We start from the raw sequence: 72,089 nt of genomic DNA, 5'->3' as shown, positions 1-72,089 counted from the left end.
AGACTCCCTCTTAGTCCCCAAACCCGCCACTGCTGTGCATTTTACCGAATTGAAACAGTAATTAAAATTGTCCAGATGCTGTCGGTTCAGGGCAGCACTAAAGCAGAAAACACAAAATTGCTTTAATGCCTTGAGGTGATTAAATTTGGAAGTAATGGGTTCTCCATCCATCTAGCCTCCTTTTTTAGCAGAGAAAACACTGACCAGGTTGCATTTCAAGAATATCGATCTGTCTGAGCTGTGTGTGTATTTTTAAATAACTGTAGGCAGGTTATAAATCTGCTTTCCAATCCTTAGTGTGCCTCAAACCTTCCTATTCATCCCACAAAGACGCATCTACTTCCCAGTTCTGCCTCACTAGCTCAGAAACTTCTCACACACCATAGCAGAACTATAAAGGTAAGCTCTCTGGGGTAGAAGTTCTTATAGTGTCTCTAACATAAAAATAGACTAGATTGATGAGGTCACTTAAAGTGCTGCCTCTAATGAGTTGAAGACTCCCATCTGTGCCATTTTCTCATGTGGAGGAAGCCAGGGAGAACGAAATCAATGAGATGTGATGACCTCTTCATCAACATTCAAGTAACAGTGGGATACTCGGGGGTGGGGGGGGCCTGTAGGCGCTGAGGTTTTAGCCTCTAATAACTGAAGACAAACAAACAGAATTAAAGCCTTAATTCAAATCCTGAGTGACAAATGTAGCTGTAAGAAATGCAGTCCTCTGAATCTACAGACATTAACCAAACAAACAAATACTCCCTCCCCGAAGGAGAGTACAGACCAACTGGCAAGTTCAAGTTTCCTTGGAAAATAAGACACACCGTGGACGCTTCCCCGGGTGAGTGTCACAAGCATGCCGCGATCCGTCACTGTTCTCCAGATGCCAGGAGACTTGGCTTCCGAGTCTTCAGTTTGCTAATGTGGTGAAAGGCAAGGCTGAGAGAAAGCCAAGCAAACTTGGACTCAGAAAGTGCAGTGGAAAGTGAAATGTTTGTGTTTTCAGGTAGATCATGTTTATAAAATACACCGGAGTGATATTCATACACCCATGGAAAGTGACCCGCGGAAGTTCTCAGGAAACTGTCCTGCTGCACTCACCACTGCTTTAATACTCTGAGGCAGATACTCCACTTCGCTGGCTAATAGTCACGATTTAGTTATTCCACTCCAGTTGACGAGACTGAAAGAACAATGCCCAGAGATGGAAGGAAATGGCTTCCCTGAATCTTCTGCATTTTCTCCTTCGGACTTTCAACTAGCCTAGTCTGACTTCACTCTCCGAAATGTTCCAGTGCATGTTAACACCTTCTGCAAACTGGGGTCTTCAAAGTGGAGTGCCCTGCACAACAGTTCATTCAAAGGAAATGCCACTGTCAGGGCAGAAACAAAATGTTCCTTTGTGAATCTGCCTCAGGACCTCGCAGCTTCAACAGCAACTGTCCTTGGGATGGAATAAATGCGGAGCGGAGGGAGGAAAATTATTTAATGAGAATTCCATACTTATAGGAAGCAGCACGCCTGCAGAGAAGGGCACACTTCAGCACCCTCTGAGATTAATGATATTTAAATTCAATATTAAGTTTCATGATAAAAATGTTTCTATTCATCACAATTAAACCTGTACAAAAGTGAACTTTTATAACTGAACTACAACACATTAGCGTTTCTTTTAATTAGCAGGAAATCATAAGGTAGGAAACTATTTTGAGGCATCTGTTTTCCCATCATATGACACAGATTTGCACTTTCTTCCCTGAGGCTGTAATCATTAAATGCCTTGTCCCATCCTACTTGATACATGGAAATATTTCCTTCTACTCAAGGTCACAGCAAGACAAAAAAACTGTGGAAGGCAGTGAAGATGAAATTTGCCCAGTGTTAAAAACAGTTTATAGTTTTCTGGTTTGGCTCAATCAAGTAAAGCGTCAGAGAAAAAGAACAGTGAATCCCAGTAAACAAAGAGGGCAAAAGACCGAACTCAGTGTCTGTCAAATGACATACATTCATAAATATTTATTATGCTGTCTCCAAATATAAGGTTTTCAAAAAAGCATCTGTGCTGATGTATTTGGCAAACATCTTCTTGGGGGATTAAATCTAGTGACCTGAGACTAAGAGATAATGATAATTGTTTTAAAGGAAAGAATTCCAAAACCATCCTAGTCTGGTCTTTTGTTTCTTCAACTCCATTGTAACATTTAACTTGTTGAAGGGAAATACTTACGGAATAAATACTGCCCTTCTCCTCATATACCCCATCTGCCTTTCAGAGCAGCAGAATGTCTGGTTAGCATGAGTTCACACATAGAGTTTATTTAAATACCTTAAGGTGTTCAGTAGAAATCTGTTATAAGCTATAGGAGGAAATATGGAGTAGTTTTAAAAAACAGGGCTTCCCTGGTGGCGCAGTGGTTGAGAGTCCGCCTGCCGATGCAGGGGACACGGGTTCGTGCCCCGGTCCGGGAGGATCCCACATGCCGCGGAGCGGCTGGGCCCGTGAGCCACAGCCGCTGAGCCTGCGCGTCTGGAGCCTGTGCTCCGCAACGGGAGAGGCCACAACCGTGAGAGGCCCGCGTACCGCAGAAGAAAAAAAGTTAAGAACTGCCAGGTACTGAACTGAAGTCGGCCACCTGCAGCTTCCATCTTATTGGTTCTAGTTACATACTTCAGAGTCAAATAGGCTCTGTGTCATTTCTTTGTCACAATGCAGGTTCTGTGTTCATTTTTCACTGACCTCCTTTCTAGTATATCATCTACATTCCCCTTAACTATTCCTTACATCACGCTTGTGAGACCACTTTCCTCTGAGAACAAGAAAGAAAGTAGAAAACCTCCCTGGAAGCTGACAGGAGCTGGGCTGTAGTCTTCCATGATGAACACAAACAATCCAACAATAAACAGACCAGGCCACTGTTACCATGACAAAGAAAGACAAAAACAAGACCTCTCTGTATTCATGTCTGAACATAAAACAAAGACAAGGATGCTCTAGCACCACAAGTAATCAGACACTCCTCTCTCCCTGCTAACCTGAGTGACTACTGCTTCTTTACCAGTGACTAGCCTCACTTCATTCAACCTGGATCCTAAATAAAAATTAAGATACCCTGATCTTTACAACAGCAGTATCCGTACAGCCGAGAGGTATAAACCAGCCAAATGTCTATTTAAGGACAAATGGGTAAACAAAACGTGGTTTATCCACACAATGAAATCGTATTCAGCCACAAGAACGAGTCAGGCACTGATACATGCTGCCATGTGGACGAACCTTGAAAACATTATACGTGGAAGAGACCAGACACGAAAGACCACATACTATATGATTCCAATGGTAAGAAAGTCCAGAATTGGGAGACTTGCAGATACAGAGAGTAGATTAGCGGTTGCTGAGGTCCCGGGAAGAGACTGGGGACTGGGGGCGATAGCCAAGGGCACAGGGTTTCTTTTGGGGATAATGGTAATTCTAAAATCGATTGTGGTGACGGATGCTCACATCTGTTGGGGAAGTTAACGAAGACCAACTGAACGAAAACAAAGTCTATTCGTTCAGAGCTTGATGCAGCAAAGGGGTCAGCCACTGTCACTTCTGTTTGGCAGAGACTCCAAAGTAGTCAAAGGAGTGAGAAAGCTTTCTAACAGAAAACAGAGAAGGGTTTAGGTGTGCCCTGGCTGAAGGCTATTGGGGTGAGGAAGCTGTAGGTAAGGAGGTGGAAGAAAGCGTCCTGTGTGATTCATTAGGGATGCATTTGGGGCTTTGCCTGCTGGGTCCTAGGTTGGAAGCAAGGACAAAATTCAGGGAAGCTGTCAGTTATTAATCAAGTCCTGGCCATTTGGGGTGGATTTTTATAGGTTTTATAGGTTTCTGGCCATTGTCTATTTGCTTATTCAGTCTCTCACTGTGAGTATACTAAAATCCATTTAATAGTGTACTTCCCATTGGGTGAACTGTGCGTTATGTGAACTATATCTCAGTCAACTTTTTAAAAAATTCAAGGGAAGGGGGGGAAAGATACCCCAATCCTTCAATTGCATCTGCTTTCTGCATCACCTAATTCAGAATCAACACTTGTTTCTTTAAGCCTTCCCCACAACTACCCAGCACAAGCCCAGTCCCGGCAGTATACCCATCCTTCCTTCCTCTGGCTGAAATGCCCCTGGTTTGTGTGCTATCTTACTGTAGCAGTCAGTAACGGAACTTTCTACTACAGGTGTGTTCCCGGCAATCTTGGAGACAGAGCAATGAGCTCTGTCCCTCGTCGGGTTACTCTCCTCTGATACATCAAGTCTATCCACACCCTCTTTGCATCATTTACTAAAGGAATCCTTGTGTGTGGTCAGATCAGCACAGAAACGAGTCATGTCGCCCATTCATGTCACTGAGTTTCCATCATAAGAATGCAGTGTGATTATTCTTCTAGCTCAAAAAAGTGCAGAAACATCTCACCTCATATAGAACAAGCATCTCAAGGCAGGGAAAGCCAGATGATTGTTCTCCCATAATCAGACCCTTCTTTGAGGAGACATTTAAAAAATAAATGTAAATATATCTAACACACATGTTTTAGCATACATACATATGCACACGCATATACATGCATACACACGTATGTGTGCACCTGTGTGCACGAAAAGCTATATTTCAGAATTGGCTATGGGCCCATATTAACTCTCCTGAAACAAGCTTTCATATGGAAATGGTCAAACATAAGGAAATTGAGAATCGATACTGAATAACTTAAGTCAGTGATTAACTTTATTACTTAAGCAGTAACACGTTCATTTCAATTATTGATCTAGCCGACATAACTAGAGGGGGCAAAGCCTTCTGTATTGACAACAACCCAAATGGGAATGAGGAGAGGCAGGCAGAGAAAGGGAGATATGCTTCCCATCAACCTGGCCCTTCGGCTTTCCAACAGGAGAGCTTCATCCCCTGGAACCATCAGGAGATCCACCACGTCTTCTCACTCAAGCTGTCAGCAGCGTTTCCCCCACAGAGAAAGTGGTAACCCTTTGTCCCTGTGCTTCCTGTATTTAGAATATTCTTAAGAAGGACATTATGGTATCCAGGCTATAAATGCTGATACCAACGAATTAAAGGGAATCTTATAGGAAAGAAGCGGTAAGAGACTGAAAGTGTGCAACCTGCTCACATCCTACACAAAGCATTTGAGGGGCCTGCAAACCCCTGTTCCCTCCCCACCCCCAGACCCAGCTGCTGTCCTCACAGGGCACCTTCTACAGCAAAAAACCAACCACATTGCCCCATTCCTGGCCCTGGACTAGAGCAAAGCTGCTGAGGCAAAGGTGGAACTGAGTAGGAAGGAGACAACAGAACACAGTGCATGCACTCACGCACACACATATGCACACATGCACCACACTGCACGCACACATGCACACACACACACATGCATACATACCCATGCACACACACGCACACACACATGCACGCACACACACATACATACACATACACACGCGCACACATGCACCATACATGCACATATACACATGCACATACACACACATCAAGTGATACCTGACAAATCCTTAGACGTGAATAGCGTTAAGTTATGTTGAATACTTTAATCTCGGGAGAAAAGAAATTCAAAACCAAGCTAAAGAGTTCCATGTGTTACTTGGAGAAGAAAAGCACAAAAACCAATCCTCCAACAAAAATCAGCAATAGACGCTGGGCAGGATACAAAACACAACTACCTGAGAGCTCTGGAGACTGAACAAAAGCACACAAGTTGTGGAAGGGAGTCAAAACTTGGACTAAGTAACCGGCACGGAGGTACCCTGAGGGCAGCCACTGTTGGAGCAGGGTCAGTGTCCAGCAGCTCAAACCCAACAGGAAGTTCACCATTTTTCAGACCAGAAGGGCCAGGGCAGCCAGGTCCACTGAAGAGCAAAAGGAAAACCTCAAAGTAGAGGTGAAGGGGAACCCTTAATTCTGTGTGTGAGCTCAGACTGTCTCTAGCTGATCCCTGAGGCACAGATGTGTGTGACAAACTGAAAGTAACTTGCAGCTAAGGCTTAAAGAACTGGTCTAAGAAAGGCAGCTCCCACCTCCTTCCAATCCCTGCATTTTTATAACTTCTCTACGTGAAAAACTAAAGAACATCTCAGAGATGTTGAAGATCTAAACAAGTGGCGTGATAGACCACGTTCACTGGTCAGAATGGAGCGAGCCAGTTATCCCCTCGATGTGGTCCAGCTGTGCTGGGGTAAAAGCTGAACCTGTCTGAAAGCTTATCGTGGGGTCTGATGATAAATGCAGGTTACGTGCTTAGCATCGTACCTGATAAAATGTAGGCACACAGTAGGCACGTCACAAAACATACCTATTATCATTATTTATTTACAGCTTTCTCCATCTGTTCTCCATCTGTTCTTTTTTATCCATCTGTTCCTTCCAGTATTTTCTCTTATCAAGCTGATAGAAACTTCCAGATCGCCAGATTAGTTGAGGCTCCTCAAGTCTGAATAGATAGACTCATCTTGCCTTTTCATGTACCAAGTTGGACCCAGAACTTTAGAGCTAGTCATCTAAAGCACACTGATTAACTGGCATGGCTAAGTAGATGCACTGCTCTGACTTTCTTTATAGGTAGAAATGAATATCAACAAAAATCAACTGTCATCCTCTGTCAGATTTCTTGCCTACCATCATCTTCCAAGAAAAACAAAACTGAACTCAAAATGTGGCTCTCATAAACCAGAAGTACCATATAGTCTTAAGAAACGAAAAAATCTTAAAACCATTTTTGAGCTATGATAGTTCAACCTAAATACACTGTTATATGCACAAGTAAATTTAGACGATAAACAAAATGTATGCAGATAAAATACCTGCAGATATGAATGTATAGCCCACTAATCCACCTTTATACACAGCTTTCTCTGAAGAGAGACCCAGGTTAGACAATATATGACCCCCACTTCTTTATAGAGTATATACTTTTGTGGAGTGTGGGCTTACAATAACTAATTTCACTCCCTCGGGACTTTCTACGTGTGTGCTGAAGCAGTGTTATAAACCAAGGTTTAATATAGAAAAGTTTTGGGGCTTCCCTCGTTGCACAGTGGTTGAGAATCTGCCTGCCGATGCAGGGGACGCGGGTTCGTGCCCCGGTCCGGGAAGATCCCACATGCCGCGGAGCAACTAGGCCCGTGAGCCATGGCCACTGAGCCTGCGTGTCTGGAACCTGTGCTCCGCAACGGGAGAGGCCGCGACAGTGAGAGGCCCACGCACCGCGATGAAGAGTGGCCCCCACTCGCCGCAACTGGAGAAAGCCCTCACACGGGAACAAAGACCCAACACAGCCATAAATAAATAAATAAATAAATAAATTTATATATCAAAAATATATATAGAAAAGTTTTAAAAATTGATAGTTTTAATGAAATAAGTTATAACCTGGAAGATGATCAAGAATTCAGTCTTGCTCAGCCATTACTGGGACCCTCTTTTGACCTTTTGCTCAAGGAAGCAAAAAGAAGAAGCCATAATGGGTAACTTCTTTTGGAACCAAGGGATGTGGTCATCATGCAATGGAACCAAGGGATGTGGTCATCATGCAATGGAACCAAGGGATGTGGTCATCATGCAATGGAACCAAGGGATGTGGTCCTCATGCAATGGAACCAAGGGACGTGGTCCTCATGCAATGGAACCAAGGGATGTGGTCCTCATGCAATGGTAAATCAAGGGAAGAGTCTTTCCCAGTAATGCGATTAGTCATTCCAGGGCCAGAGGCAGAGTGCCCAGAAGAAAATCTGATGACGTAAGCTTATAACCTTCACAGCCTAACCGTGTCTGCTACTGAAGTAGCTCAAATGGCACCATGTTTTATTATACTAGCAACCAACCAGCTGGGTCAACAGGAGGGAAAAACAAACACGTTCAGCCTCAAAGCACCTTATTTGGTTTCCTAGCAATCGAATAACAACATCTCTGGTGAGCTGCTAATGAAATTCTCTCCTCTTAACATCTAATCAAAATTCACAGCCAGAAGCAACATAGAGTGAGTAGCCCAGCTAAGACATTAATTATTCTGGTGATAAAACTGCCTCAACAGTGGGCTTCAAGCAGACATATTCTTTGTGACCAGAAATGCTTAAAGCATCTTGTTCACCCTTTGATGTCTGAACATTTCAGATTAGGTAGGAGGGAGGGCACAGAAGCAATCCACTCCCCACGGGTCCTAGTGGGCAACTTGAGAATCAGAGGAGAAAACTTGTCAATTTGTAGCTCTTGTCCTTCAAATCCTGAGAAAAATGATGCTTCGTCTCTGAAAGCCATGAGCATAGGAGGCATGCCAAATTAAAGCCATTGATTGCTTCAGCCCCATTTAGTTAACAATAAGACCATGGTTGTTCTAGTGCTACAGAATTCATCTGACAGGATACCAGTGTTTGTTAAAATGAGAACAACCTTGGACCTCCTCATCCATTGTAAAGTTTTCTCTAAATGCAGAAGTGCCGTGGCAAGGCTATGAACATAAAGTATCACAGGCACCATTATCCTCAAAAAGAAAACAGCTCTCTACACTTAGTGCTTGCAGCACTCTGTGCAGGCAGGTGATCTGGAGAGAAATCCAATATAACCTGCCAACCATATGGCCTAATTTCAGCTTCTTTTCTTATGGCAAATACGCATGACCTTCAACTGTCATACCATAAGCAACCAGATGGTAAAATTTAAGGCTAAAAATCAGTAAGAAGTGATCAAAGGCTGGGTGGGAAATAATTAGTGAGAAATGCCTCTCTGACAGTTACTTTGTAAACACTTTACATGGTGCATATCATTTAATCCCCATATTAACTCTGTGATATAGATAATATTATTATGCTTATTTTGTAGATGAAGAAACTTGATGCTTAAAGAAACTGGTGAGTTACCCCAGATCACGCAATTAGTCAGCTGAGGAGTGGGGTTACGAGCCCACGGCCGTGCGAGCCCGGACCATTCCACCTCTACCACCTCTGCAAAGAAACAGCAGCACAGACACATCTGACAGGCAGTGACATAAATGACCAGACATTTTTCAGGGCTTGAAGTCACTGAGTGCTCACAACCTTATGAGGTAAGCATTGCTTTTTTTTTTTTTTTCTGCCGTACACGGGCCTCTCACTGCTGTGGCCTCTCCTGTTGCGGAGCACAGGCTCCGGACGCGCAGGGTCAGCGGCCATGGCTCACGGGCCCAGCTGCTCCGCGGCATCTGGGATCTTCCCGGACCGGGGCACGAACCCGCGTCCCCTGCATCGGCAGGCGGACTCTCAACCACTGCGCCACCAGGGAAGCCCAGCATTGCTTTTATTACTGTTGTCGTTGTTATTATTTTTTCCATTTTACTGAGCAGGAGAAACAGAGATACAGAGAAGCTGCTAGGACACCAAGGTCACATAACTACCTAGTGATGGTTCTGGAATCTGAAAGCTTAATGGCTCTGGAGTCCACACTCAATTACATAAGTGCCCAAGGCCATTATTCTTTACTTCCTCTGGAAACTCCCCTTGGCTTTCTAGGCAATTGGAAAATGTAACAACCTTTTACTGTGATATGAATTGCACAGTCGTCTACAATTGGATTTTATGAAAAAAAAACAACAAATGGAAATCAGAAAATAAAAACCGTGATTCTGATTTAGGTAAAATCAGTTATAAGTAGTATATGTGACCCTGAAATAGTCATTTTATACATCTGGGCTTGATTTCCTTGACGACCACCAGTCTTTGCCATCCTCCTGAGTGTGCGAGCCCTTGACCTGCTCTGGATCTTCTGTCATTGTGTCCAAAGCCAAGGCATGGCCTCCCAACTTCTTCTTCAGCTCTCTGTACCCATGCTTGGAGACTAACCTGACGGTGTGCTTCTGAACAGATGAAGCTTTAATGCCTCCAAGTAAAGTCCTAGTAGAAAAAACACAAATCACCTTTCCTGGGAATTGGTTTGAGCATCTTTGTAATAAAAGGGAAGTGATCAAACCATTCCCTCCACAAATTGTGGGTGCAACCGTTCACATTCACTATCCTTGGGAAAAGGACTTTGCAATATGAATTTTCCAAAAACACCTGAGTCCATAAAATGCAGTTTCTCAAGCATGAGCCCATTGAGTAGACGTCTTTAAATCTTCTAAAAGCCAATTCTTACCAGGAGGCTCAGGAGGTATTTTCCCAGAATGGGTACAAAGAGCAAGACATAATTACCAGGTTTGGGGTGATTATGCAAAAAAATGAATCTCAGAAAAGAAAGAATGGGCATGTGTTAGGGATAATGAGGTTATAAGAAGAGCTGCCTTCGGAGAGGGAGTTTAAGACCCTTCAAGTAAAGTGTCACCATTTTTTAATGAAGAGAGCTACTAAAACCATCCATGGCAACTAATTCTTTAAAAAGCGTGTTTTGATCATAAAATCATTCCTGGGATGAAATAAATGTTTGCATTTTCAAAAGCTGTCCAAGAAAATAACCGAACTATATAAAAATAGGGGATTGGTGGAGTAAATGTTCACATCCATAAAACAGAATGTTGCATAGTCACTAAAAATGATAACCCTGGGAAGACTCAACAGACATAGAGAACAGACTTGCGGTTGCCAAAGGGGGTGGGGTGGGGGAGGGAAGGATTGGGAGTTTGGGATTAGCAGATGCAAACTATTTATACATAGGCTGGATAAACAACAAGGTCCTACTGTAGAGCACAGGGAACTATATTCAATATCCTGGGATAAACCATATTCTTTTCCATTCATAATGGAAAAGAATATAAAAAAGAATGTATATACGTGTATAACTGAGTCACTTTGCTGTACAGCTGAAATTAACACAACATTGTATATCAATTATGCTTCAATAAAAAATAAATTTAAAAAAAAGATACCCTGGAAACATTTATTGAGTGGAAAGGTGCCAATTATGTATTTTGGATTTAGAAAGAATGTTCCAAAACAACCCAGTTATGGTGCCAATTTGAAATGTCTAAGTGTAAGTGTGTGCATAGCTATGTGTGTACACCAACGTGCGGCTAATTACTTCTGAATGGCAGAGCATCTTGTTAGTTTATGTGCATTTTCTTATTTTCCATAGTGAACATGTATTAATTCTATAATGAAATCAAATAGATTTTTAAAGAAACCTGAGCGAGCAGACCCTGTGTGCAAATCAACAAGACATGGCACATATCAAATGCAGAACTGCTCAAACTGCGGAGTTGTGGGTGCAGATTAACCTTCCTGGGGAAGCTGTTCCGAGTGCTGAGCTGCCAATAAATAACCCTGGCTTGGCAGGCTTAGTGTGATCTTCCTGTGGACCTCCGCACACAAGCTGAGAGGGACCAGGTACTCATCTAAGCAGAGGGCCTTACACCAACTCCAGCTGACCCTACGGCAGCTCTGGGAATGAAGAACTGTGAGGCATGAGCTTTTCAAAAAGGTAAAATACAACTTGAACCCACGCATGAAACTTAACCCCATCACCGGCAAGATCAAATTTACAGCTGGGGTCAAAAAGCCTGTTGTTTCTCTCCTAGATTCGCTCTTAAAAAGGAGAAAAGAGCATTAAACAGATCAAGATGAGTAATTCTAGGAAATACATCTACTGAATACTTCACCCTGTTAGTGGCAGAAGTAGTAGAAACCATAAAAGTAAAAGAAGCTGGGCTTCCCTGGCGGCACAGTGGTTAAGAATCCGCCTGCCAATGCAGGGGACACGGGTTTGAGCCCTGGTCTGGGGAGATCTCACATGCCGTGGAGCAACTAAGCCCATGCACCACAACTACTGAGCCCACGTGCCACAACTACCGGGCCCGTGTGCTGCAACTACTGAAGCCCACGCACCTAGAGCCCGTGCTCCACAACAAGAGAATCCACTGCAATGAGAAGCCTGTGCACTGCAACTACTGAGCCTGCGTGCTGCAACTACTGAAGCCCACGCACTCTAGGGCCTGCATGCTGAAACTACTGAGCCCGCATGCTGCAACTATTGAAGCCCGCACGCCTAGAGCCCATGCTCTGCAACAAAAGAAGCCACCGCAATGAGAAGCCCACGCACTGCAATGAAGAGTAGCCCCTGCTCGCTGCAACTAGAGAAAGCCCGTGTGCAGCAACGAAGACCCAACACAGCCAAAAATAAATTAATTAAATAAATAAATTTTTTTTAATAATTAAAAAAAAATAGAAGCTGAGGCAGAAGCCACCAAACTATGTCCTAAAACAGCTTTGAATCCTTTAGGATAAGCTCCCAGGATGGAGGGGGACAGGGAATGTTGGCCTGAAAAACTCTTCACATTTGTCCTTTTAAAAACTTATTTTTCCAAGGTGCCCTCATGTTTTCTAAATGAAAATAGTCAATAAGTTTCCTGATTACTAAACCCACAGCTGCGCTCAAGTGAAGCATCGCATACCACCTAACAATGGCCACGCTGGCGGCAGCGCACAAGAGCAGGTGTGCCTTAGCAGTAGCCTCCGTACATGATAATCCCTGGAACCGAACCACATGGCAGGACTGGCGACATCCTGCGTTCACACCGTACATCCCAGAGCAATTTCCCCCACTACCCATCTCGTTTGACCTTTAAAAATACTCAGGGAAGCATGCAGAGCAGGTATGATTGTTATCCCCATTTTGCAGGCAGGGATACTGAAGCTAATCAATTATTTACAACCAGAAACAGTACTTAGAAATGAGATTTCTGACCCCGAAATGACAATGTTTAGCTCTCAAAAACAGAAATACTAGTTTAGTAAATCATCGCTGTATTTGCCACTCTGTAGGATGAAAAAAATCTTAGGGTTAAAAAAAATTAAGTTCTAGAATATGTCTTCTTTTTCCAAATATCCATCTACCTCCTTCTGGAAGGCAGTTCCTTTATTTTTTAAATTGAGGTGAAATGCACGTAACACAAAACTACACATTTTAACGGGAACAATTCAGTGGTGCTTCCTGCATTTATAGCATTGTGACACCACCACCTCTATATTGTTCCAAATGTTTTCCTCACCCCAAGATAAAGCCCATCCCCTTGGAGCAGTTACTCCCCTCCCCTGGCAACCATCCCTCTGTGTTGTCTCTAGCTGACAACTTTGTACATGTCACATAACCGATGCATATACGATGTGACCTTATTGTGGCTGGCTCCTTTCAAATGGCCTAGTGTTTTCGAAGTTCGCCACGTTGCAGTTTCTATCAGTATCTCATTCCTTTTTATGGCTGAATAATATTCAAGATTTTTCTCCTTTGTCTTTAGCCAGGGAGACTTCACCCTACAAGAAAACTAGGTCAAGGGTATCAGAGCCGTAGTATTCTTGGTTTGCCACACCTGAGGAAGGGTGACTGTTCTATAAGCAGGGGCTAGGTGGAAAACAGGTGCCCTGACCTCTGAGAAGCACTTGTCTAGAGTTTAGGCTCTGCAACACACAGCTGGTGGGCAGGGTTCATGCGATGAGACGTTCAGGTGGCCTTCCCCTCCGAGGGAGATCGCATGGCCTCAGCTGGGAGCTGAGAAGCGAGAAACCCCCCTGTGCTTGGCTGTTCACACCTAGGGTGGAATTCCATCACGTTGAGAGATGAGGACGGAGAGGGGAAGTGGGTCATGGGTCAAATGCCAGATTCTCATGGTTTTTACCAAGTTTTAATCTATTTTCTCAAACAAAAGCTTCTTCATTTGCTGTATGCTCTTGGAACAATTTCCGGAGATTTAGATGACTGTTTTCTTAAACATAATTTCGGCAGTTACGCTTATTTTACTGGGGAGCCAGACCATGAGCTCTTCACACTGGTGCAGTGGAAGTGGATCTCCACTCTGATATTTTAGTGCTGGAGATAAACCTGGTTCCTAAGCAGACCCGGATGAGAAAAAATACACAAAGTGTTTAGAATTGGTAAGAATCCTGATGGCCAGCTAATACAGTAAGTCAACCCCCTTACTTAGCATTTTACAGACTGTTTTCAAATGGAGACTTAGAAACAGAAGCATCCTGGCCACACAGCTACCCCATGTCAGACAGAGGGGTCAGAGGGCGTCATATACGGGGATATTTGTAGGTTTCACCTTAGAATAGTGTTAAATTTGTCATGCAATACGTCTGTTTCTTGTCTGCCTGGACTGTCCTAGTCTCAAGCTTCCTAAGTGGCCTTGATTAGCTTCTCTGTGGTACCCTAATGTTTCTCCATTTGTTTTTAGCTGCATTGCATGAGACAGTGGAAATAAAACTCATCCAACATTTCACAAGAAAATGTGCTGCGATCTTCAGAACTGTGTCTTTCATCAGTACTCACACCAACCATTCATACAACTTGCTTATGCATTGTAAATCAATCACATCATAAGCACAGATAGGTATAGATATGTAAAAATAATAGGGTATTTTTCGTTTCTTGTAAGTCTGGAAAAAAAAAATAACACATTTGAGAAACGCTTAAATTCAATAGAGAAAACTTACCTTAGAAAGCTGTTTTCTTATAGGACAAATTAAGAATTTAATATTAGATGATGAACCCTACCTTAATACTGTAATACTCTTCTTTAGTATAGTCCCTAAAATATTTGTTACACAATATCAAATATTTAGGTCAAAACAGAAGGTATCAGTGTATCAGTCCTTTAAAAAGGAGCGCTCAAGGCCACCATGATGCCTGTGAAATGGGATAGAAAAAAATGAAATTCTGAAAAATATCTATCAAAATGGACTCTGCCTAATAAAATATAAGGGGGAAAAAATCCCAGATCCCACAGATTGACATGCACTTTTGGTAAATGCTTCCAATCAGTGGGCTTTAAAAGTCAAGGGAGATAATCAAAGGATTTGAGGTTTCTCTGCCGGCTACCTATCCAGTGAGCCCTGAGATTCCTTCTCTGCCATCTTTGTAGAGCTATGGTACAATTAGGGCTTTTGCACCCTTCAGTTGAAGATTTATGTATTGGGCTTCTGACCACATCAGATACAATTCAATAAAACCACAACATATTTGCACTGGCTTGCATTCACATTATCAAGCTTTTAAAAATACCTATTGAGATTTCACTTGAAAAGGAAGACATTTCTCAAATGTTAAAGATTCTTGTAACAAAAGCAGCACAACTTCAAATTTTTAGATACAGACTATTTCTTTTCTCTGTAGGCAGAAAAGAGAGAAAGAAAGGGCCCTGCAGATGAAAAGTTCTACTCACTCATCTGCTAATGTTTTGAGGTTATAAATATTCTTTTATTCCTTAATGTAGAACAAACGTGAACAACCAGCCAGTAACTTGAGAAAGCTATCTGGACTCTTCCTGAGAACTGTCATTCTCTGTGGTTTAGAGTCTGTGTTTTAGAGAAACATATGTTTTCTTTTTCTTGCCAGGGATTTCTTGTGTCTCAGGAAAGCCACAGAATATAGGGGAGCTTGTGGGCATCTATATCATTTATCACAGGGAAGCTCTGGATAGAGACACTCTGTGATGTGTCAGACAGGGCTTGACACACCAGAAGGGAAGAAATAAGTGAAGTTGTTATCAGTGTTTAGTTACGGAAAGAATCCAGGAATATCTAAAAGGTAAAGTCTGTACATTGATTCCAGGTTGTGGAGTCAAATCTTACAACAGTCATCCAGGCAGTCAGATAGCTTGGTCGAGGCCACAGGAATTCACTGGAGTCCACAGGCAGGCCCAGGTGGTCTAAGACCTCCCTGATATCACATGCGATATTCTGTGTGTTTGTGTACATGTTCATCTTGCATGACTCCTATAATAGGCTACTTGGAGAGTTGCCTTGTTTATTCAATAGGGACTGTGTTATTTCTGTGTAAAAGAAAATTCCCCAAACCTATTAGCTTAAAACAGTAGGAATTAATTTTTGTGCATGAGTTTATGGTCATCTATTGATTTGCACCAGGCTTGGTTGATCAGAGAAGGGCTTGATCGTGCATTCGTGGACAGCTGGTGGGTTGTCTGGGAACTGGCAGGTCTGGGACAGCCTCACTCACAGGTCTGGCTGTTGCCCACCTGGGACATTAGTGGTGACAGAGCCGTGGCTCTTTCATTGTGCAGCAGGTTGGTTCAGGACCATGGATACGGCAGTAGCAGGGTTCCAAGAGAGAGGAAAGCACTCAAAGCCCACTGAGGTCTAGGCTTGAAACCGGCACGTCGCATTCTGACACGTTCTTTTTGCCTAGGTTCAAAAACTAGATAAACACACTCCACCTCTGGGTGAGAGAATATTCAAAATCACACTGCAAAGCTATGATACAGAGAGGAGTACAGAATCGAGAGAGTTTATGCAGTCGTCTCCATCCTGTCATCCACACCCTTGCCGTGGCCTCATCGTGGGCACACTGCACTTCCCACTCCTTGACTTTGTATTTGTCCATTAAGGGTGGAGGTCAAACCACCTGTTCTCAACGTAGGTCTTAAGAGGCCTGTGTGTTCTGCTTGCCCTGTCATACCTGCATTGCTCGAAACAAACAAACGAACAAACAAATCCCAGAAGGAGGATGAGAGAAACCTGGAGCGAGACCTGGACATGCAGAATTACAGTGTAGGGAAGATTACCCCTAACACCACAGCCTGAAGACAAGACACCCTACCTGATCCACAGATCTGCGAGAATAAATGGCTGTAGCTTAAGCCATTGAGTCTGGGGATGCTTTGCTACACAGTGTTATAGGCAATAGTGGTAACAGCCAAATGATACTGGAAGGATATTGAAATGCCAAAGATAGACAAGGGCTCTTCCCTCATGGAGCTTAAATTCCACTGGGAAGAGATACACCATGAACAAATAAACAGAATTATGTCAAATATAATTAGTGCTATGAATAAAATAAAGTTAATAAGAATTTGGTAAGGGGTTTCTTTCCTTAAGGTGACTAAGAACTTATGAGGCAAACTTCTGTTTTCATTTTTCAATACATATGGGAGCAGCAACATAGCCTCAGTCAGAGAAGCCTGTGTTACAGAAAATGGTTGTCACTTTACTACCTTTTTTTCCCACATCTTTATTGGAGTACAAATGCTTTACAATGTTGTGTTAGTTTCTGCTGTACAACAAAGTGAATCAGCTATACGTATACATATATCCCCATATCTCCTCCCTCTTGCGTCTCCCTCCCACCCTCCCTATCCCACCCCTCTAGGTGGTCACAAAGCACCGAGCTGATCTCCCTGTGTTACGCAGCATCTTCCCACTAGCCATCCATTTTTTTTAAGCTTCCCTAATTCCTAAACTTCAGCTATATCTTTGATGATTCTCAATAGAGGAGTTTAATATTAGTGCTGGCATAAAGTGAATAGCGTTTGGCAAGCAATCCAATAAATAAAGCTTTAGATTACATAAATATAATCTAAAGCACTACAGTAGATTGTAAGGAAACAGTGCTGCTAACTTGACTTTTTATAATGAGCAAGGTAGGATTTATGTATGCTCAGTGTTTTACTTTCTTGGTCTCTGATGTGTAAATTGAATTTTATGCACCACTGTGCCGAGCTCAAACACACCATTAGGTTTTACTGAAACTGAGTAATTACCACTTCTTGGCTAGAGATACAATTCCCAAACAAAGGGAAGACATCTTAGAGCGATGTTAGCTTGGCTTCTAATAATAAGCATCAGAGAAGAGAACAAAGCTTCCTTACCTACAGTGATTCTGTTTCAATCCTTCCCAGATCTGTGCTGGGAACAAGCCAGCACTTGATAAATGCAACCTGGAACTAATAGGATGCGGGACAGACTTGGGCTAAAGCAAGCTGTATAAACATAGTCCTTGACCACCACTGTTATTCTATGCAGAGTGTGGCCAGTTCCACATGCAAATGACCCAAAGACCTGGTCATTTCTACGCCCTGCCTTCTGCCTGGGGCAGGCAGACATTCAGTCCCATCTGTTTCCATCCTTTAGACCTTGAACTATTTCATTAAAACATTCCCATGAAAATAGTTCCCGATTCATCATTTTCATTAGTTTCTTTGCCCTCGGAGACCAACAGCTATCAGAAGTAGTGATATGTTAAAAATTAATTGCTGGGTAAATATTTGGGAAATTACTCTATTTGCAAACAAATCTCTGGTACTACCAACTAGAGTTTCTGTTTCCTAGCTCAAAATCTTCTGGATTAAGGACATCTGCAGGAAAAGAAATCCACACCTTCTCAAGACATCATTCATTGCGATTGCTATTTCATGCCAATCTCGGAGTCACAACCTTTCCTTTGGATATAATCTTACAGCCATTATACATCCCACCGACAATTATTTTAACGGAAGAAAAAGCAGTAACTAGGTTGCTTCAAATCATCCAGAAAAGCATCTGTTACCAGGAGCTGAGGCAGCCACATGATAGTCACAGAGCCCAGGGGCAACAGGTGAGCAGTCAAATTTTGTTATTCTCCACCAGGTTGAAAATCCTATTTTATTCGAAATCTTTTCTGGGTTTGGACTGTTACGAAGATTCCCAAAAGGAGAATATGCCCCAACCAGACACAGGCTGAGCTCATGCCTGCAGTCATGTTATCCTTTTCTGGTGACATGGTCCCACCAAGCACACACTGAAGTAGCGTTTGTGTCTGCCATCTGCATCTGTCTGGCTCTGATGTGGGGTAGAGGCCACAAGGGCTTGTGCTGGCCCTGAATGAGGAATACCTGTTATTCTGAAGAAAATCCTAAGCACCAAAGGAAAAAGAGGCGATGACTTGGAAAGCTCTTTAAGCTACACTCAAGTTGAGAGGCCTGAGGAGTGGTGATGAGCAGGTGGGAGGGGTGGAAGGGGAGGGGAGGAGTGAGCAGGGGCAGAGGCACCCCGCTGTAGGTCTGTCGCTCCAGTTGCAGAGCTGCGAGCCACTCAGGGACGCCACTGCTCCCATCACCCACCCGAGGCTGTTCAAACGCTCTGCAGAGGAGGTCACAGCTCTCGACCACACTGGCTGCTTCTCAGGACGGCGGGACTCCTCTCTCCGGCCCCCGGGGCCTCTCAGGGCCCTTCCTACTGAAATGGCAGTAAATGCGCCATGGAGACAGACTTACACATCCTACCTTCTTTCCTCTTCTACAGCCAACACTACCAGCCATTCCTGCTGCAAATAAGAAATCAGAAAGGTGACCCCCACGGCTTCCTAAGTAGCTCCTGGATACAAATCAAGTACCTGGTGATTTGGGGCCAGGAACTAACGTTATCACCTACTCCCGCTTCAGGGCCCGCCCCGCCTACCGCAGGTGTTGCTCGGAAGGGAAAGGGGGTGAAGGGCGCGGGCAGAGAGAAGACAATACGTCAGTGTAGACGTCTGCAGCACCACCACGGACAGTTCTGCCCTGGAACCAGGCTCCCCAGTTCTCACAGTGCACGTGACAAAGACATTTACAAAGACTGCCACCTACCCCTTCCCTTAAAATTCTTCTCAGGTATCATTTAACTCTGTCTACACTCGGGGATTCTTATGGCAGTGCCCTGTTCAGGCAGCACAAGAGCAGTGCAGGAACGCTGAGTACCTATGTAACAAATCCCTCTAGCTTGCCTCATCAACACTTGAGTGCAGTGTTACTTCTTTGCAATATAACTGAATTATCTGTGACCTCATTAGCCGTACCACTTGCTTTAGATAAAGAAATGTGTACACACACCCCGCATACAATGCTTAATTTTCATACTTGCTGCAACCCTAGTAACTCTGCACGCTCTGGCCACAGGTGCCCACTCTTAGCTTCATGTTAACTGTTGAAAAACAGAGGTTACAGGGCTTCCCTGGTGGCACAGTGGTTGAGAGTCCGCCTGCCGATGCAGGGGACACGGGTTCGTGCCCCGGTCCGGGAAGATGCCACATGCCGCGGAGTGGCTGGGCCCGTGAGCCATGGCCTCTGAGCCTGTGCGTCCGGAGCCTGTGCTCTGCAACGGGAGCAGTGAGAGGCCCACGTACCGCAAAAAAACAAACGGAGGTTACAGGGAGCCTCCTTGACCAGTTTAGGCCAGAACTTTGAGACTGACTCCTGGGGGCCATGCATGTTTTTAGAACCACACCTGAAAATCACTCTACCCAGTTACTTGTTAATAGCTTCTAGTTGATTTTAATTCCAAACATGGCTACTGGTCACATACTGTTATCTCTTACGGTAACAGGAAATGCATGTCAAACAAAGAACCATGGACAGGGAACAGAAGCCTTGGGTCTTAGTCTTGGAACTGGTCCTAAACAGCAATGCGGCCTTGTCAAGTCACTTAATTCCTCGGGCCTCAATCTCTTGAAATAGGGTGTTTTAGATTAAATTTCTGAGTTCCCTTCTCGCTGAAAATTGGTGTTTGTGTGTATATGTCTATTTTATAGTAACCAAATAAATCACCTAAAATTAATCACACTCCAGGTTTAAATGATTCCACCATCAACTGGAGTTCAGCAACATTTGTCCTGTACCTGGTTTAATGTTCCAATTTTAATGTGAATTTTCATCATGACAATTTTCAATACAGATATTCCTATTTTCTACACTGAAAAGCTGGTCCCATTTAATAACTTCTGTAAACAGAAAGGGAGGAAAGAAAATTTTGTGTTCAACCTAAGGATTAAACTGCAAAAAAAAAAGGACAGAGCAGACACAGTTAGAAACAGAACTGGCCAAAACAAAACAATCAATCATGTTCTCCAGAAGTGTTCATCCTACACCTTGATGCTCCACGGTGCTCTTGCCCAGCTTCTGACGTGCCCATCTTCCCCTCTCCCTCTCACTTCCTCCCCAAATTTCCCTGTTGGCATCAGTTTAGGTCTCTGAGGCTACTGCCCAAAAGCCAATGAGGAAGAGCCTGTTGGTTTGGCATCCTAACTCTGTTCTTGTTTTCTCAAAAAAAGAAATCATATGTAGCAACAGATAAGGCATTTGAGGAGAGATGTTACGGCGCCTCTTCCTCATGAATGCCCTAGTAAAAGTTTTGCTGAGCTTTGAGTCACTTTTTAACACAAGCTCCTTCTGTGGTTTCTACTTGCAGGTGACAAAGGTGTTCCCAGTGGAGAACAGGGGCAGTCAAAGCTGACTCTATGGAACTCACGGGGAGGAGTCTGCAGGGGGAATGGCTGGGGAACTTGCACATAGTAAATCCTCAATAAATGGCTGGAGAATTACAAACTGAAACCATAATTTGATGTGCAAAGATACTGGTTTACAAGTTCTACTAAGAATCTTGATGAGCATTGAAAAGCACCATTAATGCCAGCTGAGAACTCTGGAACAGCGACATCATTTCCTAATGAAACTTGGAAGCTTGATTCATTTGTTCATTTTCATCCCTGCTTGAGAGTTTTATAAATGTACCCCATGTCCTGCCCTACCATAACTAATCATGAGCCATCCTGCTGTCACATGGTATTTCTTCAATTTGGGAATAAGTTAAAAAGGGGTAATATGACCCCAAAACGATAGGATAAGGCACCGCACTGGAAACACTTTAAGTATTAAAGTAACACCATATATCTACACCAACTTTCTATTCTGAAAAGCTACCACTTTGATGCGCTTTTACAACCTCTTAGAACACTATGGTGATAGCCGTTTTTATTTTCAATGTTACTAAAATCACCATGAAAATGTCCCTACTTAGATTAATAGACTAAGTCCTGACATTAAGAACACCAAGCAGAATGACAGTACATCTATTCAAAGACCCCTGTTGTTATAGGATCTTTGTGCTACACATTCAGTCTCATTCTACTTAGGATAGTCATATTTCTTCATTAGCTTGTTTGTCCATAGGTTTCCAAATTAAATGCAATTACTTAAAAGGAATCAATAACACAGCTAAGACAGTTCAGACCATGGTTGGTTCCTAAAATAATTCTCAATCTGTTTTACCAGAATAATGTCTAGTCAACTTTGAAGAATATTTTAAGAGGCCCTAAATCAGATTAAGTGCTGGCTTTCGGATCTTGCTATCTCGGAATGCTGCCAGATGGCAATCTCTGTGATTGAGTCATTCTGCATTAGGGGAGCTTGTTCCGATGATATCCAAATGACTCATGGCTTCTAATTCTCTTAAACAGAGCCACGAGACCTGCAATGTTAATTACATTATGGGACAGAGTGGTGCAGTATTTAATAGAGATGGGTCCAAATTATGCATCGCAGGCTCCCGTCTGCAGAGTCATCTGGGGGTGTAGATTTGTCCTCACAACGAAGGCATCTTGCTCTCACGGCACCAGGGTTGTTAGTTTTTCACTTTGCAAATATATTTTTAACAAATGAAATACTAGCTAACATGACCAGAGTAATCAGAAGATGTGCAATTTGTCCTCCTCTGGCCCTGGCGGCAGGAAAAACAACCATGCTGGGTAGTAGCTGCTGGGCGCTTAGATGGAATATGGGGTATAGATTTCATTCTGAAAGGAGCGTATTATAGGAAACGGTCGTTTCCTCTGAGTGTGATAAATCTAGTGGACAGCCTGCTCCAGACGTCTGTTTGATGGAAGAGTTTGCTATGCCTCACCCAGACACTACCCACATCAATCAGGGACCGCTTGATTTCTGTGTTCTTAAAGGAAGGACACAAAGGAGTTTTGTTTAGTGAAATTTATCAGGGAATACTGAGCTTTAGCCACAAGAAAATCTTTTCCACTTCTCATTGCATACCGGCTTCGGTGGACATGTGCCTTTGCTGACACAAAGGAATCAGATTACAGCAATCCGAGACCTATATTCCCTGTTGCTGTGCGAGCTGTACGGACAGTGGGCTCTCCTTTCCACTTACCCAGAGCCTGCTGGGTCATGAGTGGTCAAATGTTTTGGGAGGGTCTTGGATTTTTCCAGGCTCATAGAACTCATTTAGTTTAATTCTGTTAAAGAAAAAAGACAACCCCTAGCACCACCTGAGTCCTAGGAGCATCTTAGAGACAGGAGACAATACGAGTCAATACCAGCTAATTAATCTGCAGGCTTTTCTAGGTACAAACCTGTGAAACCAGAGCCAGGATGCGGGACTCTGCTGAGTTCACGATCCCACCACCTCAGACCTTCTGAGTAACAGCAAACAAAGGGAGGGGACCACAGAGAATGGCTTTCCTGAAGCAGGGAGGCCACTACCGTGGGAGAGAAAGCCCAGCATCTGAGACAGGGAGAGAAGGGAAGAGCAGCAGGAGAATTCCTGGAGGGATGGAAACAGTGGTCACAGTAAAGACAGAGCCTGGGGATTACAAGCCACTTTTAAGCCTATTCTGCATAGATTCCCGTAGCCCTTGGGAAAATCACAATAGTTTTATTTCACTTTATCTAAACTACAGAAACAGTTCATAGAAATATAGAAGTAGTAGAATTAAAGCAAAAGTACTCCTTAACTAACCTCCCTCAAATTCCAGGAACCTCCCCAGGGGTCACCTTCGTGATCAGGTTAGTACCTCTCCAGGCCTCCTCAGACGCTTGGGGGCTGGGGGGAGCGAAATCAAAAGCCAGCTTGTGCCCACGTGCTGAAATGGGTGCCCTAGCGTGAGGCTGCCACTGCCCGGAGGAAGTGACCCCTCTTCTAGTCCATCAAAGACAAGCAGTGGCTCGGGACTCTTCCAGGATCTTTGCTGTGCATGTACACGCATTTATATGATTCAGATACATCATGCAGCTTTTTATTAGGCACGTGGTTTTGTAACTTGCTTTTTAAATTTATTTATTTTTTCTTGCGGTTTTACTGAGACATAATTGGCATACAGCACCGTGTAAGTTTAAGGTGTACGGCATGATGACCTGACTTGCATATATCACGTAATAATGATCACAATAAGTGTAGTGAACATCCATCATCTCATATATTCGATATAAAATTAAAGAAACAGAAAAACATTTTTCCACGCGATGAGAACTCTTAGGGTTTCCTCTCTCAACAACTTTAATGTGTAACACGTATCAATATCAATGAATTCAGTAAAGTTGCAGGATGTGAAATTAGTATACAGAAATCTGTTGAGTTTCTATACGCTAACAACAAACTATCAGAAAGAGAAATTAAGAAAACAATGCCATTTACAATTGCATCCAAAAAAATAAAATAAAATACCTAGGAATGGATCTAACTAATGAGGTAAAAGACCTGTACTCCAAAAACTATAAGACACTGATGAAAGAAATTGAAGATGACACAAACAGATGGAAAGATATACTGCGTTCACGGACTGGAAGAATTAATATTGTTAAAATGTCCACACTACCCAAGGCAATCTTCAGATTCAAAGCGATCCCTATCAAAATACCAATGGCATTTTTTCACAGAACTAGAACACGTAACTTGCGTTTTTAACACAAAAGTATATCTTGGAAGCTTGTCCAGGTCAATAAAATATAGGATGACCTCATCCTTTTACCTGCATTTTTTATATTGACCTATAACCAAGACTCCTCCCTGCCCAAAATCAATTTAGGCTGTTTCCAACATTTTTTTTTTTTTTTTTTTTTTTTTTTTTTGCGGTACGCGGGCCTCTCACCGTTTTGGCCTCTCCCGCTGCGGAGCACAGGCTCCGGACGCGCAGGCCCAGCAGCCATGGCTCACAGGCTCAGCCACTCCGCAGTATGTGGGATCTTCCCGGACCGGGGCACGAACCCGTGTCTCTCGCACCAGGGAAGCCCATATTAAACTGTATTAAAATATAAAAATTGCTAGAAAGTCAGGCTCAAAGAAGAGAAGAATTTGAGGAATTCAATGACTTCTCACTTTCCTGCTGTGCTTCCTGTTAGCCTGAGCCTGAATGGAAGCAGTCAGTTATACGTTTCTCCTTCACAGAAAGTGAGAAACACATATTTCCCAGGAAAACCAAAATTCTGGAAGAAGTTTCTGGTGTGGAAGTCCACAGCAACATTTTTATAGCAAATGTAATAATGGGTAATATGTATGGCTTTTATTTTTGGTGAAGACTTACAACAAAAGTTGAATCAGTTTAAAATCAAGCTAATGAAAATGATTCTGTTGTCCACTGAGCCACCTTCTGGTGACCCAATGCAAGACAGACCCAATTTTTTTTTTTTCAGAGAAAAACAGGAGTGTGCCGTGGCCCACAAATATGACGGCGGCTTTCTAAAGGTCTGGTGAATTGTCCAGGTTCGCATCGTGTAAGCACTGCTTCTGGCTGCCACATGCAGACGAACAACGAGAAATTGCTGGGTGCGCCGTGAGTCCTCCGCACACACCTGTAGAGCTGAGTAAGAGCCGTCCCTCCAGGACGTAAACGGACCCTTGGTGGCGGCTATGACAGAATGCTCTTTGGTGCATCCCGCCGGAAGCCACGCCCCCTTGCTGGGAAGCTCTCTGTCCCAGCCTGGAATTCGGGGAATGCTGCTGCTGACCGGGAGCACGGCGGCGTCTCACGAGTTTTAGCGTTATTTTGCTTTTCTTCTTCAGTGTCCCCAAAGCTCTTGGTCTGGGTCCTGGAGCAGAACACTTTTGTGATAAATTGACCTTAACTGAGCCAGTGTATGGGCTAAGTTAGATTAAAAGAGCCTTTGGCTGCCAACAAATCCATTTAGAGATTTAAAAATATTTACCTCTTGCTAAATATGACAAGCGCCGCACATTTAGTCAGAATGACAAATTTTTCTCAAGGAGCTGCAATCCGCTGGAATAGTTTCCACAGTATGAAATACAACCTAATATTCTAAAAGAAAAACATTGTGAGGCATTTATCATTCCATCCCCTGCCCCCACAAAAAAAAGAAAAACTTTTCCATCTTTGACTCATCACCTAGGTCCCAAGCTACTACTTAACGCAAACGTCTTGACAACATACAGCACCCACTCTCAGCGGGTCCTAGCTATGCTGCACACTTTGGAAATTTTGATTGAAGTGCTGCCTTTTTATACATCTCATTTCTCATGGATAACAACTATGAGGATTCATTTTGGGATCAAAACAGAACATTTCGATGCTAGACTCGACACCATCACTGTCTGTAACTGCCAAAACAAAAACTGATGGGACGACAGATCATCTCATTGAAAGGGCTTCGCTTCAGTGGTCTGGAACCTGCAAGCAATTTAGTCACACTGGCTGCTGGTCGCATCTAGTATCAGGGCATCATTCAAAACGATACAGACACATTAAATACGGCTTTTCTTTATGAAGTAAAGTCCATGAGCTCATTAACCATGGACAGGCACTGGGTCTCACATAAGTAAGATCACTTTTAGTAGATTGAGGGCAAACCTATCTCATGATTAAAGGATCTTGTACAGGATACATTTGATTTTATTGGGTCGGCCAAAAAGTTCATTCAGGTTTTTCTGTAACATCTCCAACACTACTGGAAATAAATATTTGAAGGAGAAAATGGTACTTTATTATATCATTATTGCCAATTTACAGTCATGTTCGTTTTAATTCAGACTTTTCATCTTATTTACAGCTATTATAATAAAATCAAGCAAAGATTTCACAATAAGACACTATATACGTAGGCCACCTTTTCTTTTTACATACAAGTCAGCCAGGAGCACCGTTTCAAGCCAGACTTCCTGTGATTTAGTGACGGTAGAAGCGGGTATTTGTATTTCCACTAAGCAGATCTGTAAGGATGTTCGTTCATGCATCCCACAAACGCTGACTGAGTGCCACTTTCCTATGGGGACTGTGCACAAAGTTCCATTCGACTGACCAGGGGCAACATCACGCATTAGGGAACAGGGTTTCAGAAGCCCTCACCCTGGTTTTCTATCCCTCTGCCTTCAGGAAGTACTGGAGAGGCCCCAGCACCCAGGTTTCTTCTCTATTCCATTTCCCCATGCCCCAGAGAGAGAATCTGATTACAGAAACTAATTCAAGTTCTACTGTTATGCATATAAACGTGATTTTATATGCAGAGCTCAAGGTCCTAACACTTGATTTTCTCTCCCTGATCAGAAGACAACGACTCAAATACTAACTAGGAAGGGACACTCCAGAAGCCAGGACCCAGGGTCTCTGCGGACTGGGGACAACCCACTGCCTCATCAAGGATATCCTTTCCCAGGAGAGCTTGGCTTTTGCTACGGGCTGAATTGTCTCCTCAAAATGCACATGTTGAAACCCTAACTCCCAGTATGACTCTTCCTTGGAGACAGGATCTTCAAGAGTTAATTCAGGTTAAATTAGGTCATAAGGGCGAAGCTCTGATCCACTGGCACTGCGGCCCGATAAAAAGAGGAAGAGAGAAATCTCTCTTCACCGTGACAGAACGCAGCAACAGACAGGAAGAGCACCCTCGCCAGAAGACGAGCCCTGTCGGAACCTCCACCCTGGACTTTTCGGCCTCCAGAGGAGCGAGAAGATAAATTGCTGTAGTTTGAGCCATCCAGACTACGGTATTTTGTTATCCAGCCGAAGCCGACTAAGACAGCTTTCATCAGGGGTTTTGTCAGAAGAAAGATAAAAATTTATTGTGAAACTGAAGGAGCCCTGGAGGAAGCTGGAATATTGTACAAAGTGTCCCAACCTGATAAATAATATTAGCTGTTATTTATCGAATAACTAAAGCCAGGCACCGTGCTTTGCGGGCACACACACGCGCATGCACATGCACGCACACACACACACACGCACACACGATCCACATTAGGTCCTCAAAGTAACCCTATCAGATTGATAGTATCTCCCCCATTATGCTAACTGATGAAATTGAGTCTCAGGAGTGCTGATCCACTTGCCAAAATGTACACAACTAGCGGGTCCAAACCCCCAAGGTCTGCCTTTCCAGCCATTAACTTACAGCGATTCTAGGCAGAGCACCCGTCTTTGGGGTTACTTAAGGATGCCTTTTGTGCTCTATGCCTTCAAACCAATCAGAACCAGCCTGAGCCCAGGTCCCTGTCGAGCCCAGATGTGTCCATTTCAGTCAGTGTTGAGCCCTGGGAGGAGGAAAGCCCCTCAAATCGGGGTACGTAGGAAGCTGCAAACCCGACCTGCATATATTCTGTCTTTTCAGTATTCACCAACAAGATAAACTCCTGGGGCTTCCCTGGTGGCGCAGTGGTTGAGAGTCCGCCTGCCGATGCAGGGGGCGCGGGTTCGTGCCCTGGTCCGGGAGGATCCCACGTGCCGCGGAGCGGCTGGGCCCGTGAGCCATGGCCGCTGGGCCTGTGCGTCCGGAGCCTGTGCTCCGCGACGGGAGGGGCCACAGCAGTGAGAGGCCTGCGTACCGCCAAAAAAAAAAAAAAAAAAAAAAAGATAAACTCCTGAATGGACTGTGGGGAAACCTCTGGGGACCCAGCGCAGAAGCATCCGAAAGGAGTCACCAAATCATACTGTTATGGGTTTTGCCTTTTTCCAGCCTCTGTAATCATCACACTTCCATTGCCTGGAGGAAAAGCCCCCGAGCACAGAGTCCAGTGCAGAGAACCAGGGAACTCGCCCACTTAGCATCTCAGGAGCCACCTGCTCGCAGGCTCTGAGTGAGTCAAGCTGTCTTTCCGGGCAACAGCCTTTCTGTCCTGAAGCAACAGTGCATGGCTGGAAACTTAACATCATCCAGTTAATGCAAAGTATTTCCTCTGCCCCTAGCTGAGCCCGCTCTGAATATGTGCCAAAATAGCTATTTGCAGTGATTAAAAGTGAGACGCCCGAGCTGAGATTCCGTTGGGACCAGAGAGAAGCGCCTTTCCACCCTGGGCTCATCAACACTGACGGAGGCTGGGTAAGGAGCCTGGTCAGGCGTGGAGCAGAGACCCGCAGAGCGGGGGCTCAAGAGCGTTGCTTCTGATTTGCCCACTAGATGCACGGGGTATGGAGAAGTCAAGCAGAGGATTTTGTCATCTCGCTCTTTTCGAGGAGGGGCCAGAGACGAAACAAAGCAAAATCCTAACTCTGTCTATTGTAAATAGACTTCATCTACTTTGGAAACAAAGCCAGTTCAAACTACTGTCACTGGCGTGTGAGCAAACCTGGACTCACCTGATTGCGGGCAGCAGCCCATGCTTACAACTATGGAACTCAAGGAAAACTTGACCCCAAATGGTGCTGCCTCGGCTCTTCCCGGGAGCGTCCTAGACTCTCCACGGCCACAGGACCATAACTAGAAGGCACAGAGGGCAGCGTGCGTCCTGTATTCCAGCCTAACTTTGTCGGGTCCTGACAACCTTAACATTGAAACCTGGGCTAGTCTTCCTGGAATAACCAATCTAATTCCGGGGAAAGGTTAACATCAGGCCAGAGCTGATCTTCTCATGGTAATACTTGAAAATGGAGTTAAGGAAAGTATGGAACGTCGTGTCCATCTTGTTTGCTGTGCACATTTTTTTTTCTGCAGGGAGGCACCTGAATTTGGGGAGCTGTGAGTTGTCACAGCTCTGTTTTACAACAATGTAAAAACGGTGGGAAACACAAGGTGGCTCCCACACTGTCATCCACGGCTGGCCCCCGTGTCCCACACCAATGAGGGCACGAAAGACCCGGGGTAACACCATGCCGTGTGAGGCTGGAATGCCATGTGGACTGTGCTGGACCCCTCTCTAAGGCGAAGTGCATGCGGTATGAGATTAATCCCTACTGCTTCTTCCTGAGTTAGGCTGCCAGCTAGAGTGAACCCCTACTCACTGCAATGCCGCTGACCACTCTCCTTTCATCATGGCAACATCTGGGGGCCAAATGAGCCACATTCATTCTATTTTGTGATTTAAGTTAGCGCAGAAATTGACTTAGAAATCCCAGGTAAGCTTGGTGTTCCTATTGACTTTGAACCTGCCTTATTTTCCCAGGAATCAAGGGGAGAGGCAGCCAGAAGGGCTGAGGATTTTCCAAATTTGATCCAATTCTCAGTCAAATGTTCAGAATCGAATGATAACACAGGGACTTCCCCAGTGGTCCAGTGGGTAAGACTGCACTCCCAACGCAGGGGGCCCAGGTTCAATCCCTGGTCAGGAAACTGGATCCCACATGCATGACACAACTAAGAAGTCCACAACCCCGTGTGCCTCAACTAAGACCCCGTGCAGCCTAAATAAATAAATAAATAAGTATTTAAAAATAAATAAATAAATGATGACGCAGAGAAGACCCACACAGGACCCTCTTTTTATTCATAGCAAGTTATGAATCTGTCCTCTTGGGCATTTTTACACTGTCATCATACACAGTAATCCTGGGAGTTACCACACAGTTACCCCTGAAATAAAAACTAGCACAACTGATGTTCACAGAAGCTGTGCCCGCTAAAGGGACTGAGCTCAAGCTTAGAAGAGCTGGTGGCTTCTCTCAAGAGGGAGCCCAGTCACAGCAAAGACAGTACATTTAATGTTACCCGACATCACCGTACACATTCGCACACCATAGGCTTCGTGGAAGTGGGGAGAAAACTACATGAGTCCTCAAAATGAGGCTCAGCGTATCTGTCAGCGTTCAGTCAGGAACATGGAAACCACTACTTTTGCTACTTGCCATGTCAGGGAAGCCGATTCACAGGAACCCAGTGGAAGGTCACCACAAACCTCATGCCCCAGCCGCCTGTGGGTCCACCTGCAGCCGCCAAAGGGCAGTAATGGTCTCCCTTTCTTTCCCAGCTTCCAAATAGCATTCAGGTGACGCTTACTGGCGAAATGTAGGCCAGAAATGTCAAAGGAACGTGGAAAATATCGTTTTCAGGTTTCTAGCCATTGGGACACAAGTTAGAGTTTAGAAGATTTGAGATGGTTCTAAGTATCAATGGACAACACCTAGCAAACTCAGAAAGACAAACCACCCCAGGAGGTATTTGCCTAAACGATATCATTGAAAGGTAAAGGTCTAGAGAGAGCGGCCAATTATAAAATGAACAAGATGATAATACAAAGCCTGGCAAGCAGGTAAACAACTAAAAGAAAGATAACGGAGGAAGGAAGGAAGGGAGAAAAATAACAAAAGAAAAGTGAGGAGCTAAGAAGAACTCATTCTGGAAGAAAACATTACCCAGGGGAGGGTTATAAAACCTACAAACGCTTTAAGCTATACAAGAACTTAAGAATACAAACTCAATAAAACTTGAAGAATTCCAAATCTAGATGATCAAACAAAAGAATAAGATGAAAAGAAAAACAAAATCTTAGAGTGAAGAAAGAAGCTGAAATTAAACGGCCAGCAGAGATTTAATTGTTGTATTAGAAAAAGCAAGTATATAAATAGACTTGCCACAAATGCAATGACTGAAATTCAGGAGAAGCCTAAGATAATCAGGGAAGGTAGAAGAAACATGGAAAAGAATCAGATGACAGACGTGGGGAATTTCAGATCTGGCATTTCAGGATAATGGAAAGCCTTATTTTTCATCTCCCTCTCACTTACTTCCCCCAAAACACATGACATCTACAAGGAGGACAAATTCAGCATTTCTACAAAACTGAGAAAATGCAATCATCAAATTACCTGTAATTAGAGAGAAAAAAACAAAGGAAAGGAAACCGGGTGTTCTTACCGTAGCAGTCCTCTAGGTGTGAAGCGTGGAGAAGAGAAGCTTAAAAGACTTCGTATAAAACAGCAGAAGATCACCTTCAGAAGAGAAATTGCAAGAATAAATGCCCAAATAAGGAACCCAGACCAGGACTTCATAGTTTATAGCCTTATATGGAGAAAGGGACCAGAGGGGCAGCTTAGAGGAACTACTGCTTTTAGAAAGAATTAGATGCACACGGAGGGGATACACCTTGGAGAAGACCCAGTGAGAAAGGAGGAAATGAAAGGGAGAAATTGAGAATGTTTCAGAAATGAAAGACACGCCAACTCTTCCCTTCCTTACCCACCACCAACACCTCCATCCACAAAGCAGATGGCACAGAGGGGCACTGTCGGACTAGGAATCCTGTTCATGAAACGAGTAGAATAAAGAACAGCAGATCACCCTGGTGTAAAATGACTGCAACGTCTGGGAAATAAATACATACATACATTTAAAAAAACCTTTTCTGCTGATGAAAAGACTTGACCAAAAAACTCAACACAAGATTGAAGAAAACTGTAGTAAACAACTTCAGACTATATTAAATAGCCTCAGTCAAGAATCTGGGCCTGTGGTAAAATGTCTTCAATCAGAAATACAAAAGTAAAGAACAGAAACATACAGAAAAGCAGGAAGAAATGAAATGGGAGTTGATTAGATTCAGGAAATGAATAAAAGATAAAACAAAAGCATATAAAATTAAGATTAAATTGCAAGGTACCAATAAAGACATACTCAAATAAAAACTTAATAGAGGCATTAAGAAAGTTTTTAAAAAAAGAGAAATATGAGCTAAAAAGGAAATTAAAGTACCAGAAAGAAAGTGGACAGTAATGGAAGACAATGGAACAAGGCTGAATGTATATATAATAGTTGTCCTTGAGGAGAAAAACCAAAACAATTGAACAGAATATTTAAAACTATAAATCAAAAAAATCCCAGAAATAAAAGAGAAGTAACCCAACATATATTCTAGTAAAGGTATTAAACTTTAAAGATAAAGACAAAAACATTTTGTCTCCAGACAAAAAAAAGAAAGATACAGTAAGAAAGATGGGGAAAGGGAGGGAGGACAGAAGAAAGAGAAAAAAGAAAGAAAGAATTTATAAAGGCAGAGGAATCAGACTGAGATTTCTCAAAATAATATACAAAGAAAGGCAACAGGGGAGTATAATTTTCAAGAAACTTGAGGAATGAAAACCAAGGATATATATGCAGCCAAACTTCCCTGAAGGTAGTAAAGTTATAGAAAAGCAGTTTTGCATCTGCCACAATTCAGGGAATACGTACTTTCAGACAAATCTACCAGAAGATGGCTTTTTATCCAGCCGAAGGATGGCTCCTTGGGACTCTGCAAAAGGACTTATAATGAACATTTCATATTTTTAATTGAAGAGCTAAGAACAATAAAAGGGCAGGGTCATGAATCCAAGTATAACAGGAAATTTTGTTCTAGTGAAGGAGGAAAGTGCAACTGAAAACAAGGCGGGACAGAAGAGAAAAGGGAGAAACTAGGATAAGATCAGTGACTGTGGTCAGTGGGAGTGAGCAGGTACCACTGAGGCTGACAGATGGTGAAGAGTTAAGTTAGAAAGCCGGGTTGCGAGGGCGGCATTAAGGGCGCTCTAAGAAGCACTAATCCAAAGGTAACCACTAAAATAAATATTTATATCTGCTCAAATATCAAAAGAAAAAATTTAAAGCAACCACAACAAATAGAGAAATAGATACAGTAAATATAAAATAATAGGGGAACTTCCCTGGTGATCCAGTGGTTAAGAATCCACCTTCCAATGCAGGGGACACGGGTTCAATCCCTGGTCAGGGAACTAAGATCCCGCATGTCGTGGGGCAACTAAGCCTGCACACCACAACTACTGAGCCCGCACGCTCTAGAGCCCGCCCACCACAGCTAAAGAGAATATAAATGAATAAATAAATAAAGTAGTAAGCAAATTAATTACTGCATAAAATAATAAGACAAAATTGGGAGCAGTATAGTAGTCATATCAATAATCGTGACTAGGACTAATGTGCCCATAAAAAGAAAAAGATTTTCCAATTGGCCCATAAAACATACATACATACATACAAAGCACACTCACAATGCAGTGATTCAAGAACGCTAAAAGTAAAGACTTGAATAAAAACATCTTGGGCAAAGAAGCAATAAGAAGCCAGCAGCTGCAATCCTGATACAAAACAAAGTAGAATTCAAGGCAAATGAGTCAAAGAAGGACATTTTGTAATATTTAAAGGCACCTTCCACACAAAGATCTGGTAGTGATGAATAGGTATGCACTAAATAACACAGCAACCACATACACAAAACAAAAATTACAGGTGATGCAAAAAGAAACAGAAACACAGTAACAATCGGAGATTTTAACATATCACTCTGAACATGAGACAAAACAAGTAGACAAAAATTAATGTAGGATATAAAAGATTTAAACAATACGATCAATAAGATCGATCTTTTAGATATACAGCAATCACGTTACGCTGATAAGAAAGCACAATGTTTCTTTTCAAATGCACATCAAACATTTATAAAGACTGGAAATATACTAGGGCACTAGTAGGAACTTTTAGGAAAGGCTTTCTGATGATGACTAAAATTCCAGATTCCGTAAAGAAAAATTGATAAGTTTTACTACCTAGTGGTGAAAAAACTGCACAGTAAAGCACGTCATAATCAAAAGACATGACAAACTGAGAGAAAATATTAGCAATGTACGTTACAGATAAGAGACTAGTTTCCCTAATTTACAGAGAAGTTTTCAAAATTAAGGGGAAAATATTTCTGCTTCCAAGCAAGATGGATGAATTTACATTCCCCTGAAATAACTATCACACGGCAGGAAACATATGTGAGCAAGAAAAAGGTTTTCAAGACACACTCCTCAAGCAGCAAAGGGCAGTGGTTCCTGATACACGAGGAACAAGCAAGGCAGGTTATGCTGTCACCCCGGTTCACAGCCCTGAGTGGGTTTCCAGGAGCACCTGGTGGAGCTGGTGATCTCCCAGAGCTGGGCACGCAGAGCTGAGAACCAGGGGTTAGATAAAGGACAGCAATGTAAAATTTACTGAAGTTGACAACTGTACTATTTTTAAATAAGATAATATCCTTTTCTTAGGAAAGATACCCTGAAATATCTAGGGATCAGAGCCATAGTTATGTAAATTATCCTCCAGTGGCTGAGAAATAAACTGATCTGTGTACGTGAGGGGGGGAGGGAGGGTGCACACACATACAGCAAAAGAAAGTATTTCAATAATTATTTACATAATGAATAGAGGATTTTCAAAAGGAATAAAAACTGATGTCTTGGACAATAAAAAGAAATAAGAAAAACTGTGGAATTTACATGATGTTAGGGAAAAAATCATATTTTACTCAAAATTAATATGGATTTAAAGGTTTTAGAATTTTTCTAATCAGCACTTGCAAATTCTTTGTGCTATATTTGGCGATTCTTGGATCTTCCAAGAGTAATTATAACTAAAATTCTAGAATCCACTAGTTTTGACAACACGTAAATTAAATTTGTTGTAATCCAATTATGGAGCGACAACTCTGGTATTATAAAGCATATCAAAATTTAATTTAAAGATACGCTTATGTATGCGTAGATTTGACCAATTCTTCGTGGGTCAAATCTCTATCAAAGACTTGAATATTCAGAAACCATAATTACCGAAGAATATTGGTTTTTTGTTTTTGAGGTATGAATTATTCATTTTATTTGTCTGAGTATTGCAGAATTTATATTGAAAACTTGCACTATAAATTCAATATACAGCATCCAAGTAATTAGCACAATGACAGATTCATGGGCAGAGAAGCAACTTTCCCCTCGTGTGGTGGTTGAGTAATAGTAGTTTCAGAAAGAAATAGAAGCAGTTTGAGCTAAAATAACAAAACCTGAAGCAAAACAAAATGCAATACCATTTACCACTATATTTTTGATTCCCCACTACAGTTTGTTTTATTCGTCATACATCATAACTCAAGCTAGTGCATTGCAACAGTACTGGATGAAGCCACGCTCTCAACCCCAAACTCCCTTTTCCATAGTGATACTGCATACATACATATTCTTTAGGTCCAACTCTTCTCAAATTCTGATTGCCTCTGCCTGTAAAGAATTGGAAAAGACTTCAGACTACCCTTACCCTGGGGGGAGAGGTGATAAGAAAAAATATCTTCATTTATCAGCTGAAAGGGTTCTAAGAAATAGGACAATATTCCCGGCATGCTTTTGAATGACCGTATACGACAGAACTTAATTTTCTTCTAGTGCTTAGATCTGCAGTCCTAAGTGTTTAATAAAAAGTACCGGGGGTGACCATCAAGCTAGCGATGTAGGTCATTCTCAGCTCCAGCCCCCCCCCCCAAGAAGGCCAACTAGAAACTACCCACGGGCACGGCACCATTAGGAACATCCCAGAACCCAAGGGGGAGGCTGAAGCACCCCCTGGACAGCAGAGATCCAGAGGACACTTAGCAGGGGAAGAGGAGCAGCTTCCTTTTGACCTCAGAGCCCATCCCCAGGCCGGCACAGGGCCACACTGAGAAAGCACATCCCCTCCCCCGCACCCATGGCTTCTCCAGTGGAGAAGAGAGAACCCAAGGCGGACATCCCGTTTCCCCACTGTTTCAGGAAGCTTCCCGGGAGGTCCGCTCAGGCCTCACCTTACAGAGCCTGACCACTGGGGGTCAGACAGAGAGAAGGGAGGCAGGGCTTACAGCCACCAGTGCTCCGATCTTAGCGGACCGCGTTCTCGCTTGCAGTAGTGCACGCGAGAGTGGAGATCCCAGCCGGCAGAAGACATAGGGGATAAGCTTCTCGACAGGGGCCTTGGCAGTGAAGTTTTGGATACGATATCAGAAGCACAATCAACAAAAGCAGTAATCAACAAGTGAGACCATATCAAACATAAAAGCTTCTGCCCAGTGAAAGAAACAATCCACAAAATGAAAAGACATTCTACAGAATGGGAGACAATATTTGCAATATAACAGATAAGAGAGTAATATCCAAAATATACAAGGAACTCATAGGACTCAACAGCGAATAACAATACTAATAATCCAATTAGAAAACAGGCAAAGGATGTAAGGAGTCATTTTTCAAAAAAAAAAAAAAATACAAATGGCCACTAGGTACATGAAAACGTGCTCAACATCACTAATCATTAGGAAATGCAAATCAAAACCACAGTGAGATATCACCTCACACTTGTTAGAATGGCTATTATCAAAAAGGCAATAGACACCAAGTGCTGGTGACGGCCTTGTGAAATAGGAATATTTGTATGGTGTTGGTGGGAATGTCAATTGGTGCAGCTACTACGGAAGAAAGCATGGAGGTTCCTCAAGAAATTAAAAATACAACTACCGTATGATCCCCAAATCTCACTTGAGGTATATATCCAAAGGTGAATTATACTGCAATGAACATGGAGGTGGAGATATCTCTGAGAGTGTGATTTCATTTCCTTTGGCTATATATATTATATATATTTTGGAATATTATTCAGACATTTAAAAAGAAGGAAATCCTTCAATTTTCAGCAAGATAGATGAACCTTGAGGGCATTAGGCTTAGTAAAATAAGTCAGACAAAGAAAGACAAACACTGTATGATCTCATTTATGTACAGAAAAAATTTTTTTAAACTCACAGAAACAGTGAATAGATTGGTGGTTTCCAGGGGCAGTAGGGTGAGGCACTGCGGGAAATGAGTGAAGGTGGTGGTCAAAGGGTACAAATTTCCAGTTATAAGATGAATAAGTTTGGGGATTTAATGTATAGCTTGGTGACTACAGTCATCAACATTGGACAATATCACCAATGATACTTGAAAGTTGCTGAGAGAGTATATCTTAAAAGGTCTCACCACACATATACAGACGGAACCAAGAAGATGGCAGCCACGTGAGGTGGTGGGTGTGTTAACTAATCTTACTGTGGTCATCACTTCACAATATATTTGTATATCGAATCATCACCCTATATACCATAACCTTAGACGTTTTAAGTCAGTTATATCTCAATAATAGTGGGAAAAAATTAAACCTTCAAAAAATGTTTAATAAAGGCATTTCTTGACCTTAGATAAGAGAGAATCATAGAACAGACCCTAAAACACAACACTAGTCATCAGGGACCCTCACAATACTCATACCATACAGATGGCTATCTAGAATGTTCTTGGTAAATAAGAATTTCAGGGCTTCCCTGGTGGCACAGTGGTTAAGAATCTGCCTGTCAATACAGGGGGCACGGGTTCGAGCCCTGGTCCGGGAAGATCCCACATGCTGCAGAACAACTAAGCCCGTGAGCCACAACTACTGAGCCCACGTGCCACAGCTACTGAAGCCCGCGTGCTCTACGGCCCGTACTCCGCGACTAAGAGAAGCCACTGCAATGAGAAGCCTGCGCACCGCAACAAAGAGTAGCCCCCGCTCACCACAACTAGAGAAAGCCCGCGCACAGTAACAAAGACCCAAGGCAGCCAAAAATAAAAATTAATTAATTAATTAAAAAAAAGAATTTCAACATCTTTGATTCAGTAAAATTTTAAATTTACATTGGGACTAACGTGTGTTTTTCCTGAGCTCTGAGAGTCAGATTTTCAAATGCAATTAAGGTACTTTGAAGTGTACAGCGTAACCCTAACTACTGAGGCACAGTTCTTTCTCCTTGATGGCAGCATCTGCTCAGAAACAGGGTAAACCATCTTGTACGTAAGACCTGTGACTGGGAGGAGACTGTAATAAACAGACCTCATTGTAAAAGCATATAGTGCATTACCACAGTGTCAAAATGCATGAGACAGTATCGTAAAAACAATCAAAATCTTAAGGAAGATCTTAATGAGTAAGACAGACTTAAATACATGCTGGATACCTAGATTAGAAAAAGCAGATATGGAGAACTGAAAAAATGCTTTTGATTAGATGTTTATTTGATTAAAAATATTAGAATAATCTGGGGATATATGTATACGTATAGCTGATTCACTTTGTGATACAGCACAAACTAACACACCATTATAAAGCAATTCTACTCCAATAAAGATGTTAAAAAAAATCCTACTAGGGAAGATTCAACTTACCTCTTTTCCTCACATACAGTGTTTATGACATCATGATCCTGTAAACATTACATACAGCAGAACTATGTAGTGTACTATAGTTTCATTTTCTTTCTTGTGCATTGTTTTCTTAGAGTGAATAAAGTCCTCTGTTGTTTTCAAAGAAAAATATATTAGAATATAAAGTTTGAGGCAGGTTATGTTAACCAGCAGCATCTTCTGCAGCACTAGGTTCCCAAAGCGCTCTTATCTCTAGGCGCTTACTTTCCGTTATTTCTGTCTTATCTGTTGATGCCTGGAAAACTCAGAAGCACGCTTACACAACTGTGCAGTGGAAACTCAAATATACAGTTGACTCAAAATGTAAAGAGGAAAAAGCACAGATCTTCTTATCTAGTTTAAAAACCTTTCACACATTTCAAAATACTAAATCCCAGCTTAGTGGAAGCCATAACCTCCCTACTAAATGTATTTTTTAAATTAAAAAAAAAGAGGAAAGAAAATATCTGTATTTAGATACAGATCATATGGAATCATGCCCAAGAATTCCTCGGCAGTTCAAGGTCAGTAACCATGGAGTCAGAGCCAGGAGCCTGGGGACCATTTCACCATCACGTGCACATCATCATACCACGCATGACAGAAAACACTAGCAACTTGGATGTGAGAATGTGTGCAGTTGTCCTTTTAGACTTCTTTCTTTTTCTTTTTTCTTTTTTGGTAAGAAAAAGCTTACTTAACATGAGATCTGCACTCGTAACAGACACATGTACAGTACGTCATTGTCGTCTACAGCACAGTGTTCTGTATCAGATCTCTAGAATGTGTTTATCTGGCATAACTAAATTTTACATACAGTGGTTAACAATTCCCCATTTCCCCCTAACCCTCGCCCCTGGGAATCATCATTCTATTCTTTGCTTCTATGAGGTTGACTATTTTAGATACTTAATAAAGTAGAATCAGAAACTGGAATGTTTTTTTACAAGCTTGGTAGGAGTGCAAACTGGTGCAGCTGCTATGGAAAACAGTATGGGTTTCTCAAAAAAAACAAAAAGAGAACTACCATATGACCCAGGAATCCCACGTCTAGGTATTTATACACAATACTTGAAATCAGGATTTCAAAGAGATACTAGCATTCCCACGTTCACTGTGCACTGTTCACAACAGGCAAGATGTGGAAACAATGTAAATGTCCATCAACAGATGAATAGATAAGGAAAATGTGATATATTCATAAAATGTAATATTACTCGGCCTTAAAAAAGAAGGAAGCCCTGTTATATGCAGCAACATGGATGAACCCTGAGGACGTTACGCTTCCTGAGATCAGCCTTCCCTCCGTTTTCACAGAACCTTCCTGTCTCTTTCTCCCACTCCTCCCACCTCCATGTCTTCCTTTCCTCTTTCTCTTTTCAGCCCGAGTCCTTCCCCCACAGGGCAATTAAGACTGTGCTTGGGATGCAGGTCCAAGAGACAGCCCCAGCACTACCCCTGCACCCGCCTGACAGATTCTGGTAAGAGCCCTGAGGCCATGCAGCTGAGTCCTGAGGCCGCGCAGCTGAGCAGAGAGGCACAGGGCCTGGGAGTCACAAGAACCTTTCGTCCCATCCCTGTTCTTTGCCTCCTGAGTGACTTCAGTCATCTGAACACCAAAGAGATGCAGCAGGAGCATCTCAAAGGCATCTTCCAGTTCTAACATCTCAAGGTGCAACGCTTCTGAGACCAACGGGTCTTTAAACTGCAGAAGCATACAGCTCATGGTGGAGTTCCCAGGGCCAAAGTCTGGGGCTTCATCATTCTAAAGAGGAAGGAAGAGAAGAAATGCAGGCAGAGGAGGAGGGGCCCTAAGACACACTCTGCTGTAATCCTTCAGAGGAAAGACGTGTGGTGGGGGTCTGGGGGAGGATGGAGCAAAGGTCACAGACAGAGGTAGGCAGCGAGAGGCAGCTTGGGTTCCCTCCAGCTTCGGGGAGCTCAGGAAGCATGGCTAAGGTTCGGAAAGAGTTTATCAGCAAAATAAGACACACGGAAGGTGTAAGAGATCGTCTATGTCATGGAAGACTATGAGACCCAGCGTGGAGGAAACGCTTGCGGTGCAACGGGGAGCGAGTGTGAGCTGTTTCCAGCTTCAATCAGACCACGGCACAGAATGCTCAGTGTCGTGGACCTGCTTGTGCATTAAATGCTGTGCTGCATTCAGTACTCGCTCTGCACCTAGCATTGTACAGCGAATGGTCCAGGAACGCGATGGGAGCAGAGGCACGCGTGCTGCCCCTGGGACGCTCCCTAATGATGCCTCCCCACCCGTGCAAGCACCTCGACAAAATGCTGATGACCCCACGACACAGGAGGCCTTTACTGGCCGACACATATGCAAACGCATGTGCACTATTGCCAACGAGCAGGAGCACTGAGCAGAAGGCGCTTCCCGCCTGCTCTGAACCTGTGCTTCGCGGCACTTCAGGGGCAGAACAGTGAGAACTATTTTTGCCGTGTTCTCAGTCCCAATCGGGCTGAACCGCTCGTGAGTATGCCCAGCAGACTTTCCCACAGAAGACAAGCCTCCCCAGCTCTGTAGGCTTAGCTTTCTGGCAACAGAATCTTCCAGTGTCACACCTACACTTAAAATACCATCACAGACACCTGTGGTTCTCATTTTCAGAAGTACATAGAGGCCACTTGAGGAAATGCTGAAGAGAAGGAAGGGATTATTAGTGGCTCTTGGGCATCTCTAAATTCAGCATAGGAAATTTTAATAATTTAGGCTCATTACTTGTAGAACCATCAGGCTAAGCTACCTCAAATTTAGAAACTTTAATTCCCTTTCCAAAATAAAAGAAAAAAATTTTTCCTGTAATCTACCACAGCAAAAAAAAAAACCTCCCAATTCCCCACACCCACTATCCATCATCCACTCCAGCCGTTGGAAAAGATGCAGATGTTCAATGATTTCTGTCAGCCATACACACCTCGAGATGCTCACGTACATAATTCTCTTAGCCCGATTTCTTTTCGACTGCAGAGGGTGTATTTCTTGGCCCTGCACAACTGTACTGAAAACCCCCCACTCAGCACCCTCACTAATCCCTTTGGCCACCTTTATTCAAACAAACTTACTAAACCCAATTACAGAGAACAGCCTCCAGTAAACCTGTACCTTAACATATGTGCTTGCTGGGTAGCCACATTGATATATGGTCATGCTTATGCTTCAGACAAACAGCGCAGCTGCATCTTCCATAATAAACATCCAGGGATATGGAGAGAATTTCATTTCAACCAGTGTTGCCTTGAAAATCACCAAAGGAGATTGATAACATGTAGCTTTGGACGTTACATTATTAATAGTCGTCCTGGGTTAAAATAAAACGTGAAATCAGGATCAAAGCCCAGAGTGAAGTTGAGTTTACAGGAAGTATTACAAAATTAAGAAAAAAGAAATACTGCATCAATAATTCAACAACCCGGGAGATTAAATGTGCAACCCAACCAGCAAGAAAAATCATACCGGGTTTCTGGCTTTCGGGGGTTTTGGAAAACGACTTTTTTTTTTTTAATTGGAAAGGGCAGCAGGAATATGCCTCTCTTAATCGCTTTCCTTCTGCTCTGGAATTAAAGAGAAAGAGGAGGGAAAGCAGGGAATTTAAGAGACACCAAGAAGGCCATTTTACGTCTCAAGAGGGCACCAGCTTTGTTAAAAGTCAGATAGAAAGAAAAAAATGTATAGAAAAGTCTGACTTTCTACCCCCAAATAGAATCGTCATTTTATTAGAAATAATACAATTATTTTTAGATCTTTAAAGAAGAGCTTCAAAAGGAAAATGTAAGAGGTGGTCAGCAAAGACCCCTTAAGTGTAACACTAAATATAAATACTGAAATATTTTTAAAAATTCCTTCTAGATATCCAAGGCCAATAAATACACGTGCCCCTCTGCCCTCTTTGCTTACAGCGGGCGGGGCCCACGCTGCGCAGCAGCAAAGCCAATGGGACAGCTGTCTCTGCGCGGGTGGTGGGGAGCTTCACGGGGCTCTCCCCCCATTGGACAGTCACTCTCGGCTTCCTCCCATGGGCGGGGCCTTGGCAGCAAGGGTTAGGGCCTCAGTGAAAGCAGCTTTGCCCTTTTCAACGGTGCAGGCCGTGTGAACGCCTGTGCATCATTTCTGCATCCACGTTCACGTAGCTGGGCGCTGGGTCTGAACCAACAGGCCCAGGAACATTCACTCCTCCACCCGCTCTGTTCACGACGTGCGGCCAACGGCCTCGTGCCCGCCCTAAGCCCCCCCCCCCCGCCCCCGGACTTAGGAACGCTCCATCCCCGCCTCGCTTTGTATTTGCTCACACATGACCTAGACCATCTCAACATCTAAACTCACTAAAGACAGACTTAGAGCCGCTGGGATTACACGCTCACTAAAATAAGTGCTGCACCAATGACTATGTTCATTTCAGCACCCTTAGACCTGTGTCTGGAGTATTTAGCTGCCACTGGAGGGCCCAAGATGAGAGAGGTGATTGGCACCTGCTTACCCTCTAGGCTTCGGTTTCCTCATCCGTAACAAAAGGAGGCTGAGCGAGACACTTCGATGATCTGAGCGTTATTCGTCTCTTGTATCCCCTGCCCTCCACCCCCCCAGCCCAGGAAACCCCCCCACTGTAGCTCTCCCACCAAACCCCCCCCTCTCCGAGGCCTCCGAGCAAACGCTCACGCTGCTCTCTCCTGCCCTCGCTCCACTGGGAGGATGCTGTCTTCCAACTCCTCCTTGCCACTCATCCTGGTATGTCTCAGCTCAGACAGCAAACCCTTCAAGAAACAGCCCACTTCCTCTCCTCTGCACAAGCACCCTCGTCTGGATGTGGGCTCATCTCCTGCACTCTTCTAACTCTAATAACCTCTTCTACACGCTCATGTTTTTAATCATAACATTTATGCCATCCTAGGTCTGCTCCCCCACTGGTCTGTGTGCACCCTCAGCACCTGGCAGACTTCCTGGAGGAGGTGAGGGACTCCGTAAATGTTCTCAGATGAACCGAATGGAAAAGAGCAGATGGAAAAATGTGCAAGTCACACTGTGTTTATACACACATTTCACTAATGCCAGTCTTCTTAGAAATACAGGGAGGACTCATCTGTTAGAACGGTGCCTGGTGCATAGTAGGGATTCAACAGTTATTTGGTTAGGGGATGACAGAGTACTTGCTAGTAGTTATCCTGGATGCTGGCATTGTAGTCTTCCAGGCAGGAAGAAAAGTGCTATCAGTATAGATATACACATATACATATACACTTATATATACATATATCTTTTAGTAAATAAGTTTTATATATATATGTGCGTGTGTGTGTATATATATATTCTTCCCCCGCCACCCCGTAGACAAAGACTCTATTTTCGCAAGGACCAAATCCAACACTACAGTTTACACTAATCAAAGTGAAGAAACGTCTATTCAGGCCAGTTGTTCTGGACAATCACCCCTCTCTTGCTGGAAGAAAAGAAGGGAAAAAAACAGCCATTAATTACAAGTTACTGAGGAAGTGAAATACTGCCCATGTGAGTGCAAAACATTTCACTAAATATTTTTATTACATGTTGGAATTTTACTACATTTTTTTTTTTTTTTTTTTTTTTTGCCGTACGCGGGCCTCTCACTGTTGTGGCCTCTCCCGTTGTGGAGCACAGGCTCCGGATGCGCAGGCTCAGTGGCCATGGCTTACGGGCCCAGCTGCTCCGCAGCACGTGGGATCTTCCCGGACCGGGGCACGAACCCATGTCCCCTGCATCGGCAGGCGGACTCTCAACCACTGCGCCACCAGGGAAGTCCTACATTTTTATATTTATATTGGGTTAAATAAAATATTTTATTAAAATTAATTTCACTTTTCATTTTGCTTTTTCCAATATGGCTTCTAGAAAATTTTAAAGTACATATGTGGCTTGCATTATATTTCTTTTTGTCTCTAATTATTCTTTTATTGAAGCATAGTCAATTTACAATATTATTTTAGTTTCAGGTGTATAACACAGTGATTCAATATTTTTATAGATTATACTCCAGTTAAAGTTGTTACAAAATAATGGCTATATTTCCATGTAATAAAATAATCCTTGTTGGTTATCTATTTTATACACAGTAATTTGCATCTCTTATCCCCTACCCCGTCTCACCCCTTCCCCCAGCCCTATCTCCACTGGTAGTCACTAGTTTATTCTCTGTATCTAGGAGTCTGTTTCTGTTTTGTTATATACATTCGTTTTATTTTTTAGATTCCACATATAAAGGATAGCATAGAGTATTTGTCTTTCTCTGTCTGACCTACTTCACTGAGTAAGGGGCTCGTCTTCCTTGTGTTGGACCCCACGGCTAGGGGTCCCAATGTGTGGCTCAAACCACTCACTTCTCAGGACAGATCTCCACTCCCCCCCACCCAACCGCATGTCATCTCCCTTTTCCTCTGAGTCCCCTCCCACGGGCACAGGTCCCGACCTGATGGCTTCTCTTCCCTTCCTGTCTGATTCCATGTGTGTCTTTGTTACAGCCATGGTTGCACAGGAGCCTGTCAGTCTCCAGGGCGCATCTCCCGCCCTCCTACTCCCCCTTCTTGACCCAGGTAGGCTCACACTATCTCTCTGTAGGACAGTGTTGTTATAAGACCTAGTTAAAGTTCTTTTGCTACTATACAATTTCTATGTTTGATAACAAAGCTTTGGAATTTATGACAACGAAATCCTCTTTATTCACAGAAAGCTTACTCTATTCCACTTTGTCAAGGTAACTCAACCAAAGCCTACTTATTCAAAACAGTGCCATCTACTGACAGAAAATAATAATAGCTCGGAAGTGACTTCGCTCTTTGGGTCCTGGCACGGGAGTTTCTCTCCTGCTCTTATTTCCAGCTAGGCAGAGCTGTAGTGAGCCCGGAGCAAGGTCACTGTAAGAACTGCTGCGTTTTGACCTGTGATGCTGCATGTACACACCTGGCTCCGTCCCCTCTCTCTCTGTAGACAGCAAGGACCACCCAGGAGCACGGCCGGTCCACAGCTCAGCTTCTGGGCAGCCTGAGTGCCCGGCTGAGGGAAGAGGGAGACTGTGCAGCTAGAGCACTTCATGCAGGAGGTGCTGTTTACTGTGGACCGTTCTCAGTCCTCGCAGAGCCTCATTTGGGGTACCGTGGTGCTCAGAGCCTGCCCTTGGGCCTAAAGACATTTTCAATGCTTTCAAGTGACGTCTCCAAGCCGATGTTTTCACTTGAACACGTTTTAAACATCTTCAGCCCCAAACCCAAGTTTCCCAATGGCCTCACTGGAGCCTTACCCATAGCTACCTGCGGCCCCTGCGGCCCAGCAGAGGCAGAGGGGGAGGAAGAGCAGAACGGACGCCAAACCACCCTTTGACAGGGGATTCTGACAACCTACCCACCCACCCCCAGAACAATGCTCAAGATGGAAGTGAGGCTGTGTTGCTCTATGGAAATATACTTTCAGAAAGTGCATCAGCCCCTTTTGTAAATGACATGAGCACTTCCCATGGCTGTATCTTACAAGAGGATTATTAGTTAAGAATAACCTGCTTAACTGTTCTTAAGACACTAAAAGTTAAAGCTTCCCATTTTAATTAATTACATATTGCCTATGTGCGCACGTGCGTGCATGACTGTGCATACACACATTCGCTTATGATCGATTTCACTCCAAACATTAAGCATTCTTTCCATGAAACGGGATTCTAGATGATTTTGATAATTTCTAACTTTATGGTTTTCTATATTTTCCAAATTTTCTATAGGATAAGAAAAAGAAAGGAAGGAATAAAGAGGGAGAGAAGAATGAGAGAGAGGGAGGGGGAGACAGAAAAAAGGAGAAGGAAGAGGAGGGATGAGGGGGAAGAAAGAGACAGACTGTCTCAAAGCGACTCCTTTTAGAGAAGGAAGTCAGTTGTGATAAAAGCCCTCCTCTCAGATGGCTTGGAGGAAGCATGTAAGAAAACTCGATAATGCACTTCCATGGTCAAGCATCCCCTCTCTTACGCCCCTTGGTAAAGAGTTTTCCCCAAGAAGGAATGGGTAGCATTGCATGCAGTAAACGTCGTTTTTCCTTTTCACTCATTCAAGACAATACAGCTAAGATCCAGCTGGAGATTCTTTTTTTTGGCACTGATTTTAATGCTGATTCTCTGGATCAACCTTCAGATGCTCAAAGGTAATAAAAGGAGGATGCCTGTGGTGCTTTAAGACCATTACAGGGGGGCTTCCCTGGTGGCGCAGTGGTTGAGAGTCCGCCTGCCGATGCAGGGGACACGGGTTCGTGCCCCGGTCCAGGAAGATCCCACATGCCGCGGAGCGGCTGGGCCCGTGAGCCATGGCCGCTGAGCCTGCGCGTCCGGAGCCTGTGCTCCGCAACACGAGAGGCCACAACAGTGAGAGGCCCGCGTACCACCAAAAAAAAAAAAGGCCATTACAGGGCTCAAATAAACTTCAACTGTCAATTACCATTAACAAGCAAATACCTCTTAACCACAGTTTAATTAAGGATCAAAACTGGATACTTCTAAGAATATGATTTCCAGCAGGTATGGTTATTGAAGGGTAGAAAAAGGGAAAGGGGAAGGACAAATCAGGGTATGGAATTAACAGATACAAACTACTAAATATTAAATAGATAACAACAAGTATTTACTGTATAGCACAGGGAATTATACTCATTATATGGTAATAACCTGTAATGGGGTATGATCTGAATAATAATAAAAAAATACCGAATCATTATGCTGTATGCTTGAACCTAACACAATATTGTAAATTATCTAGACTTCAATTTTAAAATTTCAAAGTATGGGCTTCCCTGGTGGCGCAGTGGTTGGGAGTCCACCTGCCGATGCAGGGGACGCGGGTTCGTGCCCCGGTCCGGGAAGATCCCACATGCCGCGGAGCGGCTGGGCCCGTGAGCCATGGCCGCTGAGCCTGCGCGTCCGGAGCCTGTGCTCCGCAACGGGAGAGGCCACGGCAGTGAGAAGCCCGCGTACCGCAAAAAAAAAAAAAAAAAAAAAAAAAAAAAGATAATCAGCAAGGACCTATGTGTACCAAGAAGTTCTATCGCCAACCTGTAAAAACCTGTGTGGGGAAAGATTCCAAAGATGAATAGATGTATGTCCATGTATAACTGAAAACTTCTGGACGCTTACAGCACACGCGACGTTGTGTATCACTGTTACTCCAATGAAAAATAAAAATTAATTGAATTTAAAAAAAGATAAGGAGACACAAGCTGTTGGCTGTTGGTCCTGGCACATTCCGCTCTAAGTGACAACCACCAAACAGGACATGCCCTCAGGCTCTGATTGCCTGGGTAACCACAGATGGGCAGGAGGTAATCCTGCCGCCTTGTGGCCATTTCCCGCAATAGCAACCTGAAGACGACTGCTTATGAGCACTTCATATATTCACCAGGACTGCGGGGCTCTCAATGATACCTGCCATCCAAAAATGTCCAGGGTTAAGTAATCGAAAATAATTAAAAACAGGGCAGACTATCCAGAAGACATCGTCAACTAGTAAATACTACTCAGACTGTTTAAAAGAAAAAGAAAGCACATGAAAAGATGCTCAATATTTTGAATTACTAGAGACACGCATATCAAAACTAGAATGAGGTGTCACTTTGCCCCAGTCTGAATGGCCATCATCAAAAGGTCTACAAAATATAAATGGTGGAGAAGGCATGGAAAAAGGGAACCTTCTTATGGTGCTGGTGGGATGGAAATGGTAAAAGCCAGTATAGAGCGTAGTATGGCGATGTCTTTACAAGGTAAAAATAGAGATATCATATGATCCAGCAGTCCGGCGCCTAAGAGTACATACACCGAAATCCAGAATGGAAAAAAAACATGCACCCAAACGTGCACTGCAGCACCACGTACAACAGCCAAGACCTGGAAGCAGCCCAAATGTCCATCGAGACGTGAATGGATAAAGAAGTGGTACATGTAGGCAATGGAGTATGAATCCACCATGTAAATGAATGAAATAATGCCAACTGCAGGAACCTAGATAAACCCAGAGATAATCATACTAAGTGACATAAGTCAGAATTAGAAAGACAAGTATCATATGACATCACTTATAGGTGGAATCTAACAATTTACACCAAGGAACTAACTGACAAAACAAAACTATCTCACAGACTTCAAAAACAAACTTATGGTTACCAAAGGGGACAGATGTGTGGAAGCCATAATGTAGATAGTTGGGATTACATATTACATGTAAAACAGATGATCAACAAGGACTGAGGTGTACCAAGGGAGGTCCACCCAACACTCTGTAATAACCTATATGGGAAAGGACTCTGATGATGAACAGACATATGCTTATGTAGACACTAAAAACATTCTCTGCCCTTACAACACACACACCATTGTGTATCACTGTTATTTCAATAAAAAATAAAAACTGAATTGAAAAGAAACCAAGAAGTGATGAGACACAAGCCTTTCAGTGTTTGTTCTGGCACATTCCACCCCAATTTGCAGCCCCAAAACGCCACATCCACTAAGGCTCTGCTTGCCAGTGACCATAAGTGGGCTCCGAAGAAATCCTGCCTCCTTGTGGCCGTTTCCTGAAACAGCAACTTTGAAACGATTGCTTATGCAGACTTAATACTCACAAGGACTGCAGGGCTGTAAAAGACACCAGCCCTCAAAAAATTTCCAGGGGTAAGTAATCAAAAAAAATTTTTTTTAAAGAAGGGAAGACTTTCATGAAGATGCTATCAAAAGATAATTACTACTCACACTGTTTAAAAAAACAAAAAGCACATGAAATGATGCTCAATATCATGAATTATTACAGTCATGAAAATCAAAACTACAAGGAGGTATCACCTCACAGCAGTCATAATGGCCATTTTCAAAATATCTACAAACAATAAATGCTGGAGTGGGTGAGGCGAAAAGCGGAGCATCCTGTGTTTCAGGTGGGATGTAAATGGTAACAGCCAACACAGGGAACAAAAGGGAAGTGCATTTAAAAGGTAAAAATACAGCTGCCGTATGATCTGGGAGTCCCAATCCTAAGAGCATATCCAGAGAAAAAAAGAATTCCAAGTGAAACAGGCACACAAATGTGCACTACAGCACCACTTACAATAGCGAAGACCTGGAAGCAACCCCAATGCCCATCACCAGATGAACGGATTAAGGAGAACTGGTACATGCACACAAGGAATAGTACTCCCGCATGACAAAGGAGGAAATAATGCCATTTGCAGGAACACAGATGAAACCAGACATATTCATAGTAAGTGAAGTAAGTCAGAATCAGAAAGACAAGTATCATATGATATCACTTATAGATGGAATCTAACAATTCCCAACCATGAGCTAACTGACAAAACAGAAAAAGCCTCACAGGCTTAAAAACTAAACTTACGGTTGCCAAAGAGAAAAGAAGTGGGGAAATGTAAATTAAGTGGCTGGGATTAACAGACACAAACTATTACGTATGATTTCGATAATCAGCAGGGACCTAAGTATACCACGGTAGGTCTGCTCAACACTCTGGAATAACCTATAAGGAAGGAGACTCTAAAGATGAGTAGATGTATGTCTACACATAAATGAAAAAGATTCTGGGCACCTACAAAACACAGAACATTGTATATCACTGTTACTGCCCCAAAAATAAAAATTTTAAAAAAAGAAGTGATGAGACAGAAGCTTTGGTTGTTTGTTCTGCCACATTTCACTCTAATCTATAACCCCAAAACACGAACCAGAGTCGGTCTTGGAAGAAATCCTGCTGCCTTGTGGCCGTTTCCTGCAACAGCAGCTTTCAAATTATCGGTAATGGGGACTTCATATTCACACGCACTGCTGGGCTGTGAAAGATACCAGCCCTCAAAAACTTTCTGGGGGTACGTATTCTTAAAAAAAAACCAAAATAGGGTAGAGTTTCATGAAGACAATATCAACAGGTAAATACTACTCACACTGTTAAAAAAAAGCCCATGAAATGATTCACAAATAATTAAAGACATGCAAATCAACACTACAACGAAGTATCACCTCACAGCAGTCAGAATGGCCATTATCAAAATGTCTACAAGCAATAAATGCTGGATTGGGTTGGAGAAAAAGGGACCCTCCTATATTGCAGGTGGGATGTAAATGTTAACAGCCACTGTAGAGAATATGGAAGCGCCTTTAACAGGTAAATATACAGCTGCCGTATGATCTGGGAGTCCCACTCCTAAGAGTACATTCAGAGAAAACCAGAATTTGACAGAAAACCTGCACCCAAATGTGAACTTCAGCACCACTTACAATACCCAAGACCTTGAAGCAACCAAAATATCCATCGACAGGTGAATGGATCAAGAAGCGGTACAAGCACACAACCGACTATTACTCGGGACTGACAGTGAATGAAACAATGCCATTTGCAGGAGCACAGACAAACCCAGAGATAATCATACTAAGTTAGATCAGAATCCGAAAGAAAAGTACCATATAATACCACTTATAGGTGGAATCTGAAAATTCACACCAATGAACTGACAAAATAGAAAACGTCTCACAGACTTAGAAAACAAAAACTTATGCTTACCAAAGGGGAAAGATGTGGGAAAGGGATAAATTAGGAGGCTGGGATTAACAAATACAAACTATTACGTATAAATTCGATAATCAGCCGGGACCTAAGTATACCAAGGTACGTCTGCTCAACACTCTGGAATAACTTACAAGGGAAAGAATACAAAAATGAATAGATATATTTGTACGTATAAATGAAAAAAATCTGTACACCTACGAAACACAGAACATTGCATACTGCTGTTACTCAAAGAAAAAATAAACCTTAAATTAGAAAAAAAAAAACAAGAAGTGATGAGATACGCGCTTTTGGGTGTTTGTTCTGGCATATTCCACACTCATGTACAATCCAGGAACCCGACTTCCACAATGGCTCTGGTTGCCTGGATAACCAGAGTTGGTCTTGGAGGAAATGCTGCCGCCTTGTGGCCCTTTCCCGCAACAGCAACTTTAAAACTATTGCTTATGGGGACTTGATATTCACAAGCACTGTTGGGCTATAAAAGATACCAGCCCTCAAAAAATTTCTGGGGATAAGTATCCTTAAAAAAAAAAAAATCCTAAAAATCGCAGACTTTCATGAAGACGATATCAACAGGTAAATACTACTCAAAATGTTTTTTTTAAAAAGCGCATGAAATGATGCTCACCATCACGATATATTAGAGACATGTAACTCAAAACTACAACGAGGTATCACCTGCACCAGTCAGAACAGCCATCATCAAAAAGTTTACAAACCATAAATGCTGGACAGGGCTTAGAGAAAAGGGAACCCTCCTGTGCTTCTGGTGGGATCTAAGGTGATAACAGCCTCTATAGAGAACAGTATGGAGGTGACTTGAAAAGATAAAGACAGAGCTACTATAGGATATAGCTGTCCCACTCCCGGGCATATATCAAGAGAAAATCAGAACCGGAAAAGCTACATGCACTAAACATGCACTGCAGCACCACTGACCATAGCCAAGACTGGAAGCAACCAAAATGGCCATCGAGAGATGAATGGATAAAGAAGAAAAGGTACATGTTCACAATGAAGTATTACTCAGAAATGAAAAAGAACTAAAGAATGCCATTTGCAGCAATAGAGATGGACCTAGAGATGATCATACTGAGTGAAGTAAGTCAGAAAGAGAAAGACACATATCATGATACCACTTATAGGTGGAAGTTAAAAACTGACACCAATGAACTAATTTACAAGAAAGAAACAGGAACTTTCCTGGTGGTCCAATGGTTAAGAATCCGAGCTTCCACTACAGGGGGCGCAGCTTTGATCCCTAGTGTTGGGAGAACTAATATCCTGCATGCCGCACAGTGCAGCCAAAAAAAAAAAAGAGAGAGAGGGAGAGAGAGACTCGCAGACAGGAAAGAAACTTATGGCTACCCAACGGGAGAGGTCGGGGGAAGGGACAAATTAGGATGTTGGGGAAAACCTATATACACCAATATATATAAAACAGATAATCAATAGAAACTACTGTATAACACAGGGAAGTCTACTCAACACTCTCTAATAACCTATATGGAAAAAGAATCCGAAGGTGAACAGACATATGAATACATATAACTGAACAAGATTCTGTACGCCTACAAGCACAATACTGTAAATCAACTCTAACAAAAAGTAAAAATTAACAAAAAACAAGAAGTAATGAGACACAGGATTTTGGGTGTTTGTTCCGGCACAGTGCACACTAATGTACAACCCAGGAACCCGACTTCCACAATGGCAGTGCTTACCCGGGTAACCAGAGTGGAGCATGAATAAATCCTACCACCTGTGGCCATTTCCACAACAGCAACTTTAAAACATGTGCTTGTGGGCACTTAATATCAGCAAGGACTGCTAGGGTGCAAATGACACCTGCCCTCAAAAAAATGTCCTGTGGTAGGTATTAAAAAAAATTCAAAATGGTAAGACTTTCAAAAAGCCAACTTCAACGGTAACTTTTTCTCACACTTTAAAAAAAAAACATGAAAAGATGCTCAACATCTCAAATTATTTGAGACATGCAAATCAAAACTATGAGGTATCACCTATCTCCAGTCAGAATGGCCATCATCAAAAAGTCTACAAACAATACATACCGGAGGGGGTGTGGAGAAAAGGGAACCCTCCCATGCTGTTGGTGGGATGTAAAATGCTAAGAGCACCACAGAGAACAATACGGAGATGCCTGCAAAAAGCAAAAACAGAATTCTGCCACTCGCAACAATGTGGATGGGCCTGGAATATTTATACCTAGTGAAGTAAGTTACAGAAAGACAAATACTCTATGTTTTCACTTCTATGTGGAATCTAAAAAATGCAGAAATAGACTCACAGAGAACAAATTAGTGGTTACCGGTGGGGCGAGTGAAGGGGGGAGGGAGAGACAGTAGTTTGTTTCTCTTAATCCAGTACCCCTATGTATAAAATAAACAAACAAGGATATATCATACAACACAGGGAAATATAGCCATTATTTTGTAATAACTTTAACTGTGATCTATAAAAATATTAAATCCATATGTTGTTCCCCTGAGACTAATGTAACATTGTAAATCAACTATACTTCAATTTAAATAATCCATAGGGTGGCTGAGTGGATTTTTAAAAGTACAATTATATACTGTGTACAAAATATTTATGTTAACTTTAAATCCATATATAGGATAAAACTGGATGATTGGAAAAAAGATATTCCATGCAAATGATACTTGCCTGACTAGTCTATCATCAGGCAAAAAAGACTTTAGGACAAACCTCTCAAAGAAAAGGTTATCATAAATGATAAAGGGATTAATTCATCAATCAATTATGACAATTATAAATATGTATGTATCCAGCATTGGAGCCTCTAAACATATAAAGAAAATATTAACACATATGAAGCTGAAAATGTGCAGAAATTAAATAATGGTAAGAAACATCAATACCCAACTTTCAACACTGTATAGCTCATCCGGACAGAATATTAATCAGGAAACATTGAACATGAACACACACTTGATATCAAGTGAAACTAACAGACATATAGTACATTCCACTCAACAGCAGCAAATTTCCATTCTTCTTAAGGACATAGAACATTTCCTGCGATGGTCAAATATTAAGCCGCGAAACTAGTCTTCAAAAATCCAAGAAGACTGAAATCATATCAAGTATCATTTCCAACCACAATGGTACGAAACTGAAATTCAACATTAAGAAGAATAAATGAACATTTATCAAATAAGTAACACACCAGATTAGCAGAACAAAGGATAAAACATATGATCATATTCATACCTCCAGCAAAAGCATTTGGCAAATTCAACAAAATTCAACATTTGAATTATGATAAAAACTCGTGAGACTTCCCTGGTGGCGCAGTGGCTAAGAATCCATCTGCCAATGCAGGGGACACGGGTTCAATCCCTGGTCTGGGAAGATCCCACATGCCACCGAGCAACTAAGCCCATGCGCCACAACTACTGAGCCTGCGCTCTAGAGCCCATGAGCCGCAACTACTGAGCCTGTGTGCCACAACTACTGAAGCCCAAACTCCCTACAGCCCATGCACCACAACTACTGAGCCCACATGCCCCAACTACTGAAGCCTGCATGCTCTAGGGCCTGCAGGCTGCAATTACTGAGCCCGCATGCTGCAGCTACTGAAGCCCGCACGCCTAGAGTCCATGCTCCACAACGAGAAGCCACCGCAATAAGCCTATGCACCGCAACGAAGAGTAGCCCCCGCTCGCCGCAACTAGAGAAAGCCCAAGCGCAGCAACAAAGACCCAACACAGCCAAAAATAAATTTTAAAAATTAAAAAAAAAACTCTCAACAAAGTGAATATAGAGGCAACATACCTTTTTATAATAAAGGAAAGGGACTTCCCTGGCAGCCCAGTGGTTAGAAATTCGCAATTCCACTGCAGAGGGTGCTGGTCCAATCCGTGGTCCAGGAACTAGGATCCCACATGCTGCGTGGTATGGCCTAAAAAAAAAAATAAATAAATAAATACATATATACATACATACATACATAGAATAAAGGGTATAAATGACAAAAGCAGACCTAACATCATACTTAACAGTGAAAAGCTGAAAGCATTTCCTCTAACAGGAACAAGACAAGGATGCCCACTCTCACCACTTTTATTCAACACAGTATTAGTAGTTCTAGCCACAGCAAAAAAAACAACAATAAAAATACAAAATAGGATCTAATTTGTAAAGGAAGTAAAACTGTCACTGTTTGCAGATGACATGATAATATGTAGAGAAAACCCTAAAGACCTCACCAACAAATTATTAGCATAAATAAACTCAGTAAATTTGAAGTATACATATTTTTTTCTTTTTTTCATTAATTTTTATTGGAGTATAGCTGCTTTATAATGTTGTGTTAGTTTCTTCTGTACAGCAAAGTGAATCAGCTCTATGTACACATATATCCCCTTTTTTGGATTTCCTTCCCACTTAAGTCACCACAGAGCACCAAATAGAGTTCCCTGTGCTATACAGTAGGTTCTCATTAGTTATGTATTTTATACATAGTATCATTAGTGTATATATGTCAATCCCAATCTCCCAATTCTTTCCACGCCCCCTCCCTCCCTTGGTGTCCATGTTTGTTCTCCACGTCTGTGTCTCTATTTCTGTTTTGCAAATAAGATCAATTATAACATTTTTCTAGATTCCACATATATATGTCAATATACGATATTTGTTTTTTTCTTTCTGACTTAACTTCACTCTGTATGACATTCTCTAGGTCCATCCATGTCTCTACAAATGACCCAATTTCATTCCTTTTTATGGCTGACGAATATTCCATTGTACATATGTACCACATCTTCTTTATCCATTCATCCGTCGATGGACACTTAGGTTGGTTCCATGTCCTGGCTATTGTGAATAGTGCTGCAATGAACACTGGGGTGCATGTGTCTTTTTGAATTATGGTTTTCTCTGCGTATATGCCCAGTAGTGGGATTGCTGTGTCATATGGCAGTTCTATTTTTAGTTTTTTAAGGAACATCCATACTGTTCTCCATAGTAACTGTATCAATTTACATTCCCACCAACAATGCAGGAGGATTCCCTTTTCTCCACACCCTCTCCAGCATTTATTGTTTCTAGATTTTTTTATGATGGCCATTCTGATGGGTGAGAGGTGATACCTCATTGTAGTTTTGATTTGCATTTGTCTAATAATTAGTGATGTTGAGCATCTTTTCATGTGTTTGTTGGCCATCTGTATGTCTTCTTTGGAGAAATATCTATTTAGGTCTTCTGCCCATTTTTTTATTGGGTTGTTTTTTTGATATTGAGCTGCATGAGCTGTTTGTATATTTTGGGGATTAATCCTTTGTCAGTTGCTTCATTTGCAAATATTTTCTCCCATTCTGAGGATTATCCTTTCATCTCGTTTATGGTTTCCTCTGCTGTGCAAAAGCTTTTAAGTTTAATGAGGTCCCATTTGTTAATTTTATTTTCATTGAAGTATACAAAATTAATATACAGAAATGTTATTTTTCTCTGCACTAATAAACTAACAGAGAAGTTAAGAAAAAAATTTATGATTGTACCAAAAATAATAAAATACCTAGGAATAAATTTAACCACAGAGTTATATCCTGAAAAGTATAAGACACCAATGAAGGAAACTGAAGATGACACAAATAAATGAAAAGATACCCCATGCTCCTGGATCAGAGGAATTAATCTTTTTAAAATAACCATATTACTCAAAGCAATCTACAGATTTAAAGAAATCCCTATCAAAATACCCATGGTATTGTTCACAAACAGAAGAAATAATCCCAAAATAAACACAGAACCACAAAATACCCACATTGCAAATGCAATCCTGAGAAAAAAGACCAAAGCTTGAGGTAGCATGCTCCCTGACTACAAAGCTACAACAATCACAAAAACAGACACACAGATCAATGGAATAGAAGAGAGACCCCAGAAAAAAACCCACACACTTATGATGAATAAATCTACTACAAAGGAGGCAAGAATATACAATGGAGAAAAGACAGTCTCTTCAATAAGTGGTGCTGGGAATACTGGACAGCTACATGTAAAATAATTAATTTAGAACATTTCCTCACACCAGACAGAAATATAAATTCAAAATATATTAAGGAGGGGCTTCACTGGTGGTGTAGTGGATAAGAATCCACCTGCCAATGCAGGGGACACGGGCTCGATCCCTGCTCCAGGAAAATCCCACATGCCACGGAGCAGCTAAGCCCGTGTGCCACAACTACTGAGCCTGTGCTCTACAGCCCGCGAGCCACAACTACTGAAGCCCACATGCCTAGAGCCCATGCCCTGCAACGAGAAGCCACCTCAATGAGAAGCCCACACACCGCAACGAAGAGTAGCCAGCCCCTGCTCGCCACAACTAGACAAAGCCCACGCACAGCAACGAAGACCCAACGCAGCCAAAAATAAATAAATAAATATTTTAAAAAATGTATTAAGGACCTAAATGTAATACACCAAACCATAAAACTTCTAGGAGAGAACACAGGCAGAACACTCTTTAACATAAATTGTAGCAATATTATTTTTGGATCTGGACTCTAAGGCAAAAGAAATAAAAGCAAAAATAAACTAATGGGCACTAAATGAACTTAAGAGCTTTTGCACATCAATGAAAACCATCAACAAAATCAAAAGTCAAAGTGCAAAATGGAAGGAAATATTTGTAAATGATATGACTGATGAAAGGTTAATATCCAAAATATATAAATGGTTCATACAATTCAATATCACTCACACAAAAAAAGACCACCACAATCAATAACGGTGATAAGACATGAATAGACATCTTTCCAAAGAAGACATACAGATGGCTAAAAGGCAGATGAAAAGATGCTCAACATCACTATTAGAGAAGTTCAATCCAAAACAACCATGAGAGATCAACCTCACACCTGTCAAAGGAGCTCTCATCAAAATGTCTACAAATACCAAATTTGGGGGAGGATATGGAGAAAAGTGAACCCTTCTACACTGTGGGTAGGATTGTAAATTGTTGCAGGCACTATGGAATATGGGATGGAGGTTTCTCAAAAAACTAAAAATACAACTACCATATGATCTGTCAATAACTCTCCTGGGTACCTATCCAGGAAAAATATGAAAACACTAATTCAAAAAGATACATAAACCCCAATGTTCATAGCAGCACTGCTGACAATGGCCAAGATATGAAAGCAAACGAAATGCCCATGAACAGACAAATGGATAAAGAAGATATGGTACATATGTACAGTGGAATATCACACAGCCATAAAAAGTATGAAATTCTGCCATCTGCAGCAATGTGGATGGACCTCGAGAATATTATGCTTAATGAAGTAAGTCAGAGAAAGACACTGTGTGACATCATTTATATGTGGAATCTAACAATAATACAAATGAATGTACATGCAAAACAGAAACAGACTCACAGATCTATAAACAAACTAGTGGTTACCAGTGGGACAGGTAACAGGGGAGGGGCAAAGGATTAAGAGGTACAAACTACTATGTATAAAATAGATAAGCAACAAAGATATATTGTAGAGGACAGGGAATTATAGCCATTATCCTGTAAAAAATTTTTAATCAAGTGTAAACTGTAAAATATCCTGGATCACTATACTATACACCTGAAGCTGATATATTGTAAATAAACTATAATTTTAATAAATAAATAAAATAAGGGCTTTGCTGGTGGCGCACTGGTTGAGAGTCCGCCTGCCGATGTAGGGGACACGGGTTCATGCCCCGGTCTGGGAAGATCCCACATGCCGCGGAGCAGCTGGGCCTGTGAGCCATGGCCACTGAGCCTGTGCGTCCGCAGCCTGTGCTCCGCAACGGGAGAGGCCACAACAGTGAGAGGCCCGCGTACCGCAAAAATAAAATAAAATAAAAGTAAAAACAATTGGGTAGAGGATCTGAATACTCTTTTTGAGGGAAAAAAAAGAAACAGATAAAAGGCACATGGAAACATGCTCAACATCACTAATCATCAGGGAAATGCAAATCAAAACCACAAAATGATATCACCTTACAGTTGTCAGAATGGCCATCCTAAAAATGACAACAATTAAGAGGTGCTGCTGAGGATGTGGAGAAAAGAGTGCTCACCTGCACTGCTGCTAAGGATGTAAATCAGCGCTGCCACTATTGAAAACATTACGAAGGGCTCTGAAAACATAAAAAAATAAAACTACCATACGACTTAGCAATTCCAATTTTGGTTATTTATCCAAAGAAAACAAAACAAAGCAAAAAACTAATTTAAAGAGATATACGCATCCCTATGCTCATTGCAACATAACTTACAATAGCCAATAATATGATAGCAACCTAAATGTTCAATGATAGAAAAATTGATTAAAAAAGTGATATTGATATATATACATATGTACACATATATACATATGAATACACACATGACACACATACACAGATATACATACATATACATATAGATACATACACACACATAGACACATAGATACTGATACATACATTCATATACACATAGATACATATATATGTGTAGATATGGGTATACAAACATACATATATAGTTATATATTACTCAGCAATAAAAAGATGAAATCTTTCCATTTGTGACAACATGGATGGACTTAGAGAGTATTATGCTTTGCGAAGTAAGTCACATAGAGAAAGACAAATACCACATGATCTCGCTTATACATGTAATCTAAAAACAAAACAAACACAACAAAACCAGGCTTACAGACACAGTGAACAAACTGGTGGCTGCTAAAGGGGAGGTGAGTGGGTCTCGGACAAGACAGGTAAAGGGGTATAAGAAGTACAAAATTCCAGTTATATGATAAAAATTGACAAGAATTTAATATACAGCAAAAAGAATATGGTTCATGATATTGCAGTAACTGTGGATGGGTACAGACTGTTACTAGACTCATAAAGATGATCGTTTTGTAATATACTTAAATGCTGAATCACTATGTTGTACGTCTGAAACTAACATAATAGTGTACCTCAAATATTCTTCAATTAAAAAAAAAAAGAAAGGAAGAAAAAGAGTGCATGCCCTGACAGCACTTCACCTGGGCCATTTCTCGGGAGTGTGCCTGTAATGCACGGCCTTGAGGAATGAGGTAATGTCTCTCCCTCAGACAAACAGGAAGCTTGCTAACCTCTCATTTTAAAAGCAGTGGAGTCCTCAAACTCAGCGCTCCTCAGTGTAACATAACCGAGTACATGCATAGCACCCAACTGGACCCCTCTGTGTCATCGCAGGGGCAACTGGGGTGTGGGGGAGGAGAAGCAACTGGACCCCTCTGTGTCATCACAGGGGCAACTGGGGTGTGGGGGAGGGGAACCAATACAGTATTACGTTCATGTTTGCTGTGCCATAAGTAATAAAATCTTTTGTCTCTGAAAAAAACTCAATCAAAGAACCTAACTTTACAACTAAAGGAACTAGAAAAAGAACAAACTAAGCCCAATGTTGGCAGAATGAAGTAAATAATAAGGATTAGAACAGTTATAAAACTAACAGAAGGACCTACTTTATAGCATAGGAAATTACTCAATATTCTGTAGTGATCTATATGGGAAAAGAATCTAAAAAAGAGTGGCTATATGTATAACTGATTCACTTTACACCTGAAACTAACAGAACATTGTAAATCAACTATACTACAATAAAAATAAAGTAATAGAGACTACAAAAATAGTAGAAAAATAAATTATATTGAGTTTTTTTGGAAAAGATAAACAAAACTGACAAACTGTTAGCTAGAACAACTAAGAAAAAGAGAATGAATGAATAATAAATAAAACAAACACATACATATAAAGGCATTACAATGATGCTACAGAAATACAAAGGACAATCAGAGACTACTATTAACCATCATATGCAAACTTGTTTTACCTAGAAAAAAAAATAGAAAAACTCCTAGAAATATACAACCTACCAAGAAACAGAACACCTGAACAGACCAGTAATGAGTAAAGAGAATGAAACAGTACTGAGAAACCTCTCAATAAATAAAATCCCAGGACCAGATGGTTTTACTGGTGAATTATACCAAATATTTAAAGAGAAATGAAAGCCAAGACTTCTTAAATACTTCCAAAAGTTTAAAGAGGAGGGAACACTTTCAACCCATCTCACGAGGCATTACCCCAGACAAGGGTAATGTCAAAACCAGACAAGGGCATGATGAGAAAAATACAGATCAATATTCCTGAGTGACATAGATGAAATATACTCAAAATACTGGCGAACTAAATTCAACAGCACATTAAAGGGATCATTCACCATGATTAAGTGGGACTTATGCCAGGATGCAACGATGGCTCAATGTATGCAAATCAATAAATGTGATACATTACATTAAGAGAATAAAGGGGAACTATGACCTTATTAATAGATACAGAAAATTATTTGACAAAATCCAACTTCCTTTCATGATAAAGACTGTCAAGAAATTAGATATAGAAGGAATATACTTCAACACATTAAAAGTCATATGACAAGCCTAAAGGTAACAGTATACTGAATTACAAATCCTGAAAGCATTTCTTCTGAGTTTCAGCCAAGACAATGTTACCTGTTCTTGACTCTTCTATTCAACATAGTACTGGAATTCCTAACCAGAGTAAGTAGGCAAGAAATGTAAATAAAATAAATCCAAATCATAAAGGTAAACCTTAATTTTCTGTTTGCAGATGACATGTTTTTATATCTACAAAAACCTAAAAATGCCACTTCCAAAAAACTGTTTAAACTAATGAATAGAGTAAGCTGAAGGACACAAAATCAACATACAAAAATCACTTGTGGTTCTATACACTAACAACAGAAACTATCAGAAAATGTTAAAAAAAAAAAAAGTCCCACTTACAATAGCACCGAAAAGAATAAAATACTTAGGAATAAAGCTAACCAAGAATGTGAAAGAGCCATACACTGCAAACTATAAAATACTGATGAAAGAATTTGAAGGAGACACAAATAAATGGAGTGATAGCCCATGTTAATAGACTGAATAAATTAACATTGTTAAAATGTCCATACTACCCAAAGCAATCTACAGAGTTAATGCAATCCATGTCAAAATTCTGAAGGCATTTTTCCCAGAAAATAGAAAAACAAATCCTAAAATTCACATGGAACCGTAGAAGACCCAAAATATCCAAAGCAATCTTGAGCACAAAGAGCAAAGCTGAAGGAATCACACTTCATAATTTCAAACTATACTACAAAGCACAGTAATCAAAGCAGTATGGTTGTAGTATAAAGACAGACATACAGAACAAAGGAACAAAATACAGAGCTCAGAAATAAATGCACATATTTACAATCAACTGATCTCTGACAAAAGTGCCGGGAATATACAATGATAAAAGGATCCTCTCTTACCCAAAATAGTGGGAAACTGATATTCACAAGCCTGCCAATGCAGGGAACACAGGTTCCAGCCCTGGTCCAGGAAGATCCCACATGCCATGGAGCAACTAAACCCGTGCGCCATAACTGCTGTGCCTGTGTTCTAGAGCCTGCGTGCAGCAACTACTGAGCCCACATGCTGCAACTACTGAAGCCCGTGTGCCTAGAGCCGTTGCTCCACAAGAGAAGCCACTGCAATGAGAAGCCCACACACCGCAACAAAGAGTAGCCCCCGCTCACTGCAACTAGAGAAAGCCCACACGCAGCAATGAAGACCCAATGCAGCCATAAATAAATAAATAATTTTTAAAAAGAAATTAGACTTGTATCTCACACTATATATAAAAATTAATTCAAAGTGGTTTAGAGAATTAAATATAAGATCCAAAACTGTAAAATTACTAGAAGAAGATATAGGGGGGAAAAACTTCTTGACAGTGCTATGGGCAATGTATGTTTGGATATGACCCCAAAAGCACAGGCAACAAAATCAAAAAAAAAAAAGAAAAAAAAAGAAAAACAGATTGCATTAAACTATAAAGGTTTGAGGAGCAAGGGAAACAATTTACAGAGAGCAGAGTGTACCTACAAAATGGGAAGCAATATTTGAAATACCTATCTAACATATATAATATACTCAAAACAACTGAATAGAAAAAACACAAAAAATAATCTTCTTTTTCTTTCAGTGACACTTTTCCTTGCTTTAATATATTTTGTCTTTTTCTGCTTTTGAAGTGAGCTCTCAATTACAAAATATCAAACTACAGTCAAAAATGCTAGCCACTGGCACAAGATGGAGAAGCCCACAAGTACGAACAGACAGCAGCAGGTGGCAAGAGGTGGGAAGTGACTGAAGCAGTGGTTACAAATGGTCAAATGCTGGGTAGCTAAAACTATCCAACAGGTTGTGCCCTAACATTAGCACAGGTTAGACCAGTCACTACCTTGGCGGGTGGCCTCAGTGTACTTGGGTTCAGATTCCACAAGGCAATACAATTCCTTCCAGTTAAGAGTTCGTGCTTGCACCTCTTGGCCGGAGCGCCCCGGACCGGTCTATTAGTCTTTCAAAATGCTGTCGTAGTGCTTGCTTTGGGAGCACATATGCTAAAATTGGAACGACAGAGAGAAGATTGGCATGGCCCCTGTGCAAGGACGATATGCAAGTTCATGACGCGTTCTATATTTTTTTGTGACCACCTAGAGGGGTGGGATAGGGAGGGTGGGAGGGAGACGCAAGAGGGAGGGGATATGGAGATATATGTATACATATAGCTGTTTCACTTTGTTATACAGCAGAAATTAACACACCATTGTAAAGCAATTATACTCCGATAAAGACGTTAAAAAAAAAAAAGGAAGTTTGGGGAGAACTCTGGAGAGATCAGGCACAGGATGGAGCACAGCCTGCCACTGAAAATACTGCTGGTTTTATATGCTCCACATTCATAAGCACCTGCTCCGTTTTCCAGGTTCAAACACTCATGCAGGCCTGCAGCTTGAAAAATTTCTGAGTCCAGAATCCTGCCTCTGGTGAAAACAAAGGTAGTCATAGCACAGAGAGTACGCCACAGTGTCTGGCCACTGTGTCACCCGATCAGGCTATAAGTTCACAATCAGATACTGACGGCAGACCTATGTCCCCTCTGTTAAGGGACCCAATTTGGGCCAGAGTCAGAGGTGTCTGGTGTATGCAATCTTGTATCCACAAGGGTGCACTAGATTGAAGGAATGGGACAAAAAGCATATTTTCTCTGAATTCATGTTGGTTTTTCAAAAGAGTAGAGTTTCATCTTAATTAAGGAGAATACTTTTAAATAGCTTGGACAGCTCAAAACTACTGTTTAGGGAACCAAAAACCAAGTCAGCCATGAACAGCGCTTTTAAAATCCTTGGGAATCAGCATGAGGTGAGGGTTTGGTTTGGCACCGTGTTGAGCACAGGAGTAAAGAAGCAGAGCCATCTCCTCACAAAAGGCACTGACATCGCATGGTGCCGATGGATCAGCTGCAGGGACAGGGCTTTGGGGCAGAGGTTACTTCTCTCTCAAATTTCCCCAGGGCACTCACCCCTCTCTATGCCACCCCACTACTCCATTCACTTTTCCTTTCTCAATTTCTGAAACCCATGTGGCAGCACTTCTTAACCTGGAGGCCCCAGGGACCACCTATGCAGTCCAGATTTTTCATGGATCTTCACAAGTTCTCGACTGAACGCCCGCACGCAGCAATGAAGACCCAACGCAGCCAAAAATAAATACGTAAATAAAATTTATTAAAAAACAAAAAAGAATGAAGGCATTCAGCTAAATCCTTTTACACCCACTGCTGACAGAGGGCAGGGGAGTTTGACTCACTAACCTTCTTTCCATGCGCTTCTCCCTAATAAGACAGTCCATTTAGAACTTGCCAGGCTGGGAGAACATCATGTAGCACACTAATCTCTACTACAGATTCCGAAACAGCAAAAATACAAAGACGAGGAATCCTTCCAAAGGGTTCTGTCTATGTTGTTACAGTGGTTTCCTTCCCACTGCGAACACTTTTCAAACCCTATCACTTGAATATGCTTTTATTTTTTTCAGCACCAAGAATGTTAATCTATTGTAGTTACAGAGAAGGTAAAGAATGAATTCATACAACATTAAAAAAATACAAAGTAACTACAACAACAGCAGTAAAAAAACAGAAAACAATGAAAGGGTAATTTTTAGTCCTTATCAATGATTAAGTTAAACTTTAACGGACTAAATTCTCAAATTAAATAACACAAAATGGTTGAATTAATTTTTATAAAGAACCTACAAATATGCTGTCTACAAGAGGCTCACTTTAATTTTAAGGACATATATAGGTTAAAGTGAGAGGATGTAAAAAGATATTCCATGAAATGGCAGCCGAGAGAGAGTAGGAGTAACTATACTTGTATCTGATAATACATATTTTCAATCAAAATCAGGCACAAGAGACAAAGAATGTTAATATACAGTGATAAAGGGGTCAAATTATCAAGAGACAATTTTAAGTATAAATATACATGGACCCAATACCAGAGTATGTAAATAATTAAAGCAAATATAAACTGCATGGAGAAAAAGCAATAAAGTAATAGTAAAGCACTTCAATACCCCACTTGTAAACAATGAATAGATCATCCAGACAGTAAATTAATGAGAAAACACTGACCTGAATGACACTTCAGATAAGTAAACATAACAGATGTATACAGAACACAGGACTTGTATGACTGGTCAAATAAGTGTTTTACTGTCTCTGTTAATCAGTGAAATTGACCTTCCCGTGAAGAGGCAAGAATAATATGAGAAGACCCAATGGAGCTTTAATTAATTAATTAATCAAAAAAAAAAGTAAACCACTGAACTCTAAGGGACAATGTAGCTTTCAATGAATTAGCAATTTTGGTTGGGATGACCTTGGAGAATAAAACCACCTCAGTGATTAAATTACACTAGTGATAACAGTGTAATCGTATTCTAGAGTTCATACCAACAATAGGGGTTATGACTTGATGCTAGATCAGGACATTTCAATGGTGTGACTGCTATTAATGGTTTGTTGTTCAACGATTAAAGTCCTACCTGATCTGAGCTCAGACTGGAGTCATCCCAGTTGGTTTCTGTCTATTATATGTAGATTTCTCCCAGTATGAAAGGACAAGAGAAATATGGCTTACTATACAAAATGTCTTCAAACTAAATGATGGTATCTGCATTCAATTAATTTATACATACCCTACTGTAGAACAGGGTTTGTTAGGGTGGCAGAGCCCAGTAATTATGTAAAAGTGAAACCTTTATCTGCACTGGTTCAAGTCCCTTTCCTAAGAATATGTTTATAATCTACATTTTTTCACAAATTACACAATTTTACTCACCATAGCATTCCTCATATTAACTGAATGGAAAATCCTAGGCTATATACAAATCCAGAAAGGGCCAAGCATCATCAGTCCCTATGGATTAGTACAACCCATTGCTGATGCAGTCAATTATTTATGACCATCAACATCATCAATTTATATATTATTGCACCAGTGCTAACCTTAACCCTGGCTCTCACTACATGAATTCCTCTTCCCATATGTTATCCACTAATTAATATAAATGTAGGCATACTGTTTATATTAGCCATATCACACCTAGCCATTTATTACACCCTCAGATCTGGATGAGCTTCACATTCAGAATACTCATTGGAGATCTACGGGTAGTAGCACACACGATCTCATATGAAGTAACATTAGCAGTTATTCTCTTACCAGTCCTGCTGATAATTGGATCATTTACACTTTCAACAGTAACCACTGCACAAGAACACCTATGACTAATTTTCTCCTGACCCCTACCCAAAATTTGATTATCTCTATACTAGCAGAAATCTAACAGAGCCCCATTTAACAGAAGTAGAACTGTATTTGGCTTCTGTGTAGAAAATGTAGCAGGCTCATTCACCCCGTCCTTCCTAGAGAATATGTCAATATCATTATAATAAACATTTTCACAGCAATCTATTTTTAGGAGCATTTCACAACACCTTCATGCCAGAATTATATACAGCCCATGTCATCATTAAAACACATCTAACAATCTCCTTTCTACGAATTCGAGCATCCTACCCACAATTTTGATATGATCCATTTATACATCTCTTATTAAAAAATTTTTACTACTAACATTAGCCCTATGTATATTGGAGGGCTAATCACATTACCTGTCATCACATCAGGCAACCCACCACAAACTTAAGGTATATGTCTGACAAAAGAGTTACTTTGATAGAGAAAATGACAGAGGTTTAAACGCTTGTATTCCTGGAACTGAACTCACTCCTGAGAATTGTACGTTCTCCATGCAACCACATTACACCACATGCTATAGTAAAGTTCTCTAAGTAAGCTTCAGGCCCATACCCCCAAAATATTGTTGTATATCCTTCCAATGCTAATAAACCCTATTGTTTTTACTATCATTCTATGGACGATTATCTCAGGAAACATACTTTTAGTAACAAGCTCACATTGGTTAATGGTATCCCCATTCGAATAAAAACATGAACCCATAAGTTATAGAAGCATCCAACAAATATTTCCTAAAACAATCCACCACATCAACACTACTTATAATGGCGATTATCATTAATCTAATATGCTCTGGTCAAGGAACACAGTGAATAACACAAATCTTTAATCCAGCAGCATCCACCCTCATGACAATCGCCCTTGTCACAAAAGTAGGACTTTCCCCATTTCACTTCTGAGTGTCTGAAGTCACACAAGGCATCCCATGAACAGCAGGCCTGATGCTATCAGCCTGACAAAACTGCACCCCTATTAGTTTTATACCACACATCACCATCCATCAACCTAAATATACTATTAATCATAGTGATATTATAAATCATAGCTGGAGGCTGAGGCAGACTTAGCCATACTCACCTGGAAAAAATTACACCCTCCTCATCAATTGCCCATATAGGATGAATGACAGCTATTATAAAGTATATTCCAATTATAACAATCCTAAACATACGAATTTATATCATAACAACACTCTCCTTCTTATTTATGCCCAGATCATATACTACAAGAGTATCATTATCACACACATGAGATAAAACACCTCCCATCACAATCCTTTTCCTCACCATTATAGTATCATTAGGACATCGCCCATCACTATCAGGGTTTTTACCCAAATGAATAACTATCCAAGAGATAACAACTAACAGGCATCACAGCAGTCCTGGCATATATCTCTACTTGCAGCTAACATACTCCACATCACTATGTTCCCTTCATTAAACAGCACAAAAGTAAAACAACAATTTGAACATACAAAACAAGCTTCTTATCATTACTAATCCTAACAGCCACATGCCTACTACCCTTAACACCCATTCTATCAGTGCCAGACTAGGAACTTAGGGTAGCTTAGACCAAGAGTTTTCAAAGCCCTGAGAAGCCTAGTTTAATTAATTCACAGAATTAAGGGTTACAAGACTATCCTATATCAACTGAATGCAAATCAAACATTTTAATTAAGGCAAATCCTTACTAGGTTGATGAGCTTCCGCCCCAGGAAATTTTAGTTAACAGGCAAATCCTCTAGTCAACTGGCTTCAATCTACTTCTGCCATCAAGGGAAAAAAAGGCAGGAAAAGCGCCGGCAGAGCTGAAGCTGCTTCTCTGAAGTTACAATTCAATTTGTTGATTCACCACAGGGTTTGGCAAAAAGAGGGCTCAATCTCTGCCTTTACATCTACAGTCTAAAGCTAGCTCAGTCCTTTTACCTCTGTTCATAAACAGTGGATTATTTTCAACAAATCACAAAGATATCGCGTTGTATATTTACTCTCTGGTGCTTCAGCTGGGGTAGCACAAACCACCTTCAGTCTATTAATCTCGGCTGAGCTCTGCTAACCTGGAGCGCTACTCGGAGATGCCCAAACCTGTAACGCAGTCATACAGTCCCTGCACTGTAATAATTTTCTTTCTTTATTACAAGTGCAAGGACTGTTACGACTATGTTACAGATTTGGTTGTACCCATTATGATTGCAGGGTTTGAATACGGACTTGTGCCACTAGTAACTGGGGGACCTGATAGAGCATTTCCCTGAATAAATCATATAAACTTTTGACCACTTCCCCCATCATTCTCGCTCCTGCTCGTATCACCAGTAGTAGAAGCTGGTTCTGGTACCAGTGGAACCGTGTATTCAGCTCTAGCCTGCAGTCTGGCCCACGCAGGAGCCTCTGTCGACCTAACCGTTTTCTCCTTACATTTAGCAGGTGTTTCTTCAATTCTTGGTATTGTTACTTTTATTAGTATAGTCTTTAATACAAAACCAGCAGTCATATCCCAATACCAAACACCAGTATTTGATCTGCCCCAACTGTAGCCGTATTACTATACTTATCACTCTCGGTCCAAGCAGCCAGAACTGCCACACTGTTAACAGAAATCTCAACACTACTTTCTCCGACCCTCAGGAGGAGACCCAGTCCCATACCAGCACCTATCTTGATTCTTTGGTCACCCTCAGGTCTGTATTTGTGGCCTACCAGGGTTTGTTATAACCTCACATATCACTGCACACTATTTAGGACAAAAAGAGCCTTTCGGCTCTATGGGAATAGTATGAGACATGTTCACTGGCTTTTTAGGATTTGTCTTGTGGGCCCATCACACTTTTACTGTAGGGGCAGATGTCGACCCATGAACGTACTTTGTATCAGCTACCAGCCCTCCCCCCCCCAAATCCCACTGGTCTTACAGGCTCCATGTCCACTACCACCAGCTCCATTTTCCAGATTCCAACACTCACAAAGGCATGCAACTTGAGAACTGCAAGACCAAGATTTAAGCTAGGTATTTCTGGGTTCAGAGTCGTGTCTCTGAAGGAATAGGCACTCAGAGTGCAGAGAGCCTGCCAGCTCCCCACATCAGATCTAACACCAGGAGAATTATCACTAATAGAAGTCAGCAACTGAGTCGTATAGATAGTCATCGAATATTAGTTTCATCTGAAAATGTTTTATACTCATGAGCTGTTCCTTCTTTAGGTCTGAAGAACAGCTGCTCTGTCAGAACTCCTAGATTAAAGGATCCCAACATCGACAGGACAAAGCCTCCATCCTGGACAATGGTCAGGAGAGGTCGTTTTCCTGCGTTCAGAGACAGGACAGAGGGAGATGGCTGAGACGTCCATGGGGGACATGCTCTCCGAGCTCCAGGATAGGAACGGGGCCTCTGGGGTCCCAGGCTGCCCACCACGCCCTCCTGAGTGAGATCTTGGGAACATTCCCTGTCAGTGATGAGGCAGCCAGAGCACTTGTGAGGTCCCAGGGCCGTGTCCTATGTGGGCCCCATGCTCTTGGGACCACACCCCACACTCTGCAGGTCCATGCTGCAGGGTCCTTCCTGCCTCAGGAGCACAGACCACCCAGCAAGCAGTCCCCTCCCCAACCAGCAGGACCAGGGGAGGAGAGCAGGGGCACCAGGGGAATCTCACTCAGACAACACCACCCCAGCGGTGCCCGTGGGGACAGTGACGATGCGATGAGCCACAGCCCAAGAGATGGGACCAGAGGGTCCCACAGGCACCTCTCATCTGCACTCTGGACACCTGTCCCTCATATACACCCTCTCCCTAAATGCAGATTCTTCAGATGCAAACAGGCAGAGCTTCAGACCGAAAGTCAACTCTTCCAAAATGATCCTTCAGCAAACACTGCAGGACTCCACTCAAAAGGGGGCCCTGGAGTCCACAACGCATGGACCAAAGTGGACGTCGGTACCAGGGGCAGTGAGGGAACGGGGAGTGAGACTTGCATGGTTGTGGGCTTCTGGTTTTGCAAGATGACAAGTTCTAGGGATGGTGGCGACGGCTCCACGAGAAGGTGAGAATATCTGATGCCTCAGAAACGTGCACTTAACGTGGTGACGATGGTAAAGGGATGTGACGTGTGTTTTATTTCACTTAAAATAAATTCCTAAAATAATGTCTTATTATTTGAGATTCCATTTTGACTCCCCTTCATCACAAATGTCGGAGGCCCAAGCACAGTCCCCCACCTCGGGCGCCCTCACATGGCAAATGGGGGACCATCCTTAGGGGGGCTGATCTGTGCTCACCCGACCTCTGTCCAGGGGGACCCAGACAATGGTGACCTCCATAGATTAGACATATGATATGCTATGATATTAATGAGATAGTACCAAGGGTATTCACGCAGCAGAACACACAGCAGCAGCCCACTCAAACATGCCTGACCTCACATGAATGTGACACGATTAAGAGCGGAAAGGAACCACAGGCTAATCAGGGCAACACCCTCAATGCAGATGTTGGAAACCTCAGAGCGGACAGGACACGCTGCAGGCAGAGCAGATATGGGGTCTCCCCGTACACGTGATCCCGACCCATGCAGGTGGGGTGAGACCCACACAATCGCCAGACCCTGCACCTGGGGTCGCACATCCACACTCCCCACGGTGACCCACCTCCCCAGACCCTGCACCTGGGGTCGCACATCCACACTCACCAGGGTGACCCCACCTCCCCAGACCCTGCACCTGGGGTCGCACATCCACACTCACCACAGTGACCCACCTCCCCAGACCCCGCACCTGGGGTCGCACATCCACACTCCCCACGGTGACCCACCTCCCCAGACCCTGCACCTGGGGTCGCACATCCACACTCACCAGGGTGACCCCACCTCCCCAGACCCTGCACCTGGGGTCGCACATCCACACTCACCACAGTGACCCACCTCCCCAGACCCTGCACCTGGGGTCGCACATCCACACTCACCATGGTGACCCCACCTCCCCAGACCCTGCACCTGGGGTCACACATCCACACTCACCAGGGTGACCCCACCTCCCCAGACCCTGCAGCTGGGGTCACACATCCACACTCACCAGGGTGACCCCACCTCCCCAGACCCTGCAGCTGGGGTCGCACATCCACACTCACCAGGGTGACCCCACCTCCCCAGACCCTGCACCTGGGGTCGCACATCCACACTCACCAGGGTGACCCACCTCCCCAGACCCTGT

At 42.2% G+C, this 72,089-nt stretch overlaps 1 long non-coding RNA gene and 1 other non-coding gene across 2 annotated transcripts; one reads left to right on the top strand and one right to left on the bottom strand.

Annotated features, from left to right (window-relative positions):
* Positions 1-22,684: 22,684 nt before the first annotated feature.
* Positions 22,685-60,266, bottom strand: LOC117195800 (uncharacterized). The gene is made up of 5 exons (XR_004475612.2): positions 60,151-60,266; positions 54,905-55,031; positions 31,341-31,414; positions 25,473-25,582; positions 22,685-25,355 (listed from the first exon to the last, which is right to left on the bottom strand). It is a non-coding gene; the product is annotated as an uncharacterized LOC117195800 (long non-coding RNA).
* A 3,321-nt stretch (positions 60,267-63,587) lies between these two features.
* On the top strand, positions 63,588-63,694 carry LOC117195844 (U6 spliceosomal RNA). Its single transcript, XR_004475720.1, has one exon. It is a non-coding gene; the product is annotated as a U6 spliceosomal RNA (small nuclear RNA).
* Positions 63,695-72,089: the final 8,395 nt, after the last annotated feature.

This window comes from Orcinus orca, chromosome 13 (genome assembly GCF_937001465.1).
Source record: "Orcinus orca chromosome 13, mOrcOrc1.1, whole genome shotgun sequence".
Lineage (NCBI taxonomy): Eukaryota > Metazoa > Chordata > Mammalia > Artiodactyla > Delphinidae > Orcinus > Orcinus orca.
The sequence above is the reverse complement of the archived record's forward strand: the minus strand, read 5'-3'. Positions and strand labels throughout refer to the sequence as shown.